Raw genomic sequence first — 72,089 nt, forward strand, 5'->3', positions numbered from 1 at the left:
ATTAGACACATTCATATTTCCATCTCACAACGTGCCTGAGTTTCCATAGCCAGGAAGTAAAGGAGCCGGGATCAGAACTATGTTAGTCTTGCTATGATATTTTGCGACTCTAAAGGGGAAGTAAACTCTAGGAAGATTTAAGTTGATTATAATTTTGACCCCACTTTGAACACTTGTATATAAATTTTTTATGTACCTTTCTCTTCTGGTTGTCCTTTAAAAAAATTATACCTCTCAAAATTGTCAGATTGTGGATGGAGCTATGTAGGCTAAATATCTGGATGAAAACTGAGGATTCAGTAAAACAACTGGATATTTCTTGTATCTTATACTGATTGGACAGGTGATTACATTATTGTTTCATTTTTAGACCTTTCATATATTGTCCTATATATATACAAATATATACACATACTTACATTTCCTAATAATGCTGACTATTTAGATATTAATTTATTATACTTGAAGATTATAAAAATAATATTTGTGTGTGTGTATGTGTAGTGTATTGGTATCTTTTTTGCTTCAAAGTGACATAGACATACATCTGCTTAAATTAAACTCATTCCAGTGTGCCTAACTCTGGAATAGAATAATGAACCAGGAAAATGTTTTTTTTTCAAATATATTACTAATCCTATTTCAACTGATCCCCTTGTTTAAAACAATTTGTCCATCTAATACATTCTAGTGTCAATATATTAGAACTAAAAGTGTGGAGCAGGAAGGGAGGTGTGAGCATTTTGTACTTTATTGAGATATGAGTTGCACGGGTGCCCTGGTGTCAGGGCCAGCTGTGAAAAGATGATTTCAGATACTATTCTATAAACTTACCTGGGAAGTATAACTCTTTGCCCCAGAATATTGCCCACAACTATCATATAGTATCCTCAATCTAGATACCTCTGTGTAATTATAACTGAAGGGGCCCTTTTAGCTCAGGTTCTTCTGCTATTAAGCAGCTAGTTTCCCTTGTGTTAATAAATTGGTACACAATTAGTGTGTCAAGTCATGGAAGCAGTGGGAGAGGGTTTTGGTAAGGGAGAGGTAGACTATTCAGATTTGAATGAACGGTGTGTTGCAGTGTGTGTAGCTTGGAGACACCAAGTGTCTGGGGTGGTGGGATGGTCAGAAGAAGGGGTGAAGATGAAGGACAAAAGAGGGAAGTGTGCATGATGCTTGGTTCTGTATTTTACCACACAAACTCTGTCCTCAGCTGAATTCCAGGGGTCTCTGCTATAAACCACATCTGTAACTCTCTTTGGATATTTCCACACATCCTAAACCCAAACGAGGTTTCTCTTGCTCCTGAATTTCCCTTATAGTCATTTACTTTTATGATACCCTCTTTAATTCTTTGTTGATTTAGGCTTAGATTTAAAATTTCTTTCTCGGCTTCCCAGTAAAAATGGGTCCTGATCTTGAAATAACATTTATACTAGTATTTCTTTTCAAACCTATTTGTTAGATAACCATCAAGTGTTAACACTTAAAGTTATTTTACATGTTCAAAAATTTGAGTATAGTGTAAACAAACTACACTGAAGCAGCAGAGAAATGACTTCTGTAGAGTCCTTTGCAATTGACAATGATCAACACTAGAACAGTCTTTGTGTCAGACGATAGTTTGAGGAAATTGCTTTTTCCTGTCCTGTGCATGGAACAGGGCCATCCACACAGTGTGTGGACAGGTTACATGCCACCTACTGTAGTGTGGCTTTCCGAAGAGTCAGCCTTCCTACCCAGCAAGGCTTTTTACTCTGCCGTTCTTTATAAAGGCTTCATTCTAACTGTGTCTATAATTTATTGAGTCTATTTAGACAAAGCACTGGATACATACATTCTAGTCCTTTTTCACTGTGATGTTTTCATTCTTAAGCAATTTGACATATTCAGGGTAAGATACATGTTACTGTATGTTTATAATCTTTTATGATTATGAGAAAATTAAGTGATTTCTTATGATGAACTGAATGGACACTTGTCTTTCTTCAATCTACGGAGACTTTTGTCCTTATGTATTATACATAATAAATGTATACTCAACATTAAGCATGACAACTTCGTATCCATATATGTAACCAATAGATGTATCCCACATATGGCAAACATGGAGATGTGCCACACAGATCCCCCTTCAAGAAAGGAGAGTTGCTGGGGCAGGCCTGGTGGCGTAGTGGTTAGGCTTGTGCACTGTGCTTTGGCGGGTGGGAGTGCGCAGGTTCAAATCTCGTGCATGGACTGATGCCCTGCTCATCAAGCCATGCTGTGGTGGTGTCCAAATACAAAAAAATGGAGGAAGATGAGCACAGATAGTAGCTCAGGGCCAATCTTCCTCACCAAAAAAAAATAAAAAGAAAGAAAGAAAGGAGAGTGGCTAGCTTATAGCCTCTTGTTGTTAACCCCTTCAAGTCCACTTCTGTTTTTGAGTCAAGGTCATACTATTCCTGAGGTGAGCCAGTCGATGACTGAGCAAGACAGTGGAACAAGGGCCCAGCCATCTCCACTCAAATGTGATTACTCTAGTGGATAATCTTTGCTCTTGTGCTCCCCCTTGGGCAAACAGACTTTGTTAGATCTGCAGTGCTCTCTCATGGCTGCCCCTGCCTGATCTTGCTTCTTCTCTCTTGCTTTCACAGATGTCATGCCCCAATAAACTTTCTGTACTCCTAATTCTGTCTCAGTGTCTGCTTCCTGAAGTCAGAACCCAACTGCCACTGTAGAGTTGTAAAGTGCACCTTCAGCTTTTGTTTTTCATTCTGACCTCCAATTTCTCACTAGAAATGTAGAAATTAAAGAGAAAATGTAGTAATTCAGTCTTCTTTGGAGAACTACTGTTATTGCTCATCCTCCCTGGGCCTTCTAGTTGTATAAAGAGAGTGACACCAGTCTTTATAAATACACCTATCCTTTCTTGGGCTAAATTTCAGTGCTGCAAAATGAGGGTGGGAATTTGCAGACCATTAAACTCAAATTTCAGCACTATCTTGTCCTTTTCATTAAAAAAGAAAAATCCAGCCTACATTTCCAGCTTGATAAAATAGACCGCTGCCTTCTAATTGGTCATTTTAATAAAAGAAAGTGACTTGTAATCATATAAGCCTCAGCTATTAAAAAATGTTGCTTCAGTAACCAATATACGTGCCTGCTCTAATGAAGTCTCCTAGATCTCTATGTGCTAGGAGATTCATTTAGGTCATTTAAAGTCAATTCTATGAACTTTTAAACATGCAAAATGATGTTAGTATCCTATCCTACGGCTTCTAAACTTTAAACTAAGGCTGGAATGGTTTTATTAGGTTAATTGGCTCAAATATGAAGTTTCTAATTACCAAGTGCATGCAATACAGAGGGAAAAAGATAAAATACTGCTTTTGTAGAATAAGATAAAGCTATCTATAGCTTCAGTTGGCTAACTGTGAGAAATAAATAATATAACAGCAAAAGGCCCAGGAAATACTCCTCTTCTTGGAATATTTTTAGTGTCTCATTGTCTAAAACCATTATTAAATTTCCACTATAACAATTTAAAAAGGCTGGATTTGAAGTCAACATATCTACATTTATATCACAGCCCTGCTACTCACCTGCTGTGCAAAAATGGCATCATTTAATTTCCCTTAAATCTGGTTTTTTGGTCTATAAAAAACTTCCTCGGAAGGTTGTGATCTCTGAATCGGAAGATGTGCATGAATACTCCTTGTAAACTTAACAAGGTTATATTGGTATCAAACATTATTTTTTTTCTACATTATCAAATCTAGAAAACAGAGCTGACTTATTCTTTTTTTTTTTTGAGATTTTATTTATTTATTTATTTTCCCCCCAAAGCCCCAGTAGATAGTTGTATGTCATAGCTGCACATCCTTCCAGCTGCTCTATGTGGGACGTGGCCTCAGCATGGCCGGAGAAGCAGTGCGTCGGTGTGCACCTGGGATCCGAACCTGGGCCGCCAGCAGCGGAGTGCGCACACTTAACCGCTAAGCCACGGGGCTGGCCCAAGAGCTGACTTATTCTGAGAAAAGTTTTTAGGTATTTTTCAAGGAAAATGAGGCAAACGTGTTACTATCAAGACATCATCATTACTTCAACCACAAACAGCTTGGAAGCTTGGAAGAGTGTGGAGTGACTGTGACTCAAATCTATCAATTTCTGTACATTTGAACTTTGTCTGTCATGGGGTGTGCAGTCGGACACTAGTCTTTGTGCCATATTCATGTGCTAAGTGACCATGTATCTCTGAATTTGAAATATATATATTTGCATGTATTTGTTAAGAACTTTTGGTTTTATATAATGTACTCTTGCTCATATGTTCATACATATGTAAATTCTAGTCTTTCTTCTCCTTTTTTCCTCCTTTTTCTTCTTATTTTTGGTTAAGAAATACTATCTGTATTGCGTCACGTGGCCATATATGTAAAATTATACAGTGAGAAGACCCTTTTATGGCGTAACTTGAACCAACATTTTTCTCTTCCAACAGGGCTGCCCTTCCCCATAACTATCCTTCTGCATCCTGGAGCTCATTTGTGTTACTGTAGCATTCTTCTGCAAAGGAAGTCTGATTTTATTAAGAAAGGGAGTGACAGGATATTTTCCAGGATGTGTCTTTGCCAACAGGGATATGGCATACAATATATAGGGTCTTATATAAAAAAATCATCAGAAATGCTGCATAGGTGTAAGTCACCACATCAAAACATTTCTTTTCAAAATGACATATTTCTGTTCAGTCAACAAATATTTTTAGAATATCTACTATGTATCAAAAAGTTTTAAACTGTTAATATTCCTTTGTACCTAGTACTCAACAAAATACATACATTTAATTTTCTCTGGGTTTTAAGATAAAAATTAATACACTCACTTCATGAAAATTTCAAACATTGCAGAAGATTAGCATAAAATGGGAAGTAAAGATCTCCTTCCTACCTCCAAAATTCCCATTAACAGTCCTCAGAAGTAACTACTCTTAACAGTTTGTTGTGCATCCTTTCATGGTGTGTGTGTGTGTGTGTGTGTGTGTGTATAATTAGTCTGCTCAGGCTGATATAACAAAATACCATAGACTGAACGCTTTAAGCAACAGACATTTAAGACGTTTATTTCTCTTAGTTCTGGAAGCTGGGAAGTATAATATCAAGGTGCCAACTGATTTGGGTCCTGGTGAAGGCTCTCTTCTTGGCTTGCAGATGGCTGCCTTCTCAGTGTGTCCTGAAATGGTGGAGAGAGAGTGATCTTTTTCTCTTCTTCTTCTTGTAAAGCCATTAATCTCATCATGAGGGCCCCACCATCATGACCTCTTCTTACCCTAATTACCTCCCAAAGGTCTCATCTCCAAATATCATCACATTGATGGTTAGGACTTCAACATATGAACTTTAGGGTTGTACAATTTAGTCCATAGCGTGTGTGTATACCTACACATACCCACATATGTACACAAATATACATAAAACAATTTGAATTATATGATAACAATTGTTAACCATTATGATTTTTCACTGGAGTAACTTTTTTAATAGACTTTATTTTTCAGAGCAATCTTTAAGTTCACAGCAAAATTGAGTGGAAGATGTAGAGATTTCCCATATATCCCCTACCCCCCACACATGCATAGCCTCCCTCATTATCAACATTCTCCATCAGAGTGATGCATTTATTACAATTAACGAACTTACATTGACACATCACGATCACCTGGCGTCCATGGTTTAAATGGGGTTCACTCTTCGTCTTGTACATTCTATGGGTTTGGACAAATTTATAATGACATAAATCCACATTATAGTATCATACAGAGTAGTTCAACTGCCCTGAAAACCCTCTGTGCTCTCTTTATTCATCGTTCCCTCTTCCCTAACCCCTGGCAACCACTGATCTTTATCTATCTCCATAATTTTGCTTTTCCAGAATGTCATGTAGTTGGAATCATACAGTATGTTGTCTCTTCAGATTGGCTTCTTTCACTTAGTAATATACATTTAAGATTCCTCCATGTCTTTTCTTGGCAGGACAGCTCACTTCCTTTTAGTGGTGAATAATATTCCATTGTCTGGATGCACCACAATTTATTCATTCAGCTACTGAAGAACATCGTGGTTGCTTCCAGGTTTTGGCGATTGTGACTATAGCTGCTATAAACATCCATGTACAGGTTTTTGTACATGGATGAAAACAGAAGTTTTCAATTTCTTTGAGTAAATACAAAGGAGTGAAATTTCTGGATCATAAGAATATGTTTAGTTTCATAAGAAACTGCCAAACTATCTTTCAAACTGGCTGTACTTTTTTACATTTCCACCAGCAGTGAATGAGAGTTCCTGTTGCTCCACATCCTCACCAGCATTTGGTGCTGTCAGTATTCTGGATTTTGGCCATTCTGATAGTTGTGTAGTGGTATCTCAGTGTGGATTTAATTTGAATTTCCCTGATGACTTTTGATATGGAACATATTTTCATATGCTTATTTGCCATCTGTATATTTTCTTTTTTGCCGTGTCTGTTCAGGTATTTTGCCGATTATTTAATTGCATTGTTTGTATTCTTATTGTTGAGTTTTAAGAGTTCTTTTTATATTTTGGATAGCAGTCCTTTATCAGATATGTCTTTTCCAAATAGTTTCTCCCAGTGTGTTGCTTGTTTTGTCATTCTCTTGACAGTGTCTTTCACAGAGCAGAAATTTTTAACTTTAATGAAGTGTAGCTTAATTCTTTCCCCATGAATCATGCCTTTGGCATTGTATCTAAAAAGTCATTGCCGTACCCAAGGTCATTTAGATTTTTCTACTATGTTACCTTCTAGGAATTTTATAGTTTTGCATTTTGCATTTAGGTCCGTGATCCATTTTGAGTCAATTTTTGTGAAGGGTATAAGGTCTGTGTCTAAATTTCTTTCTTTCTTTTTTTTTTTTTTGCATGTGCAGGTCCAATTCCAACACTTTTGTAGAAAAGACTATCTTTTATCCATTGTATTGCCTTTGTCAAAGATCAGTTGACTATATTTATGTGGGTCTGTTTCTGGGCTCTCTATTCTGTTCCATTGTTTTCTTTTGCCAATACGACACTCCCTTGATTACTGTAGTTTTACAGTAAGTCTTGAAGTCAAGTAGTGTCAATCCTCCAACTTTGTTCAATATTGTGTTGGCTATTCCAGGCCTTTTGCCTCTCCATATAAACTTTAGAAACAGTTTGTTGATATCCAAAAAATAACTTTCTGGGATTTGAATGGGGTTGCATTGAATCTACAGATGAAGTTGGGAAGAACTGACATCTTGACAATATTGAATGTTCCTATCATTGAATACTCCATGTATTTAGTTTTTTCTTTTTCTTTTATTTCTTTCATCAGAATTTTGTAATTTTCTTCATATAGATCTTGTACATATTTTGTTATATTTATACCTAAGAATTTCATTTTGGGAGATGAATTTGACTAATTTTAACTTGGGCAATTTTTATTGTGTAAATAATGTAATAACAACATTAAAGGAAATTCAAAAAAACTAAAATCACCAAAATAATGTTAAGCATATAGTTTTGTTTATTAATATTCTCTTCCAGTTCTTTTCCATAAGAACACCTACTTTGCATAGTTATGTTTGTATTGCATATACCCTTTTAAATTCCATGCTGAAGAATTGATGTGAATATTTTCCTTGTGACTACGTGGTTTTAATAACTAGCCCTGTCAAAAATTGTAAGCATGTATATCGTTATTCATCTCTGTTGATATCTGATTTTTTTTCTTACATATGATTGGGAAGTTCATTTTAAAATTCACAACTTACTAAGAGAAGTAGTATGAAAATACTTATATGGCTGCAAGTGTTCTGTTAGTTTCTAGCTATGTGACTTTGAGTAAGTTCAGAGCTTAACTATGTTTTATTTTTCTCATTTGTAAAGTGGTCCAAATAATACATCTATCTTTTTCCTAGAGTGTAATGAGGGCTAAACCCTATAATGCATTTGAAGCTCTTAGACTGTTCTCTGGCATATAGTATGTGCTCAATAAGTGATATATGTGTATGTTTATTAATTAAAAATATTATTAACAAATGCTTATTTAAAATGTTTAACATATTTAAAATGTTAGATATATGGTTAAATAACATTAGATGATTTGAGGTCTACAAACTAAACTGTCAACCAAAAGGTATTGCAATAATTCTAGCCAAAAAAAAAAAAAATCCAATGATACTAAAGGTTTTTTTCTTTTCTGTTAGCACTATAGTAGAAGATGAATAGACCAGTCATGGATGGCTCAACTTTCTCCATTGATCAGAGACTTCCACTGATTTAGTTGATTGCTGACAACTATTTTCTGAATAGATACAGAAGGCAGTGAATGGAAGATCTACAGAAAATATCTTTATGGGAAGACACCACATAGAAATGCAGTAGACCATGAAGAGTTCACTGTACTTAGCAAAAAAAAAAATAACACTCCCAGGTCTGTATCCTTGCTGGTGATGAAAAAGTAAGTCTTTGTGCCTAAAATGCTGACATTCCGGAGAGGTGGATGTCTATTTCTAAGCTCTCCTGAACAAGACATGAAGTACAGCATTAGCTGAGCCTCAGGGTATGGTTGGCTTTGCTACACAGAGCAGCAAGAGTGACTACAATTCCATATCCATCAATGAGATTTATGATTTGGATTGTAAAAGGCAAAATGCAGAAAATGCATTAAATGCTAATAGAATCCACAATAAAAACCTTACAAGGAATATACATGCATGTATGCACACATACACATACATGGATGCATTTTGATTGTTGCTTTGCCAGAAAGAGGTACACAAGGGCCTTTATTGTACAACTCTTCTTGATCCAGAAATGACTAAAAATGATGAGGAAAATATATATTTTAAAGTAAATCATGGCCTTATCCCCCTTCTTGATACTCCTAACGATACTGAAAATTTCCCTTAATGTTTTTGGTTGAGGAGAAAGACTGAGTAGGTTGGATCTGTGCATAATCGTTTTATGGTTGAGCAAAATTTTATGTTTCCCTACAACAATCCAAGAGAGACTAGGATTTCTTCTAGGAGCTATCCCATACTTCATTAATTTTAAGGCTACCTTCAACTGCACAGATCATGGTTACTTAAGAAGAATTCTTATACCATAAGGACAAATAAAATTTCAATTAGAAATTTAGACATTTGATTCTTTTCCAAAAATCATAGGGGCTGTTTTCTGAAATTCTAGGGACAGATGCAAAATTGAATACATTCAGGGATGGAGTGATCTTGCTTAGCAATAGTTTATGTAAGAAAATTTGAGTATATTATTTATCAGAAATTGTTTCCTGCTGGATTTAAAATAATAAAATAAGACATCAATAACACCATTTGCAGCTTAGAGAAAATCAGTAGAAATTTGGGTTACCACCAAATGTTTAATAATCTAGCAAATCTAGTCATGTATCCACAGAACTTGGGAAAAAAAAGATAAGGAAAATTTACTTTGAAGATTTTCAGTTCAGAGAATCTTAGGCTTTAATGGAACCTGGAAATCACCAGCCCCAAACCCATCCCATTAAAAGACCATCTCCTGTATCTCCCATGGTGTTTTTGTCATATGATCATTCAACCTCTGCCTTGATGTCCCAGCAATTCCACTGTTGGACACGTGTGGCTGCTGGAACCATTTATATGAAGAAGCAGCTCATCCCAAAATCCTTGCTAATTGTTCCTGGATCTGCCTTTGAATAGGAGAGAAGATTTGTTCCTTTTGTTTACTGATGAGCTTTTATTCAGTAAAACATCACAATAGCTTTAGGAAAGCTATTATATTTTTCTCCATCTTTTCTTGCTCCTGCTAAGTGGCTATATGCACAGACTTTGGAGCCCAGCTGAGATAAAATTCCTCCTTGCCTCTTCCTAGTTGTGTGACCTTATTGAACCTTTCTAAGTCTTGGTTTTCTTATTTGTAAAGTAGCTACGAAGCAACAGACCTTATACATCTTCTCTGAGAATTAAATAACAACGCAGGCTCTCAACAGACGTTAGCTACTATTTTCATGCTCTTCAACCATTCCTTACGTAACTTCAATCCTTCAGAGCTAGAATAGATCCAGATAAGTTTGATTTGAATCCATCCCTTTGAAAAAAGTCAATGTTTAATTTCTGTAAATTTCTGGGAGTGGAGGTTGAAAGAGTGTGTGTGCATGTGTGTGTGGTTGTGTGTGGTGTTTGTGTGGTGTAGCTGTGTTTCTCTGCCATCTCAGGCTCTGGCATTTTATCTCCATTGAAGTCTTACTTTCTTTTTCTTTTTTTTTTTTTTTTTAGGAGCAACTAGAGTTCTTTTTATTTATTTTTTTTAAATCTTTTGTTTATTTCAGTAACATTGGTTTATAACATTGTATAAATTTCAGGTGTACATCATTATACTTCTATTTCTGCATAGATTACATCATGTTCACCACCAAAATACTGATTACAACCCATCACCACACACATGTACCAAATTATCCCTTTCACCCTCCTCCCTCCCCTCTTCCCCTCTGGTAACCACCAATCCAATCTCTGTCCCTATGTGTTTGTTTATTGTTGTTATCTACTACTACTTAATGAAGGAAATCATACGGTATTTGACCTTCTCCCTCTGACTTATTTCACTTTGCATTATACCCTCAATGTCCATCCACGTTGTCACAAATGGCTGGATTTCATCATTTCTTATGGCTGAGTAGTATTCCATTGTGTATATATACCACAGCTTTTTTATCCATTCGTCCCTTGATGGCCACTTAGGTTGCTTCCAAGTCTTGGCTATTGTGAATAACGCTGCAATGAACACAGGGGTGCATGTATCTTTACGCATTGGTGTTTTCAAGTTCTTTGGATAAATACCCAACAGTGGAATAGCTGGATCATATGGTAGTTCTATCCTTAATTTTTTGAGGAATCTCCATACTGTTTTCCATAGTGGCTGCACCAGTTTGCACTCCCACCAGCAGTGTATGAGAGTTCCCTTCTCTCCACATCCTCGCCAAAACATGTTGTTTCCTGTCTTGTTAATTATAGCCATTCTGACGGGCGTGAGGTGATATCTCATTGTAGTTTTGATTTGCATTTCCCTGATAGTTAATGATTTTGAACATCTTTTCATGTGTCTGTTGGCCATCTGTATATCTTCTTTGGAGAAATGTCTGTTCAGGTCTTTTGCCCATTTTTTAATTGGGTTGTTAGTTTTTTTGTTGTTGAGATGCATGAGTTCTTTATATATTTTGGAGATTAACCCCTTATCCCATGTATGGTTTGCAAATATCTTCTCCCAATTGTTAGGTTGTCTTTTCGTTTTGTTGATGGTTTCCTTTGCTGTGCAGAAGCTTTTTAGTTTGATGTAGCCCCATTTGTTTATTTTTTCTATTGTTTCTCTTGCCTGGTCAGACACGGTGCTTGAAAATATGTTGCTAAGACCGATGTTGAAGAGCGTACTGCCTCTGTTTTCTTCTAGAAGTTTCACAGTTTCAGGTCTTACATTCAAGTCTTTAATCCATTTGGAGTTAATTTTTGTGTATGGTGTAAGATAAAGGTCTACTTTCATTTTTTTGCATGTGGCTATCCAGTTTTCCCAACAGCATTTGTTGAAGAGACCAACATACAACACCATTGTATGTTCTTGGCTCCTTTGTCGAGGATTAGCTGTCCATAGATGTGTGGGTTTATTTCTGGGCTTTTGATTCTATTCCATTAGTCTGTGTGTCTGTTTTTGTGCCAGTACCATGCTGTTTTGGTTACTGTAGCTTTGTAGTATATTTTGAAACCAGAGAGTGTGATACCTCCAGCTTTGTTCTTTTTTCTCAGGATTCCTTTAGCTATTCGGGGTCTTTTGTTGTTCCATATAAATTTTAGGATTCTTTGTTCTATTTCTGTGAAAAATGTCATTGGAACTTTGATAGGGATTGCATTGAATCTATAGATGGCTTTAGGAAGTATGGACATCTTAACTATGTTAATTCTTCCAATCCAAGAGCACAGAATATCTTTCCATTTCCTTGTGTCTTCTTCAATTTCTTTCAGCGATGTTTTATAGTTTTCAGTGTACAGATCTTTCACCTCTTTGGTTAAGTTTACTCCTAGGTATTTTATTCTTTTTATGCAATTGTAAATGGGATTGTATTCTTAATTTCTCTTTCTGTAACTTCGTTGTTAGTGTATAGAAATGCAACTGATTTTTGTATGTTGATTTTATATCCTGCAACTTTACCGTATTCGTTTATTACTTCTAAAAGTTTTCTGGTGGATTCTTTAGGGTTTTCTATATACAAAATCATGTCATCTGCAAATAGTGACAGTTTCATTTTTTCCTTTCCAATTTGGATCCCTTTTATTTCTCTTTCCTGCCTGATTACTCTAGCTAGGACTTCCAGTACTATGTTAATAGGAGTGGTGATATTGCGCATCCTTGTCTGGTTCTTGTTCTTAGAGGGATAGCTTTCAGTCTTTCACCATTGAGTATGATATTAGCAGTGGGTTTCTCATATATGGTCTTTATTATATTGAGGTACTTTGCTTCTATACCCATTTTATTCAGAGTTTTTATCATAAATGGATGCTGTATCTTGTCAAATCCTTTCTCTGCACTTATTGAGATGATCATGTGATTTTTATTCTTCATTTTATTAATGTGGTGTATTACATTGATCAATTTGTGAGTGGTGAACCATCCCTGCATACCTGGAATAAATTCCATTTGATCATGGTGTATAATCTTTTTAACGTATTGTTGTATGCGATTTGCTAGTATTTTGTTGGAGATTTTTGCGTCGATGTTCATCAGTGATATTGGCCTGAAATTTTCTTTTTTTGTGTTGTCCTTGTCTGGTTTTGGTATCAGGGTAATGTCAGCTTCATAGAATGAGTTAGGGAGCTTCCCCCCTCCTCAATTTTTTGGAAGAGTTTGAGAAGGATAGGTATTAAGTCTTCTTTGAATGTTTGGTGGAATTCACCAGGGAAGGCGTCTGGTCCTGGACTTTTATTTTGGGGGAGGTTTTTGATTACTATTTCCATCTCCTTATTGGTGATTGGTCTATTCAAATTCTCTATTTCTTCTTGATTCAGTTTTGGAAGGTTGTATGATTCTAAGAATTTATCCATTTCTTCCAGATTGTCAAATTTGTTGGCATATATCTTTTCATAGTATTCTCTTATAATCGTTTGCATTTCTGAGGTGTCGTAACTTCTCCTCTTTCATTTCTGATTTTACTTATTTGAGCCTTCTCTCTTTTTTTCTTGGTGAGTCTAGCTAAAGGTTTGTCAATTTTGTTGATCTTTTCAAAGAACCAGCTCTTGGTTTTATTAATTTTTTCTATTGTTTTTTTGGTCTCTATTTCATTTATTTCTGCTCGGATTTTTACGGTTTCCCTTCTACTGATTTTGGGCTTTGTTTGTTCTTCTTTTTCCAGTTCCTTTAGGTGCATTGTGAGACTGTTTATTTGAGATTTTTCTTGTTTGTTGAGATAGGCCTGTATCGCTATAAACTTCCCTCTTAGAACTGCTTTTGCTGTATCCCATAAATTCTGGCATGTTGTATTTTCATTTTCATTTGTCTCCCGGTATTTTTTGATTTCTTCTTTGATTTCTTCGTTGACCCAGTCATTGTTCAGTAGCATTTTGTTTAATCCCCACGTATTTGTGGCTTTTCTGATATTCTTCCTATAGTTGATTTCTAGTTTCATAACATTGTGGTCAGAAAAGATGCTTGGTATTATTTCAATCTTAAATTTAGGGAGACTTGTTTTGTGGCCTAATATGTGATCAATCCTGGAGAATGTTCCATGTGCATTTGAAAAGAATGTGTATTCTTCGGTTTTTGGATGGAATGCTCTGTATATATCTACTAGGTCCATCTGTTCTAGTGTGTCATTTAAGGCCAAAGTTTCCTTATTCATCTTCTGTTTGGATGATCTACCCGTTGGTGTAAGTGGAGTGTTAAAGTCCCCTACTATCATTGTGTTACTATTACTCTTTTTATGTCTGTTAACAATTGCTTTATATATTTAGGTGCACCTACATTGGGTGAGTAGATATTTACAAGTGTTATATCCTCTTGTTGGATTGTTCCCTTAATCATTATGTTATGCCCTTCTTTGTCTCTTTTTACAGTTTTTGTTTTAAAGTCTATTTTGTCTGATATGAGTATTGCTACCCCAGCTTTCTTTTCATTGCCATTTGCATGGAGTATCTTTTTCCATCCCTTCACTTTCAGTTTGTGAGTGTCTTTAGGTCTGAAGTGTGTCTCTTGTATGCAGCATATATATGGGTCTTGTTTTATCCAATCAGCCACCATATGCCTTTTAATGGAGCATTTAGTCCATTGATGTTTAAAGTAGCTATTGATAAGTATGTACTTACTGCCATTTTTTAACTTTTTTTTTTCTCAGTGTTTTAGTAGTCCTTCTCTGTTCTTTTCTCCTTTTATACAGAATTGATGGTGTCTTTAGTTTGACATCTGTCTGAAAGCTGTACTCTTTAACTCCCCTCCTCCCTCCTTTTATGTTTTTGATATCATATCTAACCTCTTTTTTGTGCATTTGTATCCATTACCCTCTTATGGAAATAGATAATTTTTCCTATTGTGGTCTTCTTTTTTCCCCTTAAATCAGTCCCTTTTACATTTCTTGTAGCACTGGTTTCTTGTTGACAAACTCCTTTAATTTTTGCTTGTCTGGGAAATTTTTGATCTCTCCTTCCATTTTGAATGATAACCTTGCTGTGTAGAGTATTCTTGGCTGTAAGTTTTTTCCTTTTAGCACTTTAAATATATCATGCCACTCTCTTCTAGCCTGTAAGGTTTCCACTGAGAAGTCAACTGATAGCCTTATGGGGTTTCTTTTGTATGTAACTTGTCTTTCTCTTGTGGCTTTTAGGATTCTCTTTTCATCTTTAATTCTGGACATTTTGATTATGATGTGTCTTGGTGTGGGCCTCTTTAGTTTATCTTGTTTGGGGCTCTCTGTGCTTCCTGTACCTGGATGTCTGTTTCCTTTCTTAGGTTAGGGAAGTTTTCATCTATTATTTCTTGAAATAGATTCTCTGCCCCCTTTGTCTCACTCTTCTCCTTCTGGGACACCTATAAGATGGATGTTACTGCGCTTGATGTTGTCCCAGAGGTTCCTTAGACTGTCCTCACTCTTTTTAATTCTTTTCTCTTTTACCTGTTCAGCTTGGGTAATTTCTTCTAGTCTTTCATCCAGCTTGCAGATCCGTTCTTCGATATCCTCTACTCTGCTTTTGAGTCCCTCTAGTGAATTTTTCATTTCCAGAAAAGGAAATGAAGCTACATCTCTTGCTCTTGGATAGGTGACTTTATATAATTGGTGCCTTAGGAGGCCTGCAGTGTGCTTCCCTCAGTTCTCAATGTTCCAGGGGTGACTTCTATGTGGGCTATGTGTGTCCTTCTATTGTGGCCTGTTTGCTTTCCCTGTAGGCGTCCAGGGAAGCTGAGTTATGCTCCTGGCCAGCTGTTGTAATGCTCAGCTGCTTGTAGTTGTTGTGGGCCCTTCAGTCTCTTTATCAGGTGTGGGGAGCCCCAGCACAGTTGGCTACAAGTTCTAATACCACATTTGTGTTGCAGTATTTCTTTTAAGTGAGTAGGCCCCATTGTGGCAGGTTGTTAGGCTCAGGTGCTTAAAATTGCTATAAGCCTCCAGCCTTTAGGTCTCTTGTCAGCTCTCTGAGGATTGCAGCTGGGTGAGGCTGGCCTCAGGCACAGGAGCACCCAATTGCTTTAGGCTTTGGAAGGTGGGGCAAACCCCCTATGTGGGTCTTTGAGAAGCACAAGTCTTCTGCAGCTGACAATCCCTGCCACCCACAGGTCCACACACACAGTCAACACAGTCCTGCCCCGTGTGCGCTCCCCAACCTCCTGAAGTGGACCCAGTCTCTCCACGGCGGGAGCCCCACACACTCCACCACCACCCCACACTCTCCACCCACTCCTTGTGCACGCCCTGCCCCACTGAAGTCAGCTCAGTTGCCAGGCTGCAGAGAATCCAGTCACCAATCTATGCAGGCCCACAAGTTGCCTGAGGGCTTGTTGTTGGGTGGGGCCAGTCTCTAGGGTGGGCTGCCCTCCCCGGCTGAGCTAGGTTAAATCGGTGCTCTAGCGGGTGGGTGGGGCAGACCCTGTGCTAGCAGGCCCCAGGGAGAGCTCCAATGGCATCTGTGTCAGCACGCCCACACCAGGCCACAACAATGGCCGCCCTCAATGTCCCAATCCCTGGAGAGGTCTCACCCCTCACCGAGATGCACTCAGCGCCTATCAGGTGAGTCTCTTTTCACCAAAGCACTGTGCACCTTTCTTTCTGGTGATTTTTGGTTGCTTTCTGAAACGGGTGAGTTTGCGCATGGGCCCTTGAAGCGCCGGTTTTAATTTCTTTGTGAACCAGCTTTTCTGGGGGCACTCCCCAATGTTTTAGTAGCAGGCAAAGTCAGATATTATGCCACTCATCTCGATTGTGCTGGGTCCACAAAATGCCCCCAGCGGGGGCGCACTCGGGCTCAGGGCCCCTCACTTCCAGGGAGGGCTGCAGACCTCTGGGCTGCTCCCGGGCGGCCGTGAGGGGCTGCGGCTTGTGAAGGTGGCGTTTTTTTCTCTCCAGAAGGGAGTTTCTGCCTCTTCCACCTCAATTAGGATTGTCCTTTGTTGCAGGAGTTCCTCCTATCCAGTTTTCAGTTCTGTCACGGGGGTAATTTTTCCACGAGTAGCTGTAAATTGGCTGTGTCCACGGGAGGAGGTGAGTTCAGAGTCTGCTTATGCCGTCATCTTGACTTCTCTGTTTCGAAGTTTTACTTTCTATTATGTGGCTTATGGTTATTTCTCCTGGAGTCAATCTAAACATGAAATTTGGCCCCCTTTTGATAACATACATTCATACATACACACGTATACACACTCACATCATATCTCTGAATATGTAGCAACTTTAATAAAGGTTTGGGAAATTAAAAGGGCTTTACTTCATACCATGTGAAAACTTAAAAATTGAATACTTGACATCTATGTTCTAAAATGCTTTCTCTACATTCAGCTATGCGTCTTTGCCACCTCTCTTTTATCCTCTCCTTCCTCTCTCTCAGGAGCAAAGCCACTAAAATACCTCTGAGGAGCATTTTCCCTCATTAAAATGATCAGATTCTTAAGATTCAATTGGCTACAGTTTAAGAGTACTAGTGACAGGTGTTACAAAAATGACTTGGCTCTAATTAATAAGTTCCTCTTTTTGGAAATCTTATCCCTTCATAAAATTCAATAAGAAAAGAACATAATCCTACAGAGAGCTTTTTTACATTGCCAATTTGAGGAGGCAATGTAGCTATTTATGGAAGATCTTTAAACAAGAACAGTTTTTATTACTTTGAAATCACTTGCAGATGTTACTCAATATCTTTACAGTTGCCATAAGATCAAAACTAAGATATGGCACTTGTTACAGCCATCTGTTTAATGCTTTGTTGAGAAACTTCATCCTTTTAGTTTTTTCAGGATGATTTTTGGGTCCAAATATCAGCAAAGGTAAATGTTTAAAATCACTCTCTTCATAAGTACCTAAGTACTTACTTGTAAAGTTTTACGTCTGTCTTTACTAGATGAGGTTGTAAACTCTATGAGGACAGGCATCTGGCTGTGTTGTTTTCTGCTGTTTGCTCGTCACTTGGCACAATGTCTGGCACATGATAGAGTTTCAATAAATGTTGGTTGAATGAATGAATGAACACAATTTCAAAGATGTGTTAAAGAATAAAAATGTCAGAAAGTACCCTTAATTCATTCTTAGATGATGACGCCAGGGCCTTAGTATCTGTCTAGTTTCCCAGTCTTTCAAAAATTAAAACCACAGTTTTAATCATCATAAGCATTGTGATTGGGATTTGGCAAAAGGCCAATTAACATAGAGATCCAAGAAGGTGAACTCTGAAGTCAGGCTGCCTGAGCTCAAATCTTAGCTTTGTACCTCCCAAGTCATTAACCTCTGGGCAAGCTGCATAGCTCTCATTGCTTCAGTTCCTCCACGGAAAACAGAGGTTATAATGTACCTGCTCCCTAGTGTTATTTAATATTTCTATAGCTCTTGAAAACTACCCTTTCTTCTCCCCTTTCCTCACTCCCTCCCTCTCTTTTTCTTTCCCTCTTTCTTTCCCTTTCTTTCTTTCTCTCTCTTTCCTTCCTTCCTTTCTTCCTCCCTTGCTCCCTTCCTTCCTTCCTTCCTTTCTCTCTCTTTCTTTCTTTCCCTTCCTTCCTCCCTCCCTCCCTCCCTCCCTCTTTCTTTCTCTCTTTCTCTTTTTCTTTCTCTTTTTCTCTTTCTTTCTTTCTTTCTTTTTTTCTTTCTCTCATTCTTTCTCTCTTTCTTTCTTTCCTTCCTTCCTCCCTTCTTTGTTTCTCTCTTTCAAAGTAGTATTCCCTTAACTGCTGTTTATTTCTATAATAATTTCCTAATCTACTTTATATTAAATTGAAACATATGAAATTGGTTCAATGTTTTTTAGGGGACTACAAAAAGGGCACTTATAACCTGCAGAAAGAAGATACAGCAAACTTAAATAAGCAGGTAAATATATTAAAATCGTGCCTAGATGATGTTTACATTAAGGTTTGGGTTATCCTCTGTTTTCCATACAGAACTCTTTTTTTTTTTTTTTCATGCTGAGCAGGACTATGGCATCTATCACATTATTATCTCTACTACTTTATTTATTATAAGACATATGTTTTTTTCACACTTCAACATCTCTGAAACTAGGATGCATTTTACAGTCTATAAAGTCTGCTAGCTACTGTCAGCCATTCATCATAGAGTAGCTGTCGTTGTCTGTGTGTACACAAATTTAGTCATAGCTGTACGTATTGTCATCCCTGCACTGGAGTTATATGCATTGCCGAGACTACCTATTTTCAGTTTAATTGTGATTTGAAATGTCTAAAATATATTAATCTATGATTTGGCATTTAAAAAAATGTTAGGGAGAAAACAAAGGAAACAGAGCAGTAAGGTTTAATTTTGATATCAATGAAACAAATATTCGTCATTGCAGTAAAAACCACAATTGCATTATTTTCTTTGAAAGCAAATCCAAGTTCTTTGTGGAAACTAAGTGTAGAGACTCACAAGAAAAAGAAGTTGTGCTAGATTTTGTTACTGAACTATTTTCAGAATGATTGCATCTTTCACTGTGCTGCAATTGAAAGTAAGAGAAATTGTAAATATCTTCAGATTACATTTTGTAAAATTTGCAGGCAAAGAGCAACTGGAGGGATAAAAGAAGTATTTCAAAAAGCATAAAGTGAAAAGAACTCTAAGTGGTAAGAAAAAATTATGTCATAGTGTAATTAGTATTATTTAGTTTAATAAATGATAGATATGTGAAAGATGACATGAGTGGTGCCATGTTAAAATGGAGCCAGAGCAGCCATTTCAGAGGAATTGCCTTGCACGTCCTGTTTTCTTTATCTTCCAAACTGGACCAAACCACCAGCATTCCAAGAAGTCAGTAAGGACAACAACATCCTGTTTGTAAGGACTGATGGAACTGGACTTTGCTGATGACTGAATTGCTAACCAATCAACGAAATACCAGTCTAGCCTTTGCTCATCTAGCACCAATGGACTCTTCTTTAATATAACTGACTTCATCTTCCTCCCTCTTTCCTACAAAAACCTTGAGCCCCTTTCCTGTAATTGGGACACTATTTGGATTTCTCCCTAAATCTGTGCTCCCTGAATTGCAATTCTTTGATCCCAAAGAAACTCTTTGCCTCTTAAACTCTTTCTGTTTTTGTAGGTTGACACATAAAATAATGATGCGTCATACAACCAATGTCATCTTAGATCCACTGAAATAAAGTAAAATATTTTGTATTTGGCCAATAGCAGCAATAGATTTTAATTTCGTCAAGGTATATTACTTCAGTCCTTCCCATAGGTAAGAAAATAAATGTATTAGATGCTGAATTAGTTTCCTAGGGCGGCCACAAAAAGTACCATAAAGTGGGTGGCTTAACACAACAGAAATGTGTTGTCTTACAATTCTGGGGGCTCCCACTGAAACCTGTAGGGAGAATCCCTCCTTGCCTCTTCCCAGCTCCTTGTGGTGGCTGTCAGTTCTTGGCATTCCTTGGCTTACAGCTGCATCACTTCAATTTTTCCCTCTGCTGTCACATGGCATTCTCCCTGTGCATCTGCATCTTCACACGGCCTTTACCTCTTCTTATCAGGACACCAGTCATATTGGATTAGGTCCTACCCTAATGACCTCATCTTAACTTGATTACATCTGCAAAGACCCTATTTCCAAATAATGTCACATTCACAAGTAACAGAGGTTAGGACATCAACATATCCTTTTGGCAGACACAAGTCAACCCATAACAGATGCTATTTGTAAAACAGAAAAGATGATATAGATATGTGTTCAGCCCACAAATTGCTTACACTCTGGTAGAGAAGGAGATATATATATATATATGTATATGTGTATATATATATATATATGTATATGTGTATATATATATGTGTATATATATATATGTATATGTGTATATATATATATGTATATGTGTATATATATATACACACAATAATACAAGCTGTAAAAAAATGGCTATCATGAAAAAATTCAGGTAAAATGTCAGAAGTGTCAAAAGGAAGAAAATCTTACTTTTATTTTACCTATCCCATACTCTAGCAACTTCCATTCCAAAAAATACATAAACCATAAACATGTCAGTGCTTAGTCTACTATCCCAGCAGTGTTCATTAAATAATTAACTAACTACATTCATTGATGTTTCATATATAATAATATTTTGCTTTCCTCTATAGTTAACCTTGAGACAAATATATATAGATTTTATAATAATGATCTCCTCTTCCCATTTGATCTGTAAGGTTAATTGTAAAAAAAGGTTATTTTTATTATTTAAACACAGAAATCTCAAATATAAAATATATAAAAATAAAACAATGTGCAGAAACCTACTCATTTTACCCCAAGGGCATGAAAGAAATTTTACAATTTCCATAGCTGCCTTTTTTTTAAATCAGGAATTTGCTTAGACGTTGGAAGTACCTGGTTCAACAAAGAATATGAAGTTGACATTTTTTTTTAAGCTCTATTTTTTTGCCTTTGTTTCTTTTTTTAAATTAAAAAAAATTTTCTGGCTTTATTGAGATAGAATTCACATATAACATGGTGTAAGTTTAAACTGTACAATGTGTTGATTTGGTACACTTCTTATATATTGCAAAATGATTACACCTCCATCACAATACATATTCACTATTTCTTTTTTGTGGTGAGAACATTTAAGATCTACTCTCTTAGGAACTTAAGTATATAATACAGTATTATCAACTACCACCTCTATGCTGTACAGTAGATCCCCAGATCTTATTTTGTTTTAATTTTATGCTGTGAATTCAGCTACTCCATTTATGCAGAAGGGATAGATATGTGTTTTGTGTTGATTTTCTTTGGACATGTGAATGAATCACTGTGAGGCTCAGTTTACCCATATATAAAAGGTGTGTGTTGGGCAGATTTAAGGTGGCCTCCATCATTGCTACTTACTGGTGTCCATGCCCTTGTATAATCCCTTCCTTTGAGTGTGGGTGGGACCTGTTACTTGTTTCTAACAATAGAATATGGCAAAGCTGATGGGATATCACTACTGTGATTATATTACACTATATATAAGACTTTTTCTTGATAACAGACACATTAGAAAGGCTGATCCTCACTGATTTGAAGAAGCAAGCTGCCATGGATAAGTGGCCATATTGGAGAAGCCCATATGGCAAGGAGCTGTGGGTGGCCTCTAGGAGTTAAGGGCTGTCTCCAGCAGTAAACTGAAGCCCTCAGTCCTGCAGCCACAAGGAAATGAATTCTGCCAAAAACTCAAGGGAGCTTGGAAGCAGATCTTTCCCCAGTCAAGCCTCTATTGAGATCACACCCATACCCAGTATCTAAATATGCAGCCTGGTCAGACCCTGAAACAGGGAACCAGCTAGGCCGTGCCCAGACTTCTCACCAACAGAAGTTATAAAATAATAAATATATTATGGTTGTTTTAAGTGGCTTGGTTTGTGATCACTTGTTATACAGCCATATAGAACTAATACAACGTAGGTAACATTATGAACTTCTCAGAATGGTTGTAAGAAGTAAGTAAGCAATGCACTGAAAGACTCAGAAGAAGGCATAGCATATTGTAGGCACTAATCACATGTTAGTTCCCATGAGTTTCCTTCCTCAGAATCCAGAATATGAAGTCTAGTCACCACAACTTAAAACTAAGCCAATATATAAAGGGCGCGGAAACAGAAAGTAAAGTGACTTGTGAAAAGATTAATTAAGTGTATCAACACTCGGCTGACTATAATAGCAGTAATAACAAAATTCAAAACAAAATTGGGTGGGGAATGAGGAGATGATTAATGAGATGGCCAGGAAAATTTTTCTGGGTTAAACCTCTTATTAAATTGCTATAGCAAAACTTTCAAATTTAGGAAGCACCAAAACACTCTCATTGAACTACATTCCCTGTTGGTGAACTTAATGGTCCCCAGGGTGAAACATAAATGATGTCTGAGGCTTTATTGAAATTTGTCCAGGATACTGTTCTTTTGATTTTTTTTTTTATATGTGTGCTTCAAGATAGGAATCATCAATGTAAAATGTTCTCAGGAGACTTTTGCAAGGATTTACTTTAACATTTACCTTATAACTGAATCCAAATTCTTATACTGATTTTGAATCTCCTATTTATCTTCTAAGTATATTTGTGCATATAGACTGGACTTATTATGTGCCTTTTTTTTTATTCTATTGTTGATAATAACGAGATCTGAAGAGACTTCAATAACAAACTTAGACACTATGTCTTCATTTATTGAGGTTTGTCTCCCTCCATGTTCAGCATTATTCAAAATCAGGCTCACTGTTGTCACCAAATTAACTTATAAAATTTTAAAATACAATGTGGAGTAATATTTTTTCTCTTTTTTTCAATCTGCTCTTCTGCAAATAGTAATTCCACTGTGCTACTGTGTTGATTATGTAACACAAAGTAACAGACTTTTTACTAGATTTGAACATAATAATTTATACTTTAGATTGTGAAATCAATTTTATCACAAGTCTAAAACCATTAATGATGCAATCGCTACTATCCCAGAGTGTCTGTAATCCAGTCTTTGCCAAACTGTATCTCATGGACTATCCCTTCATAGAATTCCATATACAAAATAAGTGAGGGAAAATTTTGAGTGCAACATTGAGAATTTTGATATGTTAATGTGCACTCCAAGAAAGGTACATATAGGTACATATAATTTAGATTTTCAAGACATTCATTTGATCACAGTCCCCTTAAAAGAATCACCTATTATCATATCCTGGAACTAGAATTTATTGAAATCCATTTTGGGAAAAGCTTCATTAACTTGTGATGTTACAGAGTGTGGAACACTTGTTAAGGGGGAGAAAACTCTGATTTGTTTGTTTCTATTATAAGAGAATCCAACTGTACTTACCAATGAGGATTGAAGACTCTTAAATATTTTATGCCTGCCTAATCTGAAAAACGATTCATTGATTCAAGGATAAGAAACAATACTTGAATATGAGAAAATCATAGAATATTCCCAAACTAATGTAAGCATTTACTCTCAAAATGTTTCTTTTTTAAATAGCAAACATGCTTATGGTTAAAGATCAAATAGCAGGAAAGAGGTAATAATGAAAAGCCATGTTGACCTGCACCATCCTTCCAACCCTGCCAGTTCCGCTTCCCAGAATCAAACACTGTTTTCGTTTTTGTTATGGTTGCCATGTGGCTCTAAATAATACATGCTTATACTTTATTTAAGTTAGATACTATTTATTGACTTTCTGTAATAATAGATGAGAATTTGCTCATATATACAGCCCTTCATCTCGCTTGCCTCTCTCCAATAGCTAGATTACCACCATCCTTGGGATTTTGCTGGCCACTTCTGCAAACTCAAACTACCTAAGCTGTGCTCCTTGTTCCATTAGTTACAGGAAGCTCTTCTCTTCCCTCTCCACTTCTCAACCTCTGTCAGCGGTACCTTTACTTTTATACTGAGAACATAGATAATTTTATTCCATTCTGTGTAGTCTTCTGTGATTTGATAATAAAAATAGAAATCAGTCAATAAGTATACAAAATACTAATAGTGTGTAAGTCACTTTTAGCTGTGGTATAAAAATTAAAAGACAAAGGTATTAAAAATAGCTATAAATACAAAAAATTGTTAATGAATACACAATATAAAAAGACCTAAAGTATGACATATTAAGAAACGGGGGGTGGGGGGGTGGGGCTGGCCTGGTGGTGTAGTGTTTAAGTTCACATGCTCTACTTTGGCAGCCCTGGGTTTGCGGGTTTGGATCCTGGGCACGGAGCTACATACCACTCATCCAGCCATGCTGTGACAGCATACCATATACAAAATAGAGGAAGACTGACACAGATGTTAGCTCAGAGCCAATCTTCCTCAAGCAAAAAGAAGAAGATTGACAACAGATGTTAGCTCAGGGCCAATCTTCCTCACTAAAAACACTACGACCACCAGTATTTTTGGAGATAATTTCATCATTTCACGGCATCACTAACCAACTCAATTTTTATGGCAGTAATTTTTTTGTTTTTAGGTTATCGTTGCCCTTTATTTCTCCACCCTTATTTTGTCTGCCTCTTGGCTGTTTTTGCAGCTAATTAGTGCCTCCATCAGAGGGTGGGAAATGGAAATAAAAGAAGATGAAACTCAAACACAGGCAGTATCTATGCAACATAGACAGACCTTCAGGGGTGAAAGAAAACCCACCTGGTTGGCTGTGGGGATCTTAATGACTGAATTATACTCACTATTTGACTTTAGAATGTTATCCACACAGTTCTGGTCAGGTACTTAAACTCAATTCTCTCCTTGAAACGGTTCATTGATACTCATTACTACAGTGATATCCATCAGCCACCCAGGCCATCAAACATGCTGAGTGATTGTCTTGATCTTTGACTGGTGGGCAGGTGTCTCCACATAGCTTTCAGTCTCATCCTGGTCTGTATGCTGATTCACTTACCTATTCTCATTCCACATCTGCCTGTTAGGGCTTGGCATCTCACAGCAACTTCAAATTTAGTAGGAACCTGTCAGATAATGCTAATATCCTAGGAGCCAATATAGCTAGTGACTTCAAGGACATAGGAAGATTCAACTTCACTCACTTTTCCGGCCGGAATGAATGTAGGATTGGGTTTACTTTCTTGAATGATCTGTTCTAAGATTTGGCCATCGAAAGTTTTCCATTTTTTCCTGAGAGTTTGTTATTCTATAAATGTCATAGTCCTTGCCAAAAAAATAACCTTGACAAAAAACTGACTTGTTTTTCAAAGAATCAAAATTCAGTTTATTATAACCAATTACTCCATCTAATAGTTAGCTGAGAGTTACATTTTGTTCACATTTTCTATTCACAGATTTAGTTGTGGACCTATGGATGTCTGTGGATTTCAAGTAAGTCTGCTTTAACTTCTCATTAGCATGAGAATTAAGAGTGGGGTATATAGTCAGTTGAATTGTGTGTAAATAAGTTATTTTTTACAAGCAGCATTAAACTCTTGGCCAGAGTGCTTTTCTATTGTTTAACAATATGATCTTTAATAAAACTTCTGAAACACTTGTATGTTAAATGTTTCTTTTAAATTCAGAGTCTCTGAGTCAGTCTCTTTTCCCATGGAAATAGGATAGGAAGAAGCCATGAGAAACTCCTACTCAGACACTCATTGGATATTTCAATTGCTATTGTTGGCTTAATATTGTGGGGGAAGAGGGAGAATCCCCCTCTGCCCTTTCCCCTAAGGTTCTTATGGCTGGCCAAATAATTAACAAGACAGGTTAGCAGGAGAAAATAATACCAAGTTTAATAACATGTATACATGGGAGAAACCAGGGACACTGCATTTCTCAACACAATAGCAGAAATTCTTGTCTTAAATACCATGTTCAGCCAATGACAAAGGAGGATGTTGGAGGTGGGGGGAGTCAGTTACAGGAGATTACCACCAAAGCACAGTAAACAACAGTAAGGTTATTATGTAGATTTAAGGCCTCACCTTCCACATTGATAAGTCTCTAGAAATGAGGCCATCCCACCCTTCCCAATACAAAGAGGGAGATACATTTACAAATGGAGATTTTCCTTATAAATGTAAATGTCTGTCTGGCAACTCCTTGCAAGGCCATCCAGAGAATGTGGCCAGAGAGACAGAACTTCCAATAAGATGGGCTTGTTGGTGCCTTTCCTATTGTAACATCTATTTTACATTATATTACAGCCATCAGATAGAAGATCTGTTCCAGGAAGGAGTTACTATGTCAAATTCTTTAGGCAGTGAGTGGGAGAGGTCAAATGTCCCTGAGAGAAAACAATCAAGGTAAAGAGATAGATTTCAGGGTGGCCAAATCTTGATCTCCCACAATATTTTCATTCCGGTTTTCAAATCTTAGTCAGGTTCCAAGTGTACTTGAAAACTGCAATATTCAATATTGGAATTCCCCCCACACATTGGCTGAAATTGCTGCGACTGCCCTCTAAATGTCGGAACAACCCTAGTAAGGAAAAGATGGGGTAACTGTGGCAGAAGTCTTTTCTAGCCAGGCTCATTTTTGCAATACTTAGACTGAAAACATTTATGACAGGACATCCTGATGAAGCAAAGAAAAATGGGATTGGGAAGAAAAGAGAAGAACAGAAAATTAATGAGGAATTTGTATGAAGAACAAGGAACAATGGAGCCGTAGTTTTCTAAATTTAGGGCTGTGTGAATGCTTTGTGTCATGCAGAATGAGAGAGAGGTAAGTCAGTTGCTGAAAGTCTGAACTTTTTTGAATATCTCTTTATTATTATTATTTTTAAAGGAATTAGACTGAAAAGGAAATGTGTGGGGTAAGTTGACAAAGTGTAAAATTCATTTCACACCCATTATTGCGACTCAGGAAACTGGCTCAAAGATTTGAAAGGGCAAGTGACAGTACGTATGAGGAGTCAGGACCTGGTCTTCAGGACCTGCGGTGGCAGGCAATAATCCCATTGTGAAAACTTATGACAGGAGTGAAATTAATTAGCTCTCTCCTCCAACCGTGTGAGGCTGCAGCAAGAGTTAGGAGTCAGAGGAGTAGCCCAGCAGGGGGCATGGACTTCAGAGAGGAGCAAGGAGGACAAGTACTTTTCTCTCACCAAGTTGTCACATTCATGTCACAAAGAAAATGGATGAAAACAACAAAAAATGGCATTTTTCCCCCATCTTGAGCATTTAATTGTGATCTTAGGTTGCTTTTAAAAATGAGCTAGGGGATAATTAACTCTGTTATCGGACAACAGCCAGACTGCCATGATTGTTTAGAAGAGTTAGAAAGGGAGTCTGTTCTACAGTCAACATGACTGTTGTTTATTAGGTTGTTTATCTGGCTGCTTTAAAAAGTTTTTTCAGAAACTTTTCCTTTTAATTACATGGGTAAATATCTTTGTAGTCTTTATTAATTGATTTTAAAGTCACATTCAGAATTCCATGCCTTGCATTTGCAAAGGTCAGGAATGTTTTGCACATAAATGGCATTGGGAGGGGGGAGTTCTATAAATAACATTTCTGATTTTAAAAGGTCACATGAGAAGAAAGAAAAAACTCATCCTTGTACTTCATATGTCTCAGACATGTCATGTGCTTTTGTAAATAAGTCCTTCGCCAACATACCATATAATATGCTCTTCTTTTTTTTTTTATAATTTTATTCATTTATTTTTCCACCAAAGCCCCAATATATAGTTGTATGTCATAGCTGCACATCCTTCTAGTTGCTGTATGTGGGACACGGCCTCAGCATGGCCGGAGAAGCGGTGCGTCGGTGCACACCCGGGATCCGAACCCCGGGCCGGCAGCAGCGGAGCGCGCACTTAACCACTAAGCCACAGGGCCGGCCCATTAATATGCTCTTCTTAACACTGACATTCTCCCCTCTATAATTGGGATTTTACTGTAACTAGGTTAGAAGAAAGAGTATGCCTCATATGGCTCAGCAATTGGTATACATCTGATTAGGGGAATTGTTAGAACCATGAGACTTTCAGAGTTGGGAGAAATGTTAAAGTTTAGCTTAAATACCTTCTTTTCCAAAGGAGATATGAAGACCAGGCATGTTACATGACTTGTTCTAGTAAGAGAACTAGTTATGTAGGAGTGGAACTAGAGCCTAGGTACCCTGATTCCCAATTTTGCGCTTTGTTGATGCACTCTCAATGAGCAACGGGCAGCACTTCCTTTAGAAGGCGGGTCTTCACAAAGCTAATTCTCAAAATTAAAGCCCTGATTAGAATTTATTTTATTTTATTCATATTTCATTTTAAATAAATCTTTATTGAAGTATGATATACATACAGAAAGGAGACAAATAATACATGTACAGTTTGATGAATTATCACAAAGTGAACACGTTCATGGAACCAATACCCAAATAAAGAAATAGATTATTGCCTGCACCCCAGAAGCTCCCCCTTGGGTCCTTCCTAAGTCGCTACTCTTACCTCCCGTTCATTGACAATAATAATCCCGATTTCTGTCACCATACATTGATTTTTGCCTCTTTTCGAACTTTATATATAAATATATTCTTCTGGGCTGGCTTTTATTCCCTCAAGATTTTGTTTGTAAAATTTATCAGCGTTGTTTTGCATAGTTCGTTCCTTTTCATTGATGTATGGTCTTCCTTTGTATGAATATGTCACCATTTATTTATCTGCTCCAATATTGATGAAAACGCCCCAAACAGTTGGGGCGTTTTCAGTTTTGGACAATTACAAATAATACTTCTATGAATATTCTTGTTCACGTCTTTGGATGCACATATATGCCATATCTTTTAGTTGTATTCCTAGAAGTGAAACAAAGTAATGAAATATACATGTGTTTAGTAGACGCTGTTAGCTTTCCAAAGTAGTTGTGCCAATTTACACCGCTAACAGCAGTATGTAACGTGCTCCACATTCAGACCAAAGTTGAGTATTACCAGAATTTTTAATGTTATCTATTCTGGAACATATGTATTGGGGTCTTACTGTGATTTTGATTTGTATTTTCCTGAGAGTTAATTATGTTGAACATTTTTCATATTTCTTATTGGCATTTTGTATTGTCCCTTTTTGAACTGCCTGTTCATGCTTTTGCACATTTTTCCTTGGCTTTTCTACCTTCTCCTTATTGATTGATAAGAGTTCTTTAGGCATTCTGGATGAGTCGTCAGTTACAAATATCACAAGTATGTTCTAGTCTAGTCTAGTCTGTAGCTTGACTTTTTACTCTTAATGGTGTGTTTTGATGAAAAGACACTAGAAGTTACACTAGAAGTTCCTAATTCTGGTGTAGTCCAATGTATCAATTTTTTCCTTATGGTTAGTTTTTGTAGTTTTTTTTAATGTGTATGTGCTCTGTTTAAAAATATTTGTTTAACCTCAAGGTCTTGAAGATATTTTCCCATGTTATCTTTTAGTTGATTTATTGTTACACCTTTGATATTCCCTCTATAAGCCCCTGGAATTGCTTTTCTGTGTATAATGTAAGGTAGAGAATTGGCATTCACTATTTTTTTCATGTAAAGATTTCCAGTTTGCTCAGTATAATTTCTTGAAAAGACTGACCTTTCCCCACCACTGTATAATCCACTTTTTTCATAAATCATGTGTCCATATATGGGTGTATTTCAAGATCTCTTGTTCTGTTCCATTGGTCTGTTTGTCCTAGTGCCAATATCACACTGATTTAATTTCCCTTGATTCTACTTTTTTGAAACTCCTATTAGTTGTATGTTGGCCCTCTCATTCCGACTTCTATCTCTCTATTTCTACACACAGAATTCTGGGTAATTTTCTCAGATTTGTTTTCCAATTTATTATTGCCCTCTTCTGACATATTTAGTTTGCTATTAAATCATTCCATCGAAAATTAAATTTTTGTTTTGAAGTTCCATCGAAGTCTTATTCTATTCCTAAGATTGTGTTTATTTTCTTATGTCTTCAAACATGCTTATATTCTCTTTCATATTATGTTCCCTTATCACAAAGTTTTTATAACATTGGTGTTTGATGATTCTCATTTATAATTTTTTTTGTAAGTGTTGACTGTATGTTCATCTTTAGTGAAGATTTTTTTCCTTGCGATAATCCCTTATTATAAGAAAAAATTCCTCCAGAGAGGTTTAGAGTTTGCTTTTGCTGGGTTTCTTATGTATATCATCAGTCTGAGGCCAATTTTTATGTTAAATCTCAGCTCTCTGAGACACATGCCTATGCAAACTCAGAATCTGTTAGGTCAGGCCCAAGATTTCTCAGTAGTTTGTTTTATATCCAGAACCCTCACAGTCATAGACTTTGTCACCCCTCAAAGAGAGTGGAATGAAGAACAAGTGGGCTCCTGGCAATAATATATGTGAAACATTCCAAAAATGAAAAAGTACAGCACAAATATAAAATGTCATTGCTTTTTATTTTATATAAAGTTGCTACTCATATACGTGTAATACAAAGAATATATTTGTACTATATACTGGTACAAAGTACTTACAATACATAGTGACAGTCATTATTACGACATTTGTAGTAATGAATTGAAAGTCTAATTCAAAAGCTACAAGGGGCAATCTTCTTTCTCCTTCTATGATAGTCTGCCCACAGAATATTGGCACTGAAAGAACCTTATTTTTTCTTTTCCTCATTTACATTTTACATTGCACTTTACCTGTCTCTCCCTTACCCCTCTTTGTCTGTCTGATAACGGAATGGAAACTCAACTGTCTGACATGGCTGATGCACAGAAAAGTGCACAAACTTAAGTCAGTGCTTCAGTGACTGTGTATTGAGCAGACCAGATGAACTAGAGAGTTTCATCCTGCTGTCTCTGTCACTAGTGGCTCCAGAAACTAAGTCTCATTATGTATACTTAAAGGCAAATATATAGCACTTTGGAATCAGGCACTCTCTTTCAGATCAATGGTTAGAAAGATTCTAGGCTTGGCAAAGAGGCAGATAATGAGAGAAAAAATCAAGGAGAGCAGGCTTGGAGTTAATTCATCTTTGTTAAGAATCTTCATTGCGGAAATATTGGGAGCACCAGCCGTGAGATTCTAGCTGAGGATGAAAGGAAGAAACTCCTATTTTCAATCTCCTGGGGAAATAAGGATAAAAATGAATTGAATTGGGGGGAAAAAAAAGCAAGCAGAACATTCTCATCTGACTGATCAGATTTCTTCATAAAGCTACATATCTAAGATTTTCAACTTGCTTCTGGAAAGAATTGGAAACATGGAGAGATACAAATTATAGGTACAGTAAGAATGAAAGTAAATCCAACAAAAAGCTCCCAGTTTCTTTCATTTTAGTGAAATATCTCTGCATTTCTTAGCTCCTAATTTATTTCTATTATAGTTCATATAGTTCTGAGGTGGGACTGCTAAAACATTAAGCCTCCATCCATGCTAATGGGAATCTTTTTCTTTTGCATCATCTGGATTTAAATGTTCCCTCAGTTACAAACTGTCTTAAAGTGGAAATCAACCTGATGAGAGTGGAGAGTACTTTTTTGCAATGAAAGGTAACTTCATTGAATTTGTTAAAATCTCAGAATTTTAGTAATGGATTATTCATGTTTAAAGTGACAGAATGGAATTTTGGTTTTATTTTCTATTTATCTTTTTTGTGTGTGTGTGTGAGGAAGATCAGCCCTGAGCTAACATCCAATGCCAATCCTCCTCTTTTTGCCGAGGAAGATTGGCCCTGGACTAACATCCATGCCCATCTTCCTCTACTTTATATGGGACGCCACCACAGCATGGCCTGACAGGCAGCGCGTCGGTGGGCGCCCAGGATCGAACCTGCGAAGCCCAGGCCGCCACAGCAGAGCGTGCGCACTTAACCGCTGCGCCACCTGCCAGCCCTGTATTTATCTTTTTAAGAGTATCGATTAGCTTTCTCCTAGGTCTAAGTGAGCTTTATATGAGATGAGCTATGATGACTATTGTCTCACACATTAGATAAGGATGGCATATAGAGTTGGCTTCTTTTTCTATATGCGCCAGTAGGTGTGGTGGTGAAATTTCTCAGGACAACAGCAAGAGGACTCACATTCTAAACCATCTCCCCTTTGCCTGTCCCAAAATACTAGTTCCAGTTAAATGGGCAAATGCTCTTGTCATTGATATCTTTCCCCTCTCAATCGGAAAAAGCTTAATCTTGCTGCAAATAGACATTGGCTGTTTAATGCACCAAACAAATTAAATCAAAGAGAATGTGGAAACTTCTCAGAATTCTCCAAACATTTCTAGTCATTCTTAGTTTGACCAAATGCTAGTTAATCCTGTGGCTGGCCCCGTGGCCTAATGGTTAAGTTCAGCGCACTCCACGTCTGTGGCCCAGGTTTGGTTCCTGGGCATGGACCCATGCTGTGGCAGCAACCCACAAACAAAATAGAGGAAGATTGGCAACAGATGTTAGCTCAGGGATAATCTTCCTCAGCAAAAAAAAAAAAAAAAAAAAGTAATTCATCCTGTAGAAGTAATAACAAATTCAAATATTTAAGGCCAGATATACAGCTGGGTTAGAACTAGATTATATTTAAGTTTTAAAAAACTTACATTTATCTGTTAAAATTTGGCTCTTTGTGAAATCAGAATGACACAAGACCAGAAGTCTAACTGAGATTTGCCTACTTATGACTTAACTTTCTATTTTTCTGTAACTCCAGTGAAAATAAACATATGCCATCTATGAATAATACCTAACAGATAATGTTTACAGAACACTCACTTTATATAGAGTTTTACAATCACTATCTACTTTAAACTCATGCAAGCTTTTGAGGTAGATTCTATTTTGTCACTTTTATTTCGTATATGAGGAAACTGAGGTTTAGCAGTGGTAGAGCTGAGGTTTGAAATTAGACATTTCAAAACATAGAAGAAATCAGGATTGCCATGTATCTGGCAATTCAGGCAGATAGCCAGTAAATAATTAATATGGCTGTCTCTATCTATCTATCTATCTAATCATCGATTCTCAAAGAAATATGTACAGAAATTATGAGTGTATTTACTATAAATAGATGTATTCTACCCAAGAATTTGGAGACTGTATTTTTTTTTTTGCAGCAAAAGAACATATTATTGAACTTGTTTAATTCTCAAAATTTTTTCATATATCTGTCTTCAGATTAAATTATATAATATCAGTTAGGGTTCTTTTAGTTACAAGAGACAGAAAGCACTTAAATTGGCTTAAGCAGAAAGAACAGTAGTAAAATATTGGCATATGTAACTAAAAAGTCCAGGAATAGCATGAGGGACAGCTTGATCCAGAGGCTCTAGTCGTGTCATCAGGACCATATTTCTCTCTATGTGGTGCAGTGTGGCTGCCATCAGTGTCAGGTTTTCACGTATAAAAGAAAACTTGCTTTTCTTTCAGCAGATCCACCCACATCCCAGAAGTAATTCTCCTGAGTTTGATATTGTCATGTGGCCATTCTTAAGCTAATCATTGTGCTTAGGGAAATGTTATGCTGTACTTGTCCATATGTCTGGGTCATACGCCCACTCATGTAACATGTGGAGTTGAGGGGAGTGGGCAGTCCTGTGCAATCCACGTGGCTTAATGATGAACATTAGTAGGTCTTCAAATAAAATTTATCAAATAGTTATCATAAGAAGGAGGGATGGATGCTGTATGGCAAAAAATCCCCAAGTTACACTTCAGTGTTCCTGATAGTTCAAATATTTTACAAGGGATATGGAATTCCTTCATAGGAAAGTCATGGTTTTAGGGTAGAACCAATGAAAAAAGTGCATATCAAACGCCGAATTTTATGGTAAAGCATTAGAAAATGCGGGCTTTTTACCAATACCAAAATATGATTTTTGTGAGTTAGCTATATAAATGATAGATGATGAAACTAAGATCATCAATTATAACTGCTGACTAAAAATAAATACATGGACCTACCGTATAGAAGGGTAAGAAGTTCTATGTTGAATGAAGAGTCTGGTCTATCCTGCAATCCACAATTTTCTGCTGAGGGTCTTATTTTGTGGAGAAAACAAATGGCGGATGCCCAGAGCATCACTTTTTCTAAATAATGTTATAACAATGTAACCCCCATGTCAATGTACTTTACAAGTTCCCTGGGTAATTAGTTCCAGAATTATTGTCTTTGCTGATCTATATCTCTTCTCCCAGCACTGTGGGTAATGTCTGAAATATGTGCTGGTATGATCTACTCAGTACTGCCCTAGTAGCACCCTTAACAAAAGATCATTGGAAAAGGAGTTTAGTTAGTAGGAAAAGAAACACAAATTCCAATAGCAGAAAAGTATATAGAAGCTGAAATCCTTCCTGTCATTGCACGCCCACTGTTTAGATGCGTTTCACCTCACCCTCAGTGTCTGAAGAGATGGAGAGACTGTTTTGGTCCTACTATGCCATTGATCTTAAAAAGTTATATATGATTTAACCCTGGCTATAGTAACCAACCTTTCCAAGTGTTTTCATATATTGCACTTGATTCTGTTTCAGTTAATTAAGATTTTTTTTGGTCACTTATGGCTGTCAATAATGGAAGAGTTTTTTTAAAATTTTATTTTTTCCCGTTTCATTGAGATATAATTGACATATAACATTGTGTATGTTTAAGGTGTACAATATGATGATTTCATACACGGATTTACTGCAGAGTGATTACCACAATAAGATTAGTTAACACATTCATCACCTCACATAATTACCTTTGTTTTTGGGGTGAACATTTAAGATCTACTCTCTTAACAACTTTCAAGTATATAATACAGTATTGTTAACTATAGTCACTGTGCTGCACATTAGATCCCCAGAACTTATTCATCTTATAATTAGAAGTTTGTACCCTTTGGTCAACATCTCCCCATTTCCCCCACCCTCCAGCCCCTGGCAACCACCATTCTACTCTCTGTTTCTATGATTTTCATGTTTTTAGATTCCACATATAAGTGAGATTATACAGTATTTGTCTTTGTCTGACTTATTTCACTTAGTATAATGCCCTCAAGGTCCATCCATGTTGTCGCAAATGGCAGGGTTTTCTTCTTTTTATGGCTGAATAAAAAGGTATATATATATATGTATATCTCACATTTTCTTTTTCCATTCATCTACTGTTGGACACTTAGGTTGCTTCCATGTTGTGGCTGTTGTGAATAATGCTGCAGTGAACATGAAGGTGCAAATATCTCTTCAAAGTAGTGACTTCATTTCCTTCAGTTGTATACCCAGAAGTGCGATTGCTGGTAGTTCTATTTTTAATTTTTTGAGGAACCTCCATACTGTTTTCCATAGTGGCTGCACCAGTTTACAGTCCCACTAAGAATGCACCAAGATTCCCTTTTCTCTACGTACTCGCCAACGCTTGTTTCTTATTGCTTGTCTTTTGGATGATAGCCATTCTAACAGGCGTGAGTTAATATCTCATTGTTCTTTTGATTTGGATTTCCCTGATGATTAGTGATATTGAGCATCTTTTCATGTACCTAATGGCCATTTGTATGTCTTCTTTTGAAAATATCTATTCAGGTCCTTTGCTCAGTTTTTAATTGGATGATTTGGTTTTTCTGTTATCAAGTTGTATGAGCTCCTTGTGTATTTTGGATACTAATCCCTTATCAGATAGATGGTTTGCAAATATTTTCGCCCATTTCATAGGTTACCTTTTCACTTTGTTGACTGTTTCTTTTGCTGTGTGGAAGCTTTTTAGTTTGATGTAGTCCCAGTTGTTTATTTTGGCCTTTGTTGCTTGTGTTTTTAGTGTCATACCCAAAAAATTGTTGTCAAGACCAGTGTCAAGAAGATTTTTTCCTATGTTTTCTTCTAGAATTTTTATGGTTTCAGGCCTTACATTCAAGTCTTTAACCCTTTTCAAGTTAAATTTTGTGAGTGGTGTAAAATAGGGGTCCAGCTTCATTCTTTTGCATTGTGAATACCCAATTTTCCCAACACTGTTTACTGAAGAGACTATCTTTTCCCCAATGAGTCTTCTTGGCTCCCTTGTTAAATTTTAGGTGACTGTGTATGCCAGGGTTTGTTTCTGGGCTCTGAATTCTGTTCCTTTGATTTATGTGTCTATTTTTATGCCAGTACTATACTGTTTTGATTACTATAGCTTTGTAATAATAGTCTGAAATCAGGAAGTGTGATGCCTCCTGCTTTGTTCTTCTTTCTCAAGATTGCTTTGGCTACTCAGGGTCTTTTATGGTTCCATACAAATTTTAGGATTGTTTTTTCTATTTCTGTGAAAAATACCATAAAAATCTTGATAGGGATGGCGTTGAATCTATAGATGTCTTTGAGTAGTATGGACATTTCAACAAAACTAACTCCTTTGATCCATGAACATAGGATAGCTTTCCATATATTTGTGTCGTCTTCAGTTTCTTTCACCAAAGTCTTATAGTTTTCCGTGTACAGATATTTCACCTTCTTGGTTAAATTTATTCCTAAGTGTTTTATTATTTCTGATGCCATTATAAATGGGATTATTTTGTTTATTTCTTTTTCAGATATTTCACTGTGAGTGTATAGAAATGCAACTAATTTCTGTATGTTGATTTTGTATCCTGCAGTTTTACTGAATTCGTTTATTATTCTAACAGTTTTTTGGAGGAGTATTTAGAATTTTCTATATATAAAATCATACCATCTGCAAACAGAGACAGTTTTACTTCTTCCATTCTGATTTGGATGCCTTTTATTTTTTTTCTTAACTAATTGCTCTGGCCAGAACTTCCAGTACTATGTTGAATAAGAGTGACGAGAGTGGACACCCTTGTCTTATTCCCGATCTTAGAGGAAAAGCTTTCAACATTTTACCATTGAGTACAATGTTAGCTGTCAGCTTGTCAAATATGGCCTTTATTATGTTGAGATACGTTCCTTCTATAACCAGTTTGCTGAGAGTTTTTTTTTTTTTGTGAGGAAGATCAGCCCTGTGCTGACATCTGCCAATCCTCCTCTTTTTTTTTTTTTTTTTTTTGCTGAGGAAGACTGGCCCTGGGCTAACCTCGACGCCCATCTTCCTCCACTTTATATGGGACGCCGCCACAGCATGGCTTGCCAAGCCGTGCATCAGTGCATGCCTGGGATGCAAACCCGAGAACCCTGGGCCGCCACAGCAGAGCACGCACACTTAACCACTTGCACCACCAGGCCAGCCCCTGCTGAGAGTTTTTATTATGAAACGTTGTTGAGTTTTGTCAAATGCTTTTTCTGCATATATTGGGATGATCATATAATTTTTATCTTTCATTTATTAATGTGGTGTACCACATTGATTGTTTATGTATATCGAATCATCCCTACATCCCAGGAATAAGTCCCACTTGGTCATGGTGTATGATCCTTTTAATGTGCTGTTGAGTTCAGTTTGCTAGAATTTTGTTGAGAATTTTTGTATTTATATTCATTAGGGATATTGGCCTCTAGTTTTCTTTTCTTGTAGTATCCTTATCTGACCTTAGTATCAGGGCAGTGCTGCAGTGCTGCCAGGGAGAGGTGACACAGGTAAAATGAAACTGTCCCTCTTACCCTCTTCCAAGCATCCAATATTGAATTTGTTTTTTCTCCAACATTGTGGTGGAACTTCTCTGCTGGACTCTTGGACTTCCAGAAATGCTCTCCTGTCCATCAGTGATTGCCTAAATCAGTGTTCTTCTAGGGGAAGATGGTAGAAAACACTTATTCTGCCATGATGATGACATTACTCTCCATTACTGGAAGAGAGTTAAGCTAAGGTCTGGAAAACTTTGAAAAGCAACTGATTAACCACAATGGAGAAAAGTATATTACCTTACTCGAGTGAAACCCTTGACTTGGAGTCCACAGGTGAATACCAGGCTATCAGTACTGATGCTTCCTTCTGAGGCATGAGTATAGGATTTTTCCTTATTAAAAAAAAAAGTGGATTATGTTTATATTTTCATTGGGTATGTGTTTACCACCATCTCAAAATGAATGAAAGAACTTTTCTTTTTGACCGATTGACTTTAGTTGTCTCAGTCTCTTGTGCATTAGTAATGGTTACATTTCTATGCACTGATAATATTACTTATAATACTATTACTAATAAATATAGCTGACACTTTTGAATGTTCACTTTGTGCTATGTATTCTGCTAAGAACTTTTTAGGACTTTTTCTCAGCCCAGACTCCTGAACAGAAATCCAAATCTTTATATCTGACTACTGGACAACTTCCCTCAGGGGTTTTGAAGATATCTTATCATCTTCAGCCCCAAACTTTTCTGCGTTAGTAAATTGGACCCCTATCCACTCAGCTCCTTAATCTTGGATCTGGACATTACATTTGGCCTGTTATTCTTTCTCTTCATCCTGATGGATGAAACATCAAGCCCTAATTTACAAAACTGTCAATTCTAGCCTACAAATAGCTTGCAAAGTGGCCTGCCCTTCTTCATCTCCATAGGTGTCATCTGGTTTACACCTTATCTGTTCCACTGCAAGAGACGCTTTTTTTTGACATATAACATTAGTTTCATATTGACTTATTAACATATTAGTTTCAGGTGCACAACATAAGGATTCAATATTTGTATACATTGTAAAATGATTACCACAGTAAGTCTAGTTAACATCTGTCACCTTACATAGTTACCAAAAACATTTTTTTCTTCTGATGAGAACTTTTAAGATGTACTTTCTTAGCAACCTTCAAATATTCAATACAGTATTATTAACTATAGTCACTATGCTGTACATTACATCACTAGGACTTATTTATTTTGTAAGTGGAAGTTTGTACCTTTTGACCACTCTCACTCATTTCTCCCACCTCCCACCCCCTCTTCTGGCAGCCACCAATCTGTTCTCTATATCTATGAGCTTGGTTTTTTTGTTTTGTTTTGTTTTTTAATTGAGGTGTAATTGACATACAACATTATATTAGTTTCAAGTGTACAACACAATAATTCAATACGTGTATATATTTCAAAATGATCATCACAATAAGTCTAGTTAACATCCGTCACCATACATAGTTACAGAATTTTTCATTCTTGTGATGAAACTTTTAAGATTTACTCTCTTAGCAATATTCAATTATGCAATCTAGTATTATTAACTATAGTCACCATGTTGTACATTTAATCCCCATGACTTATCTATTTCATAACTGGAAGTTTGTATTTTTTGACCCCCTTCACCTATTTTGACCACCTCCCTACCCCCCGCCTCTGGTGACTACTAATCTCTTCTCTGTAACCATGAGCTTGTTCTTTTTCTTTAATTAGTTTCCACATGTAAATGAGATCATATGGTATTTGTCTTTCTCTGTTTATTTCACTTAAGATCACACCTTCAAGGTCCATTCATGTTGTAGCAAATGACAAGATTTCCTTCTCTTTTGTGGCTGAATAATATTTCACTGTATATATATACTACATCTTTATCCATTCATCCATTGATGGACACTTAGGTTGTTTCCATATCTTGGCTATTGTAAATAAGGTTGCAATGAACATGGGGGTGCACATACCTTTTCAAGTTAGTATTTTTGTTTTCTTTGGATAAATGCCCAGAAGTGGAATTGCTGGATCATATGATAGTTATATTTTTCATTTTTTGAGGAACCTCCATAATGTTTCCACAGCGGCTGCACCATTTCACGTTCCTGCCAGCAGTGCACAAGGGTTCCCTTTTCTCCACATCCTGACCATCAGTTGTTATTTCTTGTCTTTTTGAAAACAGCCATTCTAACAGGTGTGAGGTGATATCTCATTGTAGTTTTGATTTGCATTTCCCTGATGATTAGTGATGTTGAGCATCTTTTCATGTACCTGTTGGCCATCTGTATGTCTTCTTTGGAAAAATGTCTATTCAGATCTTCTGTCCCTTTTTTTAATTGGATTGTTTGTTTTTTTGCAATGGAGTTATATGTGTTCTTTATATATTTTGGATATTAACCCCTTACCAGATATGTGATTTGCAATTATTTTCTCCTATTCAGTAGATTGCTTTTTCATTTTTTGATAGTTTCCTTTGCTGTTGCAGACGGTTTTTAGTTTAATAAGTTGTCTCACTTATTTATTTTTGCACTTGTGTCAGATTAAAAAAAATCATCACCAAGACCTATGTCAAGGAGCTTACTGCCTACTGTTTTCTTCCAGGATTTTTATGGTTTCAGGTCTTACATTCAAGTTTTTAATCCATTTTGAGGTAACTTTCGTGTATGGTGTAAGAAAGTGGTCCAGTTTCACTCTTTTGCAGGTAGCTCTCTGGTTTTCCCAACACCATTTACTGAACAGACTATCTTTTCCCCATTGTATATTCTTACCTCCTTTGTTATAGATTAATTGACCATATAAGTATGGGTTTATTTCTGGGCTCTCTATTCTGTTCCATTGATCTATGTGCCTGTTTTTATGCCACTACCATACTATTTTGATTACTATAGCCTGTATAGTTTGAAATCAGGGAGCGTGATGCCTCTGGGTCTGTTCTTTCTCAAGATTGTTTTGGCTATATGGGATCTTTGTGGTTCCATACAAATTTTAGGATTGTTTGTTCTATTTCTGTGAAAAATGCCGTTGGAATTTTGACAGGAGTGCACTGATTCTGTAGGTTGCTTTGGGCAGCATGGACATTTTAACAATATTAATTCTTCCAATCCATGAGCATAGAATATCTTTCCACTTTTTTATGTCTTCTTCAATTTCTTTCATTAATTTCTTGTAGTTTTCAGTATACAGGTCTTTCATCTCTTTGGTTAAATTTATTCCTAGGTATTTTATTCTTTTTGATGCAATTGTAAATAGGATTATTTTCTTAATTTCTCTGATTGTTATTAGTGTATAGAAATGCAACAGATTTTTTTATATTGATTTTGTGTCCTGTGACTTTACTGAATTCTTTTATTAGTTCTAACAGTTTTTTGGTGGACTTTTTAAGATTTTCTGTATATAATATGTCATCTGCAAATAGTGACAGTTTTACTTCTTCCTTTTTAATTTAGATGACTGTTACTTCTTTTTCTTGCCTAATTGCTCTGGCTAGGACTTCCAATACTATGTTGAATAAAAGTGGTGAGAGTAGGCGTCCTTGTCTTATTTGTGATCTTAGAGGAAAAACTTTCAGCTTTTCACCATTGAGTATGATGTTAGCTGTGGGCTTGTCATTTATGGCCTTTATTAGGTTGTGGTATGTTCCTCATCTATATCCACTTTGTTGAGAATTTTTATCATAAAGAGATGTTGAACTTTGTCAAACATTTTTCCTGCATCTATTCAAGGGGCTTTTAAAGTATCTCTTTATATCCACCTTTGCTGCCCTCTGACCTGTGCTCCACTCTATAGCCAGAAAAATGCCAATATGTTCATGTCACTTCCTTTTGAAATATCCTTCTATAGAATAAACACCTACCTTCCCATTCTACTTCATCTGCTACCTCCTGCCTTACCCCATACTTCTGAACATTCAAGTCTTAGTTTAGAAGACACTTCTTCAGAAGAACTTTCTTGATTTCTTACAGTCATTTAGCTATATCTGTCATGAGTCCACAGCACATTTTACTTTTTTTTTTAACTCCCCACAATTATGTATATACTGACTATCTTCCCCATAAGACATAGACTACATGAAGGCAGGAAATACAGTCATGTTCACCATAATATTTATATTGTCCATTGTAACGCACACACTCCATTAATGTTTTTCAAGTGGATGAATAAATCTTACACGAGTCTTCCAGTTCCAAGCCTGGGCTCTTTACACTGTGCCATTCTGCTTTTAGACACATTTTGATTTCATTTTCTTGTCACAAAAATTCAATATTTGCCTCATGGCTCCAATAGGAATAGCCAATATATTCAACATAGACATTTACATTTTGTTTTCTTTTTAGGCAATATCTCAGTTTTTCTTAGTAATAATTTCTCAGGCACTATTTGAAATCTTTAGTAAAAAGATCAGAGAGGAATGGACATTTTTGAGTGAAAGAGATTAAAGTACATTTAAGTAGTGCTGGATTATCCGAAGGCAAATTAAAAATGTGCTTCAGGGAAAAGATTTTGAATATTGACATTTCCTGAAAAGAAAAAAATGTAATCCTGATGGAAAAAGTCAGAAATTTTTTAAACTTCTTAAAACTCATCTTAATGTTTCTTATTGGTTTTACTTTTAATTATTTAAGAGGGCACAATAATATTAGGGTCACTAAAGGCCTTAATGGGACTCAGTTTTGAATATCAGTGTTAAAGAAAAATGTTCCATTTTCTACATTTTCTAAACCAAGGATCTTTCACGTTTTATATTAATAACAATAACTGAGTAGTATTTTATATCAGATACTATTGTAGGTATTTTACATGCATTATCTCCACTTCATGTTACCATGAAAGTTAGGTGTTATTGTCCCAGTTTTACAGATGAGGAAGGTGAGAGTTAGAATGGCCAGGTAATGTAGTAAGCTCCCCAGCCTCCATTCTTTCTTGCCTGTCACTCTGGTTCATTCTGTGAGACAGAGGATATGACTTCTTCCTCAACATATTCATTCTGGTAAGACAATTCCAATTCCGACCATGCAGCAGGGTTGCATATATTGCTCCAATCTGCTTAAATTGGCTACTGTGCAAAACTGAAGTGAACCCCTAGCAGCTCAATAGAAAATCTATATGTTCCAACAGGATGCCCACAGTGAAGCCGCAGATCTCTAATCTGAAACAATCAGCACAGCAGGGTGTGTGACAGGGCCGCTTTGAAGAAATATACAAGAGTTCCAGTCATTGTAGTTGACAGAAGAACTGAGATTTATTGTAGAAACTAAGTATTTTCTTTAGAATCAGTCAGTGCATGGATCTGGAGTCAGCAGCTAAATTTCCCTTATTCAGGGCCTGGTTATGTCACTAACTGGCTAAATGAAGTTATTTAGACAGAGACCAGTGTTCAGTATTCATAAAACTATGGGCAAAATTTGAGTAAATAAAATAGTCGGAACCAGTTTGATCCAATCAAGTGTATTGAATACATCAAGTTGACCAGAGAAAGTTTGGAAGTAGCTAAGATGAATTGGGAAATGCTACAACTGTAATTTGCGGCAGAGCCTTCTTGAAAAGGTGGTCTACCTCAACTTCTTAGAATTGTTTTGGCTTCCTCCCTGCAGTGGGTCCTTGAGGTGGCCTGAGTCAGTACCAGCTGATCTCCTTCGGTGGTACTGGTGGATCCTGGATGCTCAGGAAGAACGCTAGTGCTGAGCCAGCCCTGGATATAGGCACAAGGAGAACCAAATGTGTCACGGTTTGTAGGAATTTCAGAAGAAATGTCTAGGAAAGGGGGTAAAAAAAAAGTTAATGAGTCATGTGGTAATTTAGTCAACGTAAAATGAATATCTAAAAACCAACGGGCCACCTTTACCGCAAAGGTAGATAATAATATTTTCCCTTACTTTTAATTTGCTAGAAAATTGTCTTTTTCTTTTTTTTTTTTTAATTCTCCTTTATAATGCACAAATTTAAGACAGCCCTTTCCTTTCTAAGCCAACTTCCACTGCTGACTACTCGCCCCTCCCCCACTTTCTTGGCTCATCCCCTGAGATACTGCTTGCCTGACTGACTTTCCACTTGATGCCTTCTTGCCTCTTCATGTGAATTTCAATGAGTCACACTGACTGTGCTTATTATAACAGCTCAACATGCAGCTGGTTCTGTAGTTACAAATGCATCAACTTTCATGGAATACGATGGTTAGCATATGGTGTTAATAAGGCCAAGTGGGCTTATCCTCGTATAGGTTAATTAGTATCACTCAGAGAAATTGTCCATTCTAAGGGTACCATCAGGGATTATATCTCTGACCCCAGGGATGGAGCATTCCATTGCATATAAGATTAAGCAAAGATTGCCCTTGTTCCCTGATATCCATTCTCTATTTCCTCCACAGGAAGAGTAAATAAACATCAAGCAAAAAGCCTAGGACAGCATTACCCAGCTTTCCGTGCAGCACAGTGTGGTCACATGTCCAAAGCCATACTGTAGGGATGGGAGTGATAAACTGGAAGGACCCTGGGTACCTGAAGCCTCAGAGCAAGACCGCCCAACCCTGCTTTGCCAACCTCCAGCCTTCTCCCTGAGAAAGAAATTAACTCCTGTCTTGCTTAAGCCACTTTTATTCTGGGCCTTTTTTACTCAAGGGTGAACCAATCCTAACTGATTTATAAAGCAAAGAGTGTGAATGTCTCTATGAACTACTGTTGGTTTTATTTAGAACTTATGTCCTCAGAATATTAGTCAAAATGATGAAAATACTTGAGCACAATACTTAAGTGAGCATTCAAGATTATATTTTGCATTAACTAAATTTAATAAAAAATTATTCATGTTGTCTTTTATATTAAATTAAATGAGAACATATATAGTTTCCCTGGTTAAGTGCCAAGTACACAGTGAGTGTTCAATAATAATTATATTATCCTCCTTCTAAATAAAGGCACAGTGTTTTCTTTATAAAGCTCTTGCTACTTATTTTTATTACAAATATCATTACAAAGTAGTGTAATAGGTCCTTTCTCTGAGCTGAAAGCTGCCCTACTGTAAAAGCACTCAGATAATCTGATTATACTTCTCTAGAATAATTTTATCTAAACACACAAATTGTTTTATTTCAAAGCAGCGATTTTTTCCCAGCATGGAACATGGTTACACTAGTGGCCCTCAGGGAACCATGCCTCCTGGTAGCCATGCTCTTGCGTGGTGATTGTCCCCTCCCACATTGCCACTGAGTTTGGCCAGATAATTTGCTTTGGTCAATGGGACATCAGCAAACACATGGCAAGCAGGAACTCAATATATATTTACACATTGGACCCTGCTCTTTTTGAATGCTGCTGCTACCACTAGAGGAGGCTTAGACTAGCTTCCTTAAGGATGAAAGGTCACATGGAGAGAAGGGCCCAGCTTTCCCAGCCATCCCAGCTGAGCCCAGCCCCCAGGAACCATCCAGTTAAAGACAGCTGATTATGTGAGTCTAGGTGAGGTCAATAGAAGAACCAGAGTCATGAGAAATAATAAATCATTATGTTTTACACTAGTAAGTTTTGGGGTCATTTTGTTACTTAGCCATAGATAACAGATACACACACTCATATATGAACTTCTTTTATGTGTATGAATTATATATTTTTTTCATAGTAAGGGATAGAGTAAAAAGATAGTAAGCTTTACTTTTCTCCTTAAAGTTTGATATCACCTTAGCCAAAAAACTTAGTTCCTCTTTTATGTGTTTGACTGCTAGAAATTAGAGGAAAAAATTAACAATTAGATTTGTGTGCTGTGTAAACTTGGACCAGAGACTGACACTTTGGTTGACTGCATTAGGAGCCTATCCATATAATATCACTTTTTAAATTATAGAAAAATGTATCATAATAAAAGTTAAGTATTTTGTTTTTAAATTTCAGGTACTTTAGTGGAAGCTAAAATCTAAGATGAGAGAGAGAGCAAGAGCGAGCACACACACGAGAGAATGAGATTGTCATTCCGGCTATATTTTTAAGAAGCAAATACTGAGGAACCAATCATACAACTCACCAGGCCATTTGCCTGTTTTCTAAGAGTTCCCTTCGGGTGTTTATTCCATTAGTGAAAGATGGTGGTGGGAAGCTACTAGATATTTCCAGTAGATGGAATTAATTTGCGAAGCAGGAAGAAGTGGGTCCCCATTTGCTTTTCTATCATGATAATCCGCTTTCTATATCAATGTTTCCTAGTGTTATATCTTGAAGCACTTTTAGGACATCTAGAAACAAAATGTAAATGTCATTTATATTTAAGTGACATTTATTCCATAATTTCAAAATCCCTAGCCCAGCTATAAACTAACTGTCCTTATCATTCTCAAAACAAATGACCTCACTCCTAATGAATGTCTTTTATCTTGATTCAGACTTATGATAACCCTGACACTTTTTTTGTGTGTGTGTGAGGGAGATTAGCCCTGAGCTTACTAACACCTGTTGCCAATCCTCCTCTTTTTGCTGAGGAAAATTGGCCCTGGGCTAATATCCATGCCCATCTTCCTCTACTTTATATGTGGCACGCCTGCCACAGCATGGTTTTATAAGCAGTGCGTAGGTCCGCGTCTGGGATCCGAACCTGCAAACCCCAGGCCACCAAAGTGCACCGTGCAAACAGCCACTAAGCCACTGGGCAGGCCCTAACACTGACACTTGTATAGTAAAGTATATATTTTATTATAATTTTGTTACCTTGTTAATTCATATTTTATAGGTATTCCAAGGATCGTTTCCATATGCATAATATGGGTAAATACTGAATCTAAAAGCAAGAATACCTGAACTCTAGACCCAGATGTAATATCGCCTAGTCACATGACTTACAAGTAAATAATTTAACATCTCTAATTAGTTTTTGCTTTAAAACATGGGCTTAGTAATATCTTCTCTGTTTTCTTCAAAGGATTTTTGAAGAACCAAACAATGTATGAAAAAGTATTAATTGTTATTAATAACACCTGGCAATTTAGAGTAAATAATAAAATATCTGAAATTATAACTAAAAGATCCCTCCTTAAAATCTTCTCAATAGTTCTTAAGTATTTATGCATTGTAAATTTTTGACACTGTACATTGAAGGTAGCATATGGTTAGTGGGCTAAGAAGTAACCATTCTCTCAATGCACTTGAGAGAATATGATTGCAGAACAAAGAACTTTAAACCTGGAAATATAAAAGCATAAGACAATGATACATTATTGTAAGGGATCCTGTGCTCAGTTTGGGAATTTTCCAAAGACAAAATAGAAAGATTTGACTTTCGAAAGTGTTGGTTAAACATGATGTGAACCTTATTCAAAGTGACATTTGATTTACCTTGCCATATTTCAATTATATCTGAATTGCTTGCTAATATATCTTGGCATTTGAAAAGTAAAATGTTTATCACTTTATATGAATGCTAAGTTTTCTTTGACAGCAAGCATATTAGAAAAAATATGCTAGAATATACAAAAAAATACATTACAGACAATGTTATTTGCATACCATCAATCTTATGTTTGACTTCAAAAACATTATTTGAATCATTTGCATGAAAACCAGATCTTTGTCTTTTAGAAGTTTATCTCCTCCTGCTGTTATTTATCTTTTACCAGATTATGACTTCAAGTGAGGGAAAAACAGCAGGAACAGATGAACTCTTAAAAATAGAAATCCTGTTTTCATGTAAATACCTCTAATAATTAAAACAGAGACAGGAAAGTCCTTCGCAAATTCTCTGACAAAATTTAATTGAGTTTTTCAAGAATAAAATGGTTTTCTTGTTTTGATTTAACATCTGAAGTCAGTGGAGTTTGCATATGTTACTTTGATCTTTAAAACCTGTTAAAAAACAAAATTCAACTCAGTAAATTTGAAGATCTAATTGGCTTTATCTAATGATTCATGAAACAGGCAACATCCCATCTAGCAAGTAGAAAGGAGCTCTGAGGAGCTGTGCAAAACAGAAGACTTTTAAAGGCTGAAGGGGGGTGGGATGATAAAGTCATAAACAAAAGAAAGGATTCTTTCAGGCAAGGTCCTCTTCCTTTGGGGGAAGGGCTGAAGTCTATCATGCAGATTACATCACCAGTGCTGATCAGGTAATTCCACATTGACTGGTTAAAGGTCACATTCCTAGGAGTGGCTGAAACTATGATAAAGTTTTGATTTGTTGTTGTGGGGGCAAGTGACTCCACTTTGGGCCTATTGGTCCTTTTTTTAACAAATCTTATGTGGCCTCGGTGCTAGTGACTTTCAATGAGGACTCTCAGGTTTCCTGCAGCCCTCTTTCACAAAAGGGCTAAGGGCAAACTAAATATAACGTTTTCTCTCAGAATTCAGTTTAGAAACATTTGTTGTATTTGAAGATGACAATAATAATGTGTGTGTTATATATACACATATGTGTGTGTGTATATATATATATAATTGTTACAGTACTTTATATTTGATTAGCTATATAAATTAAAATATATTTCTCTGACAAAATAGTAATTTTCAGCCATTTCAAGGATACGAATCAATTTTTGTTACCAAATAATTTTAAGTCCCCTCTCCACATGATAAAAGTTTCATTTTTATTTATTCCAACTTTGGACAATGCTTATTATGTAAAAGTTTCATTTTTATTTATTCCAACTTTGGACAATGCTTATTGTGTATATAGATTTTTGAACCTCTTTTAACAGCTGTGCTTACCCCACTCCTCTTCCCAAAATAACTGACTCAGTAAATCTTTGATTTGGTTATTTATTACTGCATCTCTGTGTGGTGTCTATAGGGCATCTTGACCATGATGGAATTCAGGGCAGGCTGCCCCAAGATGTGCCACTCTGGTATGTGAATTATTTCAAGCAGAAGACAATAAAGGCTCAGAAGACTCTGAAAGAAACTTAGACCTCGCCCTTATTAACTGCCTAAAAGCATTGAAGATAGAAGGCCTGTCCCAAGGACAGGCCATCACCATAGATAACTCTGGGTATGGATAGACTGGGAGGGTCCTTGCTAAGCCCATTCTTATCAAAATTCTGTTTACCAAACATTTATATTTGTAAGGGAATTCTCCATTTGTAAAGGTATTTCTCTCTATATATGGGAAGAGGGAGATGACCTCATCTCTAGAAACTTATCAATGCTGAAGACGAGGCCTTAAATCTGCATAATAACCTTACTCTTGTTTACTGTGCTTTTCTAGTAATCTCCCATAACTGACTCCTCCCACCCCCAACATCCTTCTTTGTCTTTAGCTGAAGAGGGTATTTAAGATGAGACCCTCCACCATTTTGTCAAGTGACCTAGTTTTTCCAGGTCTCTCCCGTGTATACACGTTATAAAGCTTTGATTGATTTTCTCCTGCTATTCAGCCTCATGTCAATTTAATTTTTAGCTCAGCCAGAAAGGACCCAGGGTGGGTAGAGGATAGTCTTCCTCCCCTACAATTGGGTTGGTGGAGCTACTTCCATGATGGGTCACTCACAGGGCTGCCAAGTTAGGTGCTGGCTGATGGCTGGGAGGTCAGCTGGACTGTTGGCCAGGGGCCTAATTTGCTTTCCATATGAGTCTTACCATAGGTTGCTTAATTTTCTTCAAAGCTTGGGTGCTGGGTTCTAAGAGTGAGTATTCCACAAGACAAGAATGGAAACTACCGGTCACCTAATGCCTGGGCTCAGAAATTCGGCACAGCATCTTTTCTCCCATATGTTATTGGGGTCAAGCAGTCACAGAGCCCACTTAGATTCAGGGGAGAGACATAGACCCCAACTCTTGATAAGAAGATTGTTAGAATTTTCAGCCACTTTTAATATATGACAGTTCATTTTCAAAAAATAAATCATGATCCAGATATTGGTAACCAAGCTTTACTTTGTCCTTTCAAAAGATCAGCATCCTCTGCCAGTCACTCTAGTGGTCACAGCACATTCTGGAAAGGCTTGCTCTTCTTCCTTTGCCCTCTCCTGTGCTAGGGCCCCTCTAGGACTTCATAACAACTCTGCAGCTATACAAACCACCACAGACCTTATTTCTGGGAATTGTTTACTCACATAGCACCAGCATATAGGAAATTCAACATCTCAGTGACACTAGCCCTCTCTCCGTATGGTTGAGGTCTTTGGTGACATTTAAGCCTTCACTGGGAATACTCAGACCTCCTGAGGCAACAGTAGACAAAGAATGATGGAGAGAAATTCTGTAATAAAGAAAAGTATGCAGGTGGCTGGACTCGTGGCGTAGCGGTTAAGTGCGAGCGCTCCGCTGCTGGCAACCCGGGTTCAGATCCCGGGTGTGCACCGACACACTGCTTGTCAGGCCGTGCTGTGGTGGCGTCCCACATAAAGTGGAGGAAGACAGGCACAGATGTTAGCCCAGGGCCAGTCTTCCTTAGCAAAAAAGAGGAGGATTGGCATGGATGTTAAATCAGGGCTGGTCTTCCTCAGAAAAAAAAAAAAGTATGGAGTCAGTGAAGGGTTGTTTCTTTTCGTCCTCTCCTGAAGCCTCTGTCATCCCTGACTCTGAGATCTATGCTCTTTCCTGCCCACACAGGCATGAAAAGGATTGATTTTTTCTTTTTTGCACAGTTGGTGAGATTCCTTGTCACTCCTTGCCACATCTTTTTAAATAGCACGAGGCCTTACCTGAGAAAGTTAAAAGTGAGCTCAAACTAAGAATGCTGGATTTGGTATTCAAATGGGTGGAATGTTAATATTTTCTAGATGTAAGGATTTATGATTGACTTCTCCAAGTGGTGATTTTGTGGTTTAGGTAAGCTACGGCTTGTAAGGTGGTCACCATCTCAGAAGACAGCATCACCTGGATATATGAATGACATTTGGGATGAAAGTTAATATTTGCGTGTAGCCCTTACTCCCTTTCCAGGTCTTCATCTACTTGGAGCCCCCCACACAGTACGTCTTTCTTCCTGTCACCTTCCTGTCAAGCTTAATGTAAAGTTTCCTAACCTACCTCTCTCACTTCTACTTTGACCCAGACTTCTGGAGGCTTGAGAAATATACTCGTATATTTATCTGTCCAGCGTAACTTAGGTTTATTCATATTTAGATGCAGGTTGATGGAGGAGATGAACTCAGTGTCTATAAAAATGACAATGGTACCCTGAACTCTAAGTTCAAACCTCTAGGCAGGTCACACCTTCCTCTGAAACAGAAACAACCAGCTGGGCTAATCCTTCTGCAATCTTTCATGAAAATATGCTTCTCAATTATATGGGACTAAAATCAAGTTTGTAAGAATGACCTATTCTTATTTAACCATTCAGTTTTAGTTGTTCTCTCATATTTTACTTTTATGATAAATAATAAAATATGCAGAAGCAGTAAGTTGATTTCACTTGTCCCCTTGCCTATAAATTTCACAAGAGCCATTCACTTTCTAAGTTGTAAATTTGATCTAAATACAGGAATATGAAAACACACCCACAGTTCTATAATACCTCAGAGGGTCTGCATGATCACAGCACAGTCAGATGTCATCCTAAGTACGTGAGTGGGCCTTCCCTGGCCGGTGAAGATGTTCTCATGGATGGCACAGACTACACTTTCAGAGTGGCCTTGTCCTTCTGACCCTGGGAACATTTGATCTTCCTTCCTATTCTGGGATATTATCTGAATGTATCATCAATTTGTTTAGTGAAAGAAATGTACCATTTTTACATTAAACCACTTTTAATTGTAAATTATTCAAATAGAATGTTAAGAAGAGAAAAACACATTAATAAGGGGGCTAAAATTGCTGCCATTGCGGGGAATGACTCGTCCTTCTACTCATCTTTCCCTTCTAATCACTTCCTTCTGTGTTCACTATGGATGTGCCAGTTTTCTTTTCTTTTTTTTGCTCTTCTATTCCCTTCAGATTTAGGGCAGACTATTTTTGCCTAAACTTTTTTATTAACGGCACAACTTTAGATAACAATCAGAACTTTACTAGCCTAACACTTTCTGTGATCTGACTTCTAAAATAAGGGAATTTTAATTAGTGTGACTTTTGGTGCCATAGAAATGGCTACAGTGAGGAGAAAAAACATTTCTTTTTCTAAAAACCTTTACCAAGTGAGATACCTGATTGACCATTAGATATTAACAAAGTGCTGTGGTATGAGACACCCAGTTTAAGAGCAGTAATAATGAAAAGATGAAGAAAGGATCGACTGCCTCTGTCAACTACAAAAACGAGATAAAAAATTTCTTCTAAACTTTTATTATTTTATTAACACGATCTTTACCCAATTTAAAACTTTCATTGGATTTGAAAAGAATAGTGAAGACCAAAGGGAATGTATGATTAAAGAATTATTCTTGGTAGAATATCTGCAAAAAGTTCCCTAGAGCAAGTAGTTGGTACTTCCTGATCCAAAACATTCTCATTCTGCACCAGGCCATAGTCTGGTCACTCAATCCCATCTACTCTGATCCTCTACAGGGCTACTCCATAACTATATAGGTCCTAAATATGCATAACAGATACTTGCACATTTCCCTTCTTTCATTCCTAGTTAACTTTCCCCTTCTAATATAGTAGCTATATCCGAGAAGTGTTTTACAGTTGCGTGATGGTTAATTTTATGTATCAACTTGGCTAGGCCATGAGGTGCCAAGATATTTGGTTGAACATTATTCTGAGTATTTCTGTGAGGGTGTTTTTGTATGAGATTAACATTTAAATCAATGAACTTTTAGTAAAGCAGATTGCTCTCCATAATGTGGGCAAGCCTCATCCAATCAGTTGAAGGCTTGAATAAAACAAAAAGATTGGCCTCCCACAGGCAAGAGAGAATGAATTCTCCAGCAGATTGCCTTCAATTGTAGCATCAGCAATTCCTGGTTTTACAGCAGACTGCCTTCAGACTCAAATTGGAACACTGGCTCTCTTGGGTCTCCAGCCTGCTGGACTACCCTGCAGATTTGGGACTTGTCAGTCTCCATAATCACGAGTCAGTTCCTTACAATAAATCCCTTTCTCTCTATATATATACACATCCTATTGGCTCTGTTTTTCTGGAGACCCCTGACTAATACAAGTGGGTTTCACTGGGACCTCAACTTTTAGATTGCTTTATTACCATTTAACATTCATATACTGTTTAATTTCACTTAATCTCTGTTGAATATCTTTCATTAAATCTTTCTAAAAATATTGATATATGATGTAAAAATATTTACACACTATACTCATATGTGCAAAAACTTAGTTTTCTTTTTTGTTTATAAAAGTTCTCTTATTGTTAATGAACCACCACCCCACTAATGGGAATTGGGGGAGGGAAGAAGAGCTAAAACTTGACAATTAAATTTAAATCGAGCTCTTCAAGTTTAGAATAGTGTTTTTTTTTAAACGGCTGTCTTTATTAGGTAGGTTTTTTTTTTTTAATTTTTATTTATTTATTTATTTATTTATTTATTTCCCCCAAAGCCCCAGTAGATAGTTGTATGTCATAGTTGCACATCCTTCTAGTTGCTGTATGTGGGACACGGCCTCAGCATGGGCGTAGAAGCGGTGTGTCAGTGCGCGCCCGGGATCCGAACCTGGGCCGCCAGCAGCGGAGCGCACTCGCTTAACTGCTAAGCCACGGGGCCGGCCCTAGAATAGTTTTTTTAATGTTTTACATAACTATTTAATAAAATTCAAGGTTCAATAACCAGTTTTGTTTCTCTAAAAATTTTACCCTTTCCTCACCTCTTCGTCAAGAGATGGTATTTAAATGTAAGAGTAAGTTTATGGTGATGGATTAAGGGACAAAAGAAAGGCTGGTCTGCATGCTAGTCTTAGTGTACTTTTCACTCACCTCTGTGGAAGTGTCCCTACTCCCTCTGTCACTGGGCATGCTGTTGGAATGTGCTATATATGTATATCAGTACTGAAAATCATGACTTGTCCTTTCTGAATTGGTAAAAGTCCTGGGAAGTTTGGACATTGCCCTCTGCTAAGTAAGATCCCATTTTGGCTCTGGCTGGCACTAAAGATCCCTCTTGTTCTCGATGGGACTTCCATTTAGTCCTGGCCTGGTGGCCCACCTGGTAGTTTTCAGTATAAGATCATTTTATCTCTGCCATGGTGACCACAACTACCCCCACCCCTTAGCAAGCTTGCTAGCCAAATAGCATCTGCTTTCTTCTAGAGCTGCACCTAGAATCCATGAGATTTTGGATACTTTTCATACCACACATGAACCTAGAAAGATTTTGGAATGTTACCTCCCATCCTCTGTCTAAATATGCCATACTACTCCTCTTATATTATTACCTCGTATTGGTATGGAGCACCATTCTAAGAGGTGTCTTCTATGAGGTGGGATCAGGATGCAGGAGCCCTCCGAATCAGATGTTTAATGAGGTCCCTATCTTCTCAACCCAAGCCAAGGGTGAGGGGATATTGAATATATTCTTTTTAGTTTCATCTTTCTCATCCCAAGAAAGAAATACCTCTCTCTTTTAGATATCCCCCTTACTCTGTTGAGAATTCTTCTTCCATGTTATTTTACCATCTTCTTTACTTATACTATATGCTGGGGTCTAGGCAAACTCCATTCATACTTTTTCTAGATAATAATGTTCATGGTGTAGCCTTAGTGGCAGAAAGAGTAAGGGAAATAACTGGATTAATAAGAAGGAAAATACATTGGTTTAATATTTTTAGAACATAATTCCTGATACATTCTGATAGTCACAATATTTCCCTTGATCACTTGGTCATTATAATATCATATTGGTATGTTTATATCTCATGAATCTCTACTAAGAGGAACTGAATTCTTTCTTCTTTAGGTTTTACTGAGAGTTGAATCCAAATAAACAAATAAATATTCTGTAGACTCTACCATTTGAAATATAAAGATTTTGGGTTCTGTGAAATGTGGTTGTAAATCTTTTTTAAAAGATACAGAACTTTATAAACTTTTTTTTAGGTATGTGTTTCCTTAATGTAATATTACCTTCACAATGATTACATTGTCCAAGTTATTTGGGGGCAGTGTATGGTTAACTGCAATTATCAAATCATGCCAGTAGCTCTTAACTTTGAGCTGAATATTGTACAGTCTACTAATTTCTATCACTACATTCTGTGCTTTGCATATAATGATTATTTGCATATTATTTTTAAATATCTTAGAAATTGGAATAGGTTCTTCCATGCCTGGGTATTTTAGAATATTTTGTAACACACATTAAATAGGGTTTATGACGTGAGTGGGCTTTTCCCTGAGGAAATACCCTGACCTCAACTGCAGGACATAGTGGAAAAAGAAGAAAACCTGGTTTTAATAGGTAGCATTCAATGTTCTGTGTCCAAGGAGGCATAGGAACTCAATTCTACATAGACCAAGGGGTTCTAACTTGGTGCATTGGGTGCTGCAATAGTACCAGGTGGGCCACATCTGAAGTGAGGTGGGTGGCACAATCAAGGTTGTGGGAAATAAGAAAAAAAGAATCCCAGAGGTATGGGAATCTGCAACTTAGTTAGAGGATTATTGACAGCTAGACACGATGTAAAGTCCTGATCAGTTACATTGGGGTCAGATAGGGCTATAATCCCAGTGGGTGACAAGAAAATCCACTGGTAGTTTTCATTAGAGCTGAGATCATATGGTAGGGTAAAGGAGAGTTGTGGCTTGTGGGAAGGGAGTGATTAGAACACCCTCCCCTAGTGTGGTCCCAACCTTGGTGGAATGATTAATTCTATAGTCTGTTTGTTAGTATGTAGGGCTCTATGGTCAGCACTGGATTGGGAATGAACGGTGCTAAGCGTGAAGGTTGAAGATATGATTGCCTACAGCTGAGAAAGACTGGTAACTCTCAAAGAATAAGAATAGATGTTTAAAATATAGACATTCTTCCAGTTTATCTAGTTCTAATTAAAAAGTTGATCTGTCATCCCTAAAATACCTGAAAATTATGCTGGACATTCCCACTATTAACTCTGTCATTTATTCATTCAACAAATGATCATTGGGCATCTACAAATTTCTAAGCACTGGGTACAGAGCTTAACAAAACAGGCAGAGTCTCTGCCCTCACTGAACAAGCTTGCTAATGATAGTATTGGGGCTGGGCAGGCCACCACAGAATAGCCTCTAAGAGGATATTGATTATTTTGAATTGAAGTAACTTAAGGAGCAAAAGGGACATTCTGACCCTCCTGTCTCTGTTCCTCCTGGAAGCAGGAAATAAATCTCCCATGTGAAAGGTGCTCTCCCTGCATCCTTACACCAGAGCTAGGGAATTCAGGGCTGAGATTCTTATATAAAAAAACCTTGCTAATTTACTGCATTAAGCCTAAACTCTTCTTAAATTCCTCGCTAACTATGTATCTGAAATCTAAGTTTCTTTGTCCTGTCACTCCTCACAAATTTATTATTTCTTAGTGTAAGAGATATATATACTGCCTGCTTTCCTCTTTCTCTGAGCATCAGTTGTCTACAGTCTCCAATCTGTACATATTAAACTGGACTTTTCCGATTAATCTGGTCTTGTGTCAATTTTTTTATTAGTCCAGCCATAAGAACACAGGAAATGGGCCGGCCCCGTGGCTTAGCGGTTAAGTGCTTGCGCTCCGCTGCTGGCGGCCTGGGTTCAGATCCCGGGCGCGCACCGACGCACCACTTCTCCGGCCATGCTGAGGCCACGTCCCACATACAGCAACTAGAAGGATGTGCAGCTGTGACATACAACTATCTACTGGGGCTTTGGGGGGAAAAAATAAATAATAAATAAAATCTTTAAAAAAAAAAAAAAAAAAGAACACAGGAAAGGAAGAAAGAGGATTTTCCCTACCTTGACAATGGGATGGAGACAACAAGCAAGTAAGTAAACAAATAATCAAAAAAATGTCATGGTATGATAGACTCTGTGAAAGAGATAAACTAGGCAAAGTGACAGAAAGTAGCCGGGCGGAGGGCACTTTAGTAGGATGGTCAGGGAAGGCATCTGTGAAGAGGCAACTACAAAGCAGAGGCGTGAGTGATAAGCAGAGATCAGCCGTGGAAAGATCAGAGACACCACAAGCAAGCACTTAAAGCAGGAAAATCTTGGATCAGTTGAGTTATATTGAGAAGGCTTGTGAGGACAGACCATAGTGGGAAAGGGAGGAGGGGTCTATTGTGAAGTAGATATGAAAGAGACCACGTAGCCTAGAAACCCATGGCAAGGAATCAAAATTTTATTCTAAGTACAAAGAGAAGCCATTGGGCCGGCCCCCTGGCTTAGCGGTTAACTGCGGGCACTCCGCTGCTGGTGGCCCGGGTTCGGATCCCGGGCGCACACCGTCGCACCGCTTCTCCGGCCATGCTGAGGCTGCGTCCCACATACAGCAACTAGAAGGATGTGCAACTATGACATACAACTATCTACTGGGGTTTTGGGGGAAAAAAAAAAGGAGGAGGATTGGCAATAGATGTTAGCTCAGAGCCGCTCTTCCTCAGCAAAAAAAAAAGAGGAGGATTAGCATGGGTGTTAGCTCAGGGCTGATCTTCCTCACAAAAAAAACAAAAAGAGAGAAGCCATTGGGAGGTTTTATGCAGTAGTGTGAAAGTCCGAATAACATTTTTTTTAAACTGATCTTTTTTGGGGAGATGATATTATAGCAGGGGAGATTGTTTGCCAACTTCCTCCACTACAAAGGTACCATTTTCCACTTTCCATGCGCTAGTCTTTATAAGCAGGTCACCAAGGCTGGCCCACATTCAAGGGAAGGGAAATTAAGCTCCATTTCCTAGAATTGGTTATCCACATATATTTGGAATTATTTGGACACTGCTTTCTGCATGTTATATATTTAATCCTCATTACAACCCTATGGGCTACATCACCCTAAATTTCCAGATGAGAAAACTGAGGCATATGGAGGTCATGTATCTTTCTTAAGGTTACATAGCTGGATGTAAAAGGAGCTTCTGGTTCCATAAGGCATTTTGTTAACCCTTACTACTACTATTGTTCCCTATAGAGCCTGATTAATAAAAACGACCTGGAAAATGAGTTATAAAAAGAATGTAAACTTATGGTTCCATATCTAATATCATTAAGAGTAAGAATAGAGAAATTATTCTACTTCTTGAACTTTTTGAACACCTGACCATTATTTCTACATGATAATTATATATTTCCTAAAGTTTAAAAAAATCTTTAATGTATGTTTACTTACAAAGTTAAAGAATTAGAAGAAAATACAGAAGGGGTGTGCATGTACCATTTTATAGATATTGCTGTATCAATTCTATTAACATTATTCTCAGTTTTAATGTGACTAGTATTTCATTGAACTTATAAAGTTATTATGTTATTACATATTAGAACATGTCTGAATAAGGTGATAATCTATAAATATGGCTTATTCTACTTTGTTTACTATTTTTATATTATGTATCTGGCAATTACTTGTAATCTAGAGGAGAATGTTTCTATGATATTATTCTACAATCATAAACATTATTGTTAATAAAAAGTATATTGTTTGAGGTTTCTTTTCAAGGTGATGAAAATGTTCAAAAATTGATGTGGTGATGGTTGCACAACTCTGTGAATATACCAGAAACCATTGCATTGTATGCTTTCAATGGGTGAATTGTATGGTATATGAATTATATCTCAATAAAATTATTTTAAAAAGATTATTGTTTAATTCTGTCATGGTAATGACCAGTGTGTAAGATTTTTTGTCTCAACGTTCTAGATTGTACCTTCTCCTTTGCCATCAGTAGACAGCATCAGCCCTGGGGACCCTAATGGTGGTAACGGCTACTGTGACTTGGTTCCAATGTCCAGGCCCTGTGTTGAGCATTTTGTATCCATTACTTCATTTAATTCACTAAGAGATATATAGATGTTAGTGTCCCTGTTTAACAGATGAGAAAACTGAAGCTGAGAATTGTTCAGTAATTTACCTTCATACACATGGTTGGTAGTAGTAAAACCAGGAGGGGAACAAGGTCTGCCAGATTTCAAATCCTATCCTTTCATGTGATCCTCTTTTGTTGTGATATTCTCTTGCATTGAAATGGTGAAACAGAATTTGCCACCCTAAAATGATGTCTCTTTTGCATAAGGATTATTTTAGGCTGATTAGTTTTAAGAAACAGGAGACATAGGAAAAGCTCTAAAAATCGAGTTGAAGTTATCCTTTTGTAAGAGACATTTATGAGAGAAATCTCCTTTTTTTAAGCGTGTCTCACTTTCTGTACCAGGGAGAGGAGGATGTATAAATCTCTAGAAACGCTTATCAATGGAGAAGGCATGGACTTAAATCTGCATAACAACATTACCCCTGATTACTGTGCTTTTTCTGTTGACCTCTCATCACTGGTATCTCCCTTCCCCCAACATCTTTTGTCTTTAGCTGGAGATGGTATTTAAGGTGGTGGCTTGGGCCATTTCAGGGAGTTACTCAGTTTTCCTGGGTCTCTCCCATGTCAATAGGAAGTATACATGTTGTTAAACTTCTGTTTGTTTTTCTCCTGTTAATCTGCTTTATTACAGGGGGGTCTCAGCTAAGAACCTAGAAGAATAGAGCAAAAGTTATTTTTCTTCTCGCCAATAGGAAATAGATTAAATGATTGCAAGCGTTCTCTTGAATGGTGCCCTGTTCCTCTGGTAGTTGTTTTCTCTCGCCCCCTCTTCCCTTGTCTTCCTCTTCTCCCCTCCCCTCCTTCTCCTTCTCCTCCTCTTCAAACTCCTCCTCATTTGCCTTTGTTTCAGGCTGAAAACTAAAAGATAATGAGGAACTTTGGAAAAAAGTACAAAATAGAGTATGTAACTCAGGAGTAATGGCAGTTTAATTAAATTCTGGTTCCTTTCTGCAAGTTTTATAGAGGGAAAAGATATGGTCTTGGACTTTAGTGTGCTACAAAATCTTTATTCTAATTCCTAAGAATAGATTTCCTTTTTAAGGTTACCATCTGTCTGGTACTGGTTTAGAGTGGCCGTAGATCACTGGACATATGTATTGGGACATTCTGGAATGGGAACTGGGGCAGGGGAGGTAAATTGTTACCTCATTTGTGGGTGGGGCAAACTGTCTATTTTTTTCTAGGAATGTTGTCCTCCTTAAAACCTATGAAGGCAGCATGGCATTTCCTGTCACTCGAATTTTATCATATTAATAAAATAATACATCAAATATTTATTAAGTGCCTCCTATGTACATCACACTATTGTACAGTACTGGGGCCAAGGAGTAATTGGGCGTCTTTATCAACCCAAAATTCTATCAGCCTCTCCACCACCACAAGTGCCCCAAATAAATATATAATCTAAGTAAAAACATTTGCTTTGAAAATGAAGTTTCAAGACAAATCCCTTAATTCATCCTACGTTCTCCCTCAGCAGAAGGTGCTGCTAATCCTCTCTGGTAGAGAAATTTTAAAACTACCACTGCTGTGCTGGGTATTATTAAAAAGAAACAACAGGCCCAAAATGGAATTACATGTGCTACGCCCCACCATAGCAAACCAAAACTCAATACCTAACCTAATTGCAGTTTCATCCTCTCCCAGGAATTTTAAAGCAATCAGTCTGGAATTTTCTGACCAAGACTAGTGAAATAATCTGCCCAATAAGACCCCTGCCATACCTGGCCCCTAACGGAAGGTGACCTTGCCTGAAACAATTTGCTCTTCGTTTTTATAACTTCCTCATTTCTCCCCCTTCTTCCTGTAAAAACCTTCCATTTTGTGTAACTCCTTGGAGCACCCTTCTATTTGCTAGATGGGCTGCTGCCTGATTCATGAATCATTGAATAAAGCCAATTAGATCTTCAAATGTACTCAGCTGAATTTTGTTTTTTAACAATATTTTGGGAGAACCCAAAATTTGTAAAGTATGGTTTTTTTCTCTCAATAAGTTTATAATCTAATTGGAGAGTAAATACATAAACTTGTGGAAAAAGTAAACAACAACAAAATATTTATTGTAGATTTCAGGCACCATGTTTTATAAAAATGCATAGTCTCATTTTCCACTCTTTAAAATCACATTCAAAAATTGGCAAAGTGGGGCCAGTCCCGTGGTTTAGCGGTTGGGTCCACGCGCTCTGCTACTGGAGGCCCAGGTTCGGATCCCGGGCGCGCACCGAGGCACCGCTTCTCCTGCCATGCTGAGGCAGTGTCCCACATACAGCAACTAGAAGAATGTGCAGCTATGACATACAACTATCTACTGGGGCTTTGGGGGGAAAAAGTAAATTAAAAAAAAAAAAAAGAAACTTATCAGAATGGAAGGTGAGGACTTAAATCTGCATGATAAACTTACTCATTGTTAACTGTGCTGTTTGGGCAATATGCTATCTGACTCTCACTGGGTTCCCACAGATGACATCTCCCTGGAGCCTGGGTTACCATGGTAATGGGTGTTTGAGCTTTTTTTTTCAGGAACTGAACCCCTTGTCCACTTCAGGCCGGATTGAGACCACCAACCCATCAACTGGGCCCTTTTGACGGCAAGAGGTTGGAACTCCACCCTCAGGGCATGCTAATGTCACCATTCTGTGAGCCTGTGTACTATGAAGAGGCATGAAGCCTGACTACGCTTGCGCAGATCGTCAAATACCTCAGCTCCCCTCAGCTCCAATCATTTCAGACCACCTTGCCCCCTTCTCCATAAATACCCCTGAGTCCCTATTTTCAGGGAGGCAGATTTGAGACTTGTTCTCCCGTTTTCCTCACTTGGCTGCCCTGTGATTAAACTCTCTCTGCAATCTTGTCGTCTCAGTGATTGGCTTTCCAGGCGGTGGGCAAAAATGGACCCAGTGCAGTAATATTATTAAACTTCTGGTTTTTTTTCTCCTGTTAATCTGTTCTTTTTTTACAGGGAGGTCTCATCCAAGAACCTAGAAGGGTAGAGGGAAAATTATTTTTCCTCTGCTACAAGGGCAGCGGCACATGCTGCCATTGCCTCCCTCCTGGCTGAGCCCCACAGTGGCCAGGGAAGTTGGGAGTGGAGGCAGCCAGTCACACAGGCTCTTCTGAAATGAGGACACAGGAGCACCAGTCGCTGTGGGAGGTTCTGTGGCCAGGGAGACAATGGGCTCTCTTTTCCACCAACTGGCTGAAGGGCAGGACAGTGCAGGGTTCTATCTCTGTCATAGGAGGGGCCCCGGTAAGAAAATTCAAGTAACATCGCAAGATAAGGTGTCACAAGTGGGTTCCAGAAGCAGTCACAAGGAGAGTAGAGGTCAAGAGCCAGCCTCTGGAGCTCAAGATCTAGATTTCAATCTTGGTTCTACTACTTGTTATCTATGTGACCCTAGGCTTCAATTTTCCTATCTATGAAATGGGGAAATAATAGTATCCATCTCACAGGATATTGCAAGGAGTAAATCAATTAATACACTGTAGGGGAGCAGAATTTGCCACCCCAAAATGTGTCTCTATGGCTTCAATATTTTTAAGAATGAAATATTCGGGAAGAAGCTTTGACCTTTCCCCTAACTGCCTAAAAGAATTTCAGATAGAAGGCCTGTTCCGGGAAGGAATTATCACCATAGATAACTATAGCATAATATGAACTAGGTGTGGTAGACAGGGAGGAACCTAGCAAGGCCCATTTGATCAAAGGCCTCTCCATGTCCCATCGTCTCTGCAAGGCATGGAAAACATTTGTTTACCAAACATTTGCTTTTCCATCTCCATGTGAATTGCCTTCCTCCCATTTGAAGTCCCAAACCGCCACCCGCAACATCTTTTGTCTTTAGCTAAGGATGTTATTTAAGGTGGTTGCCTTGGCCATTTTGGCAAGTTACTCAGTTTTCCTGGGTTTCTCCCATGTACACATGTTATTAAACTTTGTTTGATTTGCTCCTGTTATTCTGTCTCACATCAATTTAATTCTTAGACCATCCAGAAGAACCTAGAAAGGTAAAGGAAAATTTCTTCCTCCCCTGAAACACATAAAATATATAGAATAATTCCTGACAACATAGAACAATGTGTTAGCTAGCATTATTGTTTCCAGGAGGAGGGGCACCTTCATGTTGGAGTGCTCAGAGGAGCTGCTATGAAAAAGGGAATCACTTTAACTGGGATGGCACAAAAAGTTATAATTTGAGTGGAAGGAACTTCTTAAATCAAGAGACTAGAACACTATGTGTGAAAAAATGCATGGTGTTTGTTTTTATAATGCTACAATGAACTTTTTCTCTTCTGAGTCTCATCCAATCAGAGTTCCGGGTAAAAGCTATTAGCCCCTACTATCAATTTATAATGATGGGAAAGACTTAGAGAATCATTGCAGCTAAGAGTTTTCACAGTGGTTTCTAATAATAATAATAGTAAAGATAATAGTCAACACAGAGCACTTACAATGGGCCAGGCATTGATCTATGTGACTTATGTACATATATGGTCTCACTTTATCTCAACTGTCCTAAAAGGTGTTTTATTTCATTTTTTAACAGGTAGTTAATTGAGAGTCACAGAGAGATTAGAGAACTTGCCTTTGGTGACTTTGCTAGGAAGTGGTGGAGACAGGATTTGAATATAGGAATTCTGGCTCTGGAGCCTTCATTGAATTTAACCCATTAATAAGGAGAGGAGGTAAGTTTACAATTGTGTAGGCGGGGGAGGTGTTTTGAGGCACACAAAACTTTGATACTCTGAAAATCATATCATTTGGGCTACTTTCTGCTCTGTCCCTGGGTAATCAAAGTCCTGGTATTGATAAAATGGGAAACACAATGGACTAACCAGTCTGATGACTTCAAACCATTGCATCAAATGTGTATAGTTACCAAGTCAGTAAATCCAGGAGTAATTTCTCTATACTATTAAAAGTCTCTTTAATGTGTTATAGTTGGTTTAAAAACATTTGTATTTTTTTGGTCGTATAGCATTTTACACACTGACATTCACACATGCACATACCCACTTCTCCACATATAGACAGTCTCAAAAGTTGGCTTTGAGCTGTGCATTTTACTGGCTAGCTGGATACAAGACCCAGCCTGGAGCTAGGAGCATGAACTAAGACATCTCAGGAGGACCTTTCCAGAACTCTGATTCTCAGGTTATATAGCAACCTGAGATACGGAGGTGAGGTTACTCTTGGAATAATTTCCAGCAGCCTCACACCATTTGTCATTTCATGTTCTTGACCCAGAAAAAGGAGAAGTTATTTGTATAGTGAAAGCTGGAGCTTTCACTAAGTAAACAAGTAAAATTAATGGAGCACAGTGTGTGGCTCTGTGTGTGCGTCTTTCCATCACAATGTCATAGGTCATGAATGATACAGGGAGTTCCAAGCAAGACGAAGCAAATAGCAAAGCAACTGCTTCATCTGATCTTTTGTAATGTGAAATGTAGATTTATTCAGCAAGCAATATTTTTGACCAGATAGAAATGATGATTGCTCCTTAAGAGTTTATGATGATGATACTAGATTGCAAAGACTGTCTGTTTGAATAAGTAAGATGTTGTCAGTACTCACCAAGAATGGCATTTATTTACTCTTTACTATATGGATATTAGTGTATAATGTAAAAAATTAGAAGATAAACGTATGGCTAAAATGAAGAGACTTTAGACTTGAGGAGATGCAAATAAATATGCACTATTTCTCATAGTTTATGCTTGCCATTTTAATTCTGTTTAATTTTATTGCCAATTATTTTAAATATGCTTCTTTGCATTTACTAAAAGGGTTAGGATAGTATTGCTCCTCAATGGCTAATCCTCAGAGTTATCTGGAAAGATCATTGTATAGAGTTTTAGAATTTATCACTTGTCATTCTAATTCAGTAACTTTGTGTCAGGGTCCAGATATCTCAATATAGATTATTTTATGATTATTAAATCAAATAGAATTTCTAAATTATTGCTTCCATAAATGCTCAAAAAAGGGTTCTATAGACTATGACTTGAGCATAATCATCCCAAAGACCATTGGTATACTTAGTGGAAAGGAAGCATAATATTTAGCAAGGGTCAACTGCATGGCAACCAATTTACTCACACTTTTTAAAATTTAACTAGTAGACAAAGAGTTAAGTAAACAGCATATGTTCGCATAGCTGGTAGAGACAGTCAGGATTCTGATCCTTTCCATTGTGTCATGATACTTCTCTGAAGCCATCTTTTTGGATTTACAGAAGGATAACGAATAATTGGGCACAGACTTTCCCTTTCAAGCATTTGTTTCCATGTTAATATAATGAGAAAGTGATTATCTTTTTGTGTCATTGGAACTTTATGGTTAAATAGAATAAAATATTTATAAGATTTAAATAACAGATGGGAAATATTTCAATGATCAATAATTATAGACAAATTTGACAAAGCAGTCTAAAGAAAAAGTCCATTTTATGGTAGTACTAAAAAAATAAATGAATAATTTTTGGTTCTCTTTTTAGTTAACGTATTTTGAAACCTTGACTAAGAGCTTCTACATGTTTCTGTTCCTAATATATAAAACAAGTGATATTTTGTCACATATGAATAAAGCTACTTATCCAAATTTACATTGTAAGTATACATTACTAGGACATATGCCAATAGAATTACAGTTTTTCTGATATCTAAATTCACTGTAAATACCCTGGCAATACTATATACAATTAAAACTGTCATCTTGCTGTCATTTAGATTTGTTTTAATGCCAAGACATTTCACAATCTTAACCAAACTTCTTTAACTTCAAAACATTTTAAGGGCTGAGAGTGTTTCTCTCCTTAAGGTAATATTCTCTAGCAGGATACAAATAAAGTAACTTTGGATTTGGAGGAAAATGGGTTTGGACCTTCAGGAAATAGCCAGAGTGAAGCCCAGCGATGCTTACTGGCACAGACCACTGGGACTACTCACATGCCCACTGTCGGGAGAGAGGAAGAATCTCCCTCTGCCCTTTTCCTTAAGGTTCTTATGGCTGCCCAAATAATTAACAAGACAGGTTAGCAGGAGAAAATAATACCAAGTTTAACAACATGTATACATGGGAGAAACTCAGAAATGAGCAACTCGTCCCTCTGTCTAAGCTGCTTGCTTAAGTATTGTAGCTAAAGGCGAGGAAGGTGTTGGGGGTGGGTAGTGGTCTGGGACTTCAGAGGGCAAGAAGACAATTCTTTTTAGGGTCATCTACAGATAATATGGTCAGGGAGAGATAGAGTTTTTGATAAAAGGGGTTTGGTGCCCCTCCCATTGTAACATCTATTTTACATTATCATTACAGCCATCATGATAGAAGATCTGTTCCAGGAAGGAGCCACCATGTCAAATTCTTTAGGCAGTTAGTGGGGGAGGTCAAATGTCCCTCAGGGAAAACAATCAAGGTAAAGAGATATGTTTCAGGATGGCCAAATCTTGATCTCCCACACCACCATATTTACAGGAGTAAATGCCAAACTTGAGCTTGTAGAGTCATGCGTCTCTTAACGATGGGGATACTTGCTGAGAGATACCTTGGTAGGCAATTTCATCATTGGGCAAACATCACAGAGTGTACTTACACAAACCTAGATTGTATAGCCTACTACACACCTAGGCTATATGGTACTAGTCTCATGGGACCACCACTGTATATGTGGTCAGTGGTTGACCCGACATATGCAACACATGACCTATATTTTTTGATCCCTTTTTGAGGTGCACCGCTTTTGCATTCTAAAATTGTAGATTTTCATTTTATCCTCATAACCTAATGAACTTTCCTTGTTCAGGTTTAAACAATTTTAAAATTTACATTTATATATGTAATTGTATTGGAAATAACTAGAACAATTCAAATAAGACAAAAGAACATGGAAAAAGCCTGCTCTGCCCCTGCGAACTCATTTCTTCCCTCTTCCTTTGCATCCCATCCCTAAATTTGATGTGCATTATGTTGTCTTTTTCTATGCATGTACTTGTGTAGGTTTCTTTTTCTTTTTTGCATATATGAGAACATTTCATTCAAACTCTTTGTTGGCTTGCTTTTTTTTTCTTTTCTTCACTTTTTTTGAAATCTTTACAAATCTATAGTATGGATAGATTTTATTCTTTATTCAGATTGTTATGAACCATGTTGCAATAAACATCCGTTGTAAGATATATTTCTAGAAGTGGAACTTCTGGGTCAAAAGGTATGCACATTCTAAACTTTAGATGATATAGCCAGGTTGCTTTCTTTTAATTCTATCCAGAGTGTATGAGAGTTCTTGAATACTACACCCGTTCCAACACAATATTTTTTCTATCTTTTAAAATTTTGTAATTGAATACCTAGAAAGTTGATATTTTATTTTTTTAGTTTGAATTCCTTTAATTACTAAAATGTGAAATATATTTGTATTTTTTATATTTATAATTTATTTGCATTTCTTTTTCTGATAATTCTTTGGAAACTTTTGTCCATTTTTATTGGATTTATAAGAGCTCTTCACATATTATGGAAATTTACTATTTGTCTGTTACACAAACTATCTATATGTTGAAAATATTTTCCCCAAATTTGTTGCTTGTATTTTAATATTGCTATACCATTTATTGAAAAGAAATTTTAAATTTGTATATAATGAGATCATTTAATTTTCTTTTATGACTACTGAGAATTGTTTAGAAAAGCTCTTCCAACCTAGAATTATATTAAAAAGTAGTTTGCTATCTTGCCCTCCTATTATTTTTTTTAGATTTATTTTTGCATTTAGATATTTACATCCATCTGGAATTTATTTTTGAAAATGATATGAAATAAAATCTAACTTAATTTTTTCCCCAAAGCATGTCTAATTGCCTTAACATCACTCATTTAACATCCCTGCTTTAAAAAATACTAACACATAAATATATTCATATGTTTATATATCCTTACATACATACACTACATATTTATACATATACTATATACTCAAGTAAGCAGGTAGCACAAATATATATATATTCATGCATACATATACATGCTTACATACACGTGTAGCATATGTATATATGTACGCACATATAGTATATGTATTTGGGTATTTATATTTCATTGATGAATATATTATACTTTCTATGAAAATAGGAAAGTTTTTAAATTAATGTATTCTATAACATATTTTGATATATTAAAGGGCAATTCCCTACTCATGATCCTTTTTCTCACATTTTTTGGGGGTTTTTTATATATTTAATTTCCCAGATGAACTCTAGAATTAACTTAAGATCCATCTTAAAATCCAATTGAGATTTTGATTATGTTTACATTGAATTTGTAGGTCAATTTTGGAAGAATTTATATCTTTGTAATATGAAGCCTTCTCGACCAGAAAATTAGCATGATTCTCTACTGATTCAAGTATTCATTTATGTCCTTCATTAAGTAAAGTGTGCTTTACAAAGTTTTTTACATTTATTATTAATTTTCTTCCTAGGTATGTCATCTAGGACTAGGTTTGGCTGAAAGTAGTGAGACTCAAAGTAATAGTGGAGTAATAGTGGCTTCAATATAAAAGAAGTTTATTTCTCTCTCACATGAAAGTGTCTCACAAAGGGCTGGTGTGGTAGCTCCGCTGCACAGAGTCTTCAGGGCCCCAGGTTCCTTCCACTTGGCCCCATCAGCACTCTCTTTTTTTTTTTTTTAATACATATATTAAAAAAATATATATATGGTTTTATTTTCTTTTGAGGAAGATTGGCCCTGCGCTAACATCTGTTGCCAATCTTCATCTTTTTCTTTTTTCTCCCCAAAGCCTCACAATGTAATTGTGTATCATAGTTGTAGAGTTGTCGCTCTTCTATATGGGACGCTGCCTTAGCATGGCTTGACGAGTAGTGAGTAGGTCTGCGCCGAAGATCCGAACCAGTGAACCCCGGCTGCTGATGTGCAATGTGTGAACTTAACCACTACGCCACCAGGCTGGTTCCCCCATCATGTCTTAAGATGTCAGTTCTGGTCCTCATGATTTGTGATAACTGAAAGAATGGTAGCCAACATATCTGCATTCCAGGGAGGAAGACTGAGGAAAAGATAAACAAGAAGGAGGCAAGGAGAACATCCAGGAATCTTACAAGGAAGTCTTCTGGAAACTGATACAGAATAATTCCACTTATATACCACTTACATTCCATTGGCGAGAATAAGATGTCACATGGCCACCCCTTGGTGGCAAGAGAACGTGAGAAATATTTCCTTATTTTGGGACACTATGAGTCAGTAAAAAGTCCAGCATTCTATTAGTATGGAAGAAGGAGAAATGGACGTTGGGGGACAACTAGCAGACTCCACCACAGTAAATACTTTTCATTTTTTGTTGTTATTATATACACGTTATTTTGCATACATATTTTTTCACACACCGTTTCTTATGCTTATGTAAACAGAGTAAAACTCAGTTATAACTTGAGAAATAGTGTCCAAAAAATCCTATTTGATAAAATGTAGAATTGTGCCATCATGCAGTTAACAAAATGATTAAGGTAAGACTGTGTGACAGCTTGGACAGAGTTCTATGGTCAGGCCTTATGATCCAAAATCAACTTGGTGCTACCTGGGGACAGTTGTGCATTCTGCGCCTGATTGGGCTTGCCAGGATGTCTGAGACAATTTAAGGAATAGTCAGGTCACGTGGTAGCCCTTTGGCTGATCACATTAGGGAAGATCGGGCTGACAGAATTCTGGGAACACTGGAATCCACCCTTGTCCTTCCCTACAGCTGCCTGCAATTTCCTATCCAGCATCATTCTCTTTCCACATGCCCCTCACCCAAAGGTAAAACTTTAGCCCATCTTTCATTTAGAACTGGGGCTCAGAGGAAGATGGGTATTATTTATATTATGTACAAATTCCCATCAATGGGAGGTATATTATAGCAGGATCTTTTGGCAATACCTGCACATGATAATAAAAGTAAAGAAAAAGATAAATATAAAAAGTAAGTAAAAATCACATATATCTCCGTAAGTTAAAAGTAGGGAACATTATTTTTTCTCTCTTCTCTCCTTTTCCTTCTTCCTTTCCTTTTTCTCTCTTTCTGTAAACTTCCAAGATGACTGCGAGATGTGAAGTAGATTTATTTGCACAGCTTTGCTGTTAAATCACCCATTCTGCCACCTATAGTGTTCAAACCTTTCCGATATCATTAATCTCAACTACTGAGCCGATGGGAATTGAACTCTACAAACAAGTTGTCTGCCAAAGGAGATGTCCCCAGGCAAATGTTTACAATATTTTTACCTAGCAAACCAATTTTTTTTTTAAACAAACCAAATCAAAACAAAAACAACAGTCTGTTTTACCCATAGGCTGATAAAAGGCCTCAAAATGTGTTGGAATTCAGATGAAAATAATTCACCTCTGGACACCTTCAGGACTTGAAAAATCTAAACTAATAACTAAGGGGGAAATGTATGAAACAGTAGATAAAGGACTCAATTATACTTTGGTTTGTGAATATTCTTGCCTGAAGTTAGACAAAACCATTTGCATCTCAGTCCTCATGGTCGTCATCGTCTAAGGTGGTATGGAGGTGACAGGCTCAGAATCAGGCAGACCTGGTTTGTAATCTCACCTTTGCCCATTACAATCTTGGCTACATTATTTGTTCCTGCTAAGGCTCACTTTCCTCATCTTTCCACTGAAGGCAATAAGAACACTTTCCTAGTAGTGTTGTTGTGAGCATTAAATGAGATAATTCATGCAAAGATTTTAGACCATAGTGAACTCAATAAACATTAGCTATTACTACATTATTATTATTAATATTTGCACTCATACTATGTGAAGATGTTAATCTAAACTCTGTGGACTCTAAAGGAAGTAAGGTAAGATGTTAACCCTTAATACGCTCATAGTGCAGTTTGGGAGAATACATTTAGGTCATAATCATGTTTGATAAACAAAGGTCTGATGCTTCTTATTCAGGCAGAAATCATTTTGTTTTTGTTATAATGGCCTCCCATGAATTACAAATAAAGGCCTCCAGTGAATCACACTGCCCTGTATTTACACCTCTTTGCAATGTAATACTACCGTTTCTCCCTTAATAGGCAGAGTCTGTTTCTATATTCCATGAATCTAGGGTGGCCTTGAGATTTGCTTTGGCAAAAGTGATGCTATGTGGCTTCCAAGACTAGACCTTAAGAATTCTTGCTATTTCCACTTTTGTTCTCTTGGAACACTTCTGCCATTATATGAAGAATCTTTGTCTAGATTGCTGGAGGATGAGAGACCTTGTGGAAGAGAACCAAGGAGCTCAGGCAACATCCAGTACTAACTGCCAGATACATGAGTGAGGCCATCTTGGATCATCCAGCCCCAGCTGAACCAACAGGTGCCTGCAGCCACGTAAGTGATCTCAGGAGAAACCAGCAGAGGAGCCACTCAACTGAGTTCAACCCAAATTGCTCTTGAGCAAGTAAATGGCTCTTGTTTTAAGCCACTAAGTTTTCAGGTGGTTTGTTACGTAGCCATAGTTAACCAATCCAGTTTTATATATTATTTTCCTCTAGAAACTCCTTCCACTTAAACAATTTGAGGGCCGGCCCCGTGGCTTAGCGGTTAAGTGCCCGCACTCTGCTACTGGCGGCCTGGGGTAGGATCTCCGGCGCACACCCACGCACCGCTTCTCGGGCCATGCTGAGGCTGCGTCCCACATACAGCAACTAGAAGGATGTGCAACTATGACATACAACTATCTGCTGGGGCTTTGGGAAAAAAAAAAAAAGGAGGAGGATTGGCGATGGATGTTAGCTCAGGGCTGATCTTCCTCACAAAAAAAAAGAAAACAATTTGAAGGCCCAAGACTGTGCTTGTGCATATCTCTTTAAAAACATATGATGGGACCTGCCCATGGCTTAGTGGTTAAGTGCACGCGCTCCGCTGCTGGCGGCCGGGTTTGGATCCCAGGCGCGCACTGACGCACTGCTTCTCCAACCATGGTGAGGCTGTGTCCCACATACAGCAACTAGAAAGATGTGCAGCTGTCACATATAACTATCTACTGGGGCTTTGGGGGAAAAAATAAATAAATAAATAAAATAAAAACATATGATGGATCCTGGGTCTAGATGTTCCAGTTTATGCTTGCTAAGTCACCATCCAAATGGAGAGATTTTTCTTGGAAAAGAGGGAAGCTGCGGCATTCAGACAGTAAACCATATGATCTAAGAAAGCTCAAGACAAATTTATATGTTTGTAGATTTCTGCCTGAAATCTAGTGAGAAAAATACTTGCATTGATATTGTAAAATTAAAGTAGAATATGTGGTAAGATTTTAATAATTAGAATTCTGAAGGGCTATTTTCTTCACCATGGCACTTGAAGCATTTGAGGAATCAGGAGAAATTGGACCAATTGGAATCAAGAAAGGCTTAACCATGCTTGGTGTCAGGGAATGTCAATCATCTCTGCTCTGCAAATGGCGTGGGAACCAGACGTAACCCTAGGCTAGATGCAGAGCTTAAGGAACAGCTCGGTGATGATCCATGTTCTTGAAAACAGGAATGAAAGAAAACAGGAAAGGTGAACGTACAGAAATTTTAGGGGTTGAG

General features: G+C 37.2%; 1 long non-coding RNA gene across 1 annotated transcript; it reads left to right on the plus strand.

The window, feature by feature from the left end:
- Nucleotides 1-18,498: 18,498 nt before the first annotated feature.
- On the plus strand, nt 18,499-44,543 carry LOC147915798 (uncharacterized). The gene is made up of 3 exons (XR_015553731.1): nt 18,499-18,561; nt 25,515-25,551; nt 44,041-44,543. It is a non-coding gene; the product is annotated as an uncharacterized LOC147915798 (long non-coding RNA).
- The last annotated feature ends 27,546 nt before the right edge of the window (nt 44,544-72,089 follow it).

Source organism: Ceratotherium simum, chromosome 12 (assembly GCF_057802395.1).
Source record: "Ceratotherium simum simum isolate JZ-2026a chromosome 12, ASM5780239v1, whole genome shotgun sequence".
Classification (NCBI taxonomy): Eukaryota; Metazoa; Chordata; class Mammalia; order Perissodactyla; family Rhinocerotidae; genus Ceratotherium; species Ceratotherium simum.